The 72,089-nt window shown below is 47.1% G+C and overlaps 1 protein-coding gene and 1 pseudogene across 1 annotated transcript; one reads left to right on the plus strand and one right to left on the minus strand.

The window, feature by feature from the left end:
* Positions 1 to 32,219: 32,219 nt before the first annotated feature.
* On the minus strand, positions 32,220 to 36,254 carry ARL4C (ADP ribosylation factor like GTPase 4C). Its single transcript, XM_065917009.1, has one exon. It carries the CDS (start codon positions 35,712 to 35,714, stop codon positions 35,136 to 35,138), a length of 579 nt encoding a protein of 192 aa, XP_065773081.1. The 5' UTR covers positions 35,715 to 36,254; the 3' UTR covers positions 32,220 to 35,135.
* A 6,961-nt stretch (positions 36,255 to 43,215) lies between these two features.
* On the plus strand, positions 43,216 to 43,319 carry LOC136156393 (small nucleolar RNA SNORD116; annotated as a pseudogene).
* The last annotated feature ends 28,770 nt before the right edge of the window (positions 43,320 to 72,089 follow it).

The following is a 72,089-nucleotide window of genomic DNA, read 5'->3' on the forward strand; positions in this document are numbered from 1 at the left end:
CAAATGTGTATTCAGCCGCTCCATCATGTCAGACTCATTGTGACCCCATGGACTATAGCCCGGGGGGCTTCTCTGTCCATGGGATTTTCCAGTCACGAATACTGGAATGGGTTGCCATTTCCCTCTCCAGGGGATTTTTCTCAACCCAGGGACTGAACCCACATCTTCTGCATTGCAGGCAGATTCTTTACCACTAAACCACCAGGGAAGTCAGCAAATACATACACGCATGTGTGTGTGTGTGTGTCTCTGTGTGTGTGTCTGTGTGTGTGTGTGTGTCTGTTGTGGGCGCATATACAGTTTTTTTGATGTATATTTTATGTATCATGAAGTAGTCAATATTTTACACATACACAAGTATACAATTTAACAGTATTTAGAAAATGTATTGAATTGTCCAGTCACCACAATTCAGTTTTAAAACAGTTCAATTGCCCACCCCCCACAAAATTCCTTTTACATTCTTTCACTTTCCATTCTCACCCCCCACCCCGAGGGAACAACTAAACTGTTTTCTCTTCCTATATATATTCGACTTTTCCAGACATTTCGTATAAATGGAATAATGCAATTTATAGTTTTTCATGTCTTCTTCTTTCACTCAGCATAATGTTTTTGAGGTTCATCCAACCTGTAGCATGATCATTCTTTCCTATTGCTGAATAGTATTCCATTGTATGGTTGTACTACATTTCTTTAAAAAAAAAAACCTATATTTTGAATAGAAGCTATTTGACACTGGGATAAGTGTGTTAGGAGTTCAGAGAAAATTCAAGATATGTAGCTTACTCTAAAGGTCCTCAGAATTTTATTGGAAGGGCAAAATTAAGACATATGCAACAATAAAATTGTAACTATGTGTGGTTATGGCTGTTAACTAGTCTTATTGTAATGATCATGATACAGAATTTACAAATACCCAATCATTATGTTGTGATTAAAACATACCTAAAACTAGGTTACAGTCAACACAGATTTAAGCTACATGGGTAGACTTATATATAGATTTTTTTTTCAATAATAAATTCTACAGTATTACCCAATCTGAGGTTAGTTGAATCTGGAACAGTGGAGTCAGAAGAACCCCATACATAGAGGGCCAACTGTAAGTTTTTTGCAGATTTTCAACCATGTAGAGGGTCAGTGTCCCTAACACTTGCATTATTGAAGAGTTCACTCTAATGTTTTGTATTAGTGATAGCTCAATGAAAAAAAGTGCCTGAAGAAGAAAAGTAAAATTAAATTTTTAATTTATTTTTTGAAGTATAGTTTATTTGCAATGTTGTGTTAATTTATACTGTACAGCAAACTGAATATACATACATATATTTATATATATATATGCACACACATTTTTTTTCATATTCTTTTCCATTATGGTTTAATCCCAGGATATATTGAGTACAGTTGCCTGTGTTATACAGAAGGAACTTGGAACTTGTTTTTTATCCATCCTGTGTATAATGGACGTGAACTTGGGCAAACTCCAGGAGATGGTGAGAGACAGGGAGGCCTGGCGGGCTGCGGTCCATGGGGTCACAAAGAGTTGGACACGACTTGGTGACTGAACAACAACAACAATGTACGATGGTTTGTTTCTGCTAAACCCAAACCCCCAATCAATTCTTCCTCACTCCCTTGGCCACTACAGTTCTCTTCTCTTTGTTGTGGATCTGTTTCTGTTTCACAGAGAAGCTCACTTGTGTCGTAGATTCCCCATATAAATGATATCATATGGTATTTGTCTTTCTGTTTCACTTAGCATGGTAATCTCTAGGTCCATCCGCGTTGCCATAAATGGCATTATTTCACTCTTTTTATGAGGCTGAGTAGTATTCCACTGTATATATGTATCACATCTTCTTTATCCATTCATCTACTGATGGACATTTAGATTGCTTTCGTATCCTGGCTATTATGAATAGTACTACTATGAGCATGGAGGTGCGTGTTCCGAGGAAAGTAACATAAAAAATAGCATTTCAGCAAGATAAACTGGTAGAGCTATGTAAGATGAATTGCAGTGGAGGAATTCTGAGGTCAGAGGCATTAGCTGGATGATTCTAGAAGAGATTCTGATAAGGGACTAAACAGAGTTGACTACAGTGAATAGAGAGGGGCTGCCTAGATGGACTCTCCCCCAGTCTCCTCTCCTTCCCACCCACCCCCACCCAGGGAGGGAGCCAGCGAGGTGAGGGTTCCCAATTCCAGAGACACGCTGGACTCTTCCCCGGCTCCAAGTCTTCATTTGCTGCTGAAACGCCTTCATTTTCTCAGACCTCTGCTCTTTCAGAAAGCCCTCCTGAGTAACTTGGCCCGTCATCCACCCTGTCATTCATTGCCTCACCTCCCTACTGATTTTCTTCCAGCATGCTTATCACAGAGCATGAACCATGATTATCTTGTTTACCATCTTCTTTTCCATGCCTTTCATGCCAGGGTCTGCCTTCTGTATTCTTGACTTATCTCTATCTAACACAGTGTCTGCTGTACCTTAAAAGCTATTCACTGAATGTATACAACTTGCATGTGAGACATTTCACAAGAAAACTGCCTAGGACACGGAAGTGAGTTCTCGCTAAGAAGACAGGGCAGCAGGGGAGAGAAGGAGGTTTCTGCAGGAACGTGAAAGCCTCTGCTATGGATATGTGGCATCTCTGCCCATGCAGTGGACAGCTATCAGAAAGAGCCCCGTGAGAGGCAGCAGACGAGAACAGAGGGAATGCAGTCAGGGTTGAGAAAGTGTTGGCTGTAGCCATGAAAGCACGTATATTTCACAGGGACTAAAACAAACAAAAACAAAACAACCTAGAAGGTAGATGAGTCCCCAAGAGAGCCGGAAAAGAAAAAAGCAAGGACCAAGTCCTGGGAGACATAGTGTGTTCCCCCGGTGCCTTGCTCCTCGGCAACGTCAGCCCATCAGAGCTTCTGCATGACTTCCAGGTTGCATAGACTTTTTAAAACCAATTTTATTTATTTTTTTTGGCTGTCCTGGCTCTTCACTGCTGCGTGGGCTTTTCTCTAGTTGCCGTGAGTGGGAGTTACTGTCTAGTTGCAGGGCATGGGCTTCTCATTGTGGCAGCTCCTCTTGTTGCAGAGCACAGGCTCTTGGGCATGTGGACTTTAGTAGATGAGACACATGCGTTCAGTAGTTGCGGCGCCCAGGCTTGAGAGCACAGGCTGAACAGTTGCGGTGCGCGGGCTTAGTGGCTCCGTGGTATGTGGGCTCTTCCTGGACCAGAGATAGAGCCTGTGTCTCCTGCACTGGCAGGCAAGTTCTTTACCACTGAGCCACCAGGGAGACCCAAACTGCATGGACTTTTGAGCCCCTTTCCCCAACTTACTCCCACTCCAAATCTTTACACACCATATCAGAGCCAGAAGGGGCTCATGATGCATTTTGCTAATGTCCTTTGCAGATGAAAAACTCTGAAAGAGAATTGCTTACCCAGTTAGTGGCAGAGGAGGGTCTATGATTTGACTCTCTGATAAGAGATACCTGGTTAGAGGCAGAGGTGGATCTGTCTACAATCTGACTCCCAGTCTCCTCTCCATGTCCCCACATTTCTTAAACTTTGAAATAAAGACACCATATTCTGAATAGGCCAAATATTGGCCTTGTGTCTATAGAATTCATTTCTCTCTGGTTTTCTGGCAAACCCTGGGGAGGGAAAACAGTGGAAACAGAATGACATGCAATTATTTTAATATAGGAATCACATTTTGAGGAATCTACTAAGCTAACTGAAGAACCTAAGCTGATCCAGAAACTATAATTAGACATCACACATGAAAAACAGGACCTTTTCTGCATGATTGACACTGAATCCAACTTTGACAGCCTGCTAACATCCAGGAGAGCTAATTATCTTGGTTTTAATAACCCCAGAGACTGGGCTTCCAGTATTGGCTTCTTGGCAGAGTCAACTCGTGTGAAGTGCCCCCAGCTACAGATATCAAAAAATGTTAGATAAAATATGACAGAGCTTATTTAAAATACGTAACTACATTTACAAGAAAGAGAGATCCTCAGATGCCAGAAACAAAAAGGGACTAAAAACCAGAACCATATATTGTGGTGTGATTCACAGCTGTAGTCACCAGGGGTAGGAGTAGGGTGTTATCTGACCCAGAAATTTACCCTACAGTAAGCATGCTTGTCAACACCCTACAAAGACAGGAGATGAGGTTTTGGGTAAACAGTTGGAATTAAGACCACTGCATAAAATTGAGATTCTTGAAACTCAGCCCTGTTAGTGAAGAGGATACAAAAAATCTACACCCACCATCATGCCTCTGTCCAAATGCCTGAAAGAAAAAATGATACCTCTGAATTTATAGTATTTATGTGGAGCAGCAAACCCTAAACTAAACTTGTTACAAACAAATTGGTCTTGTGCTGGTAATACACCTATAGTAATTCAAGTCCTTGAGATAACAGAATCATCTGAAGAGACAAAGAATTTAATATGTTCAAGCTATATTTAAGACCAAAAAAAAAAGCACTTTTAAAGAAGAAATGGGTGGGCTTCCTTGGTGGCTCATTGGTAAAGAGTCCACCTGTCAATGCACAAGATGCACGTTTGATCTCTGGGTCAGGAAGATGCCCTGGAAACGGAAACCCACTCCAGCATTCTCACCTGGATAATCACATAGACAGAGGAGCCTGGTGGGCTACAGTCCATGGGGTTGCAAAAGGGTCAGGCACGACTTAGCGATTAAACAGCAACAAAAGTAGAAATAAAAATTGTTAGGAGAAATAAAACATGGTGAAAAGGGACTTCCCCTGGGGTCCAGTGGTTAAAAATCTGCCTTGCAATAAAGGAGACGTGGATTCTACCCCTGGTCAGGGAACTAAGATCCCACATGCCATGGAGCAACCAAGCCCTTTAGCCACAATCCACGTGCTACAAAGAAAGATCCCTCGTGGTGTAACGAAGATCCCACATGCAACAATTAAGACCTGACACAGTCAAATAAATAAAATTTAATATTAAGAAAAACCAGAACAAGCAGATTGATAAAGGAAACAAAAACAAGAGGGAGAGTTTAAATTAAGGATAGGGTATAAATTTAAAGAATAAATTTGGTTAAGCTGTCTATTCTTAATTTATGGCTACATCTTCCTTTGATCTTTAAGTTTCATAAAACCTTTCATATAAGATAATTGTTCAAATGTTCAACAGGGCACCTGGTTGAATAATGACCCTCAAAATTCAGAGAATCAACCCTGAATATTCATTGGAAGGACTGATGCTGAAGGTGAAGTTACAGTACTTTGGCCACCTGATGCGAAGTGCCGACTGATTAGAAAAGACTCTGGTGCTGGGAAAGATTGAGGGCAGGAGGAGAAGGGGGTGACAGAGGATGAGATGGTTGGAGGGCATCACTGACTCAATGGACACGAGTTTGAACAAACTCTACGAGATAGTGAAGAACAGGGAAGCCTTGTGTGCTGCAGTCCATGAGGTCGCAAAGAATCAGACATGACTTAGTGACTGAACAACAACAAATTCATGTTTTTACCTGAAACCTTAGAATGTGGCCTATTTGGAAATAGGGTCTTTATAAATTTAATCAGCTAAAGTGGTTTCATATGAATGTGAATAGATCCTCATTCAGTGTCTGGGGTCCTCCTAGGAAAGGTTTAGGATGATATAAAGATATTAAGTTGTAGAGATACAGGGAATAAGGGCTTCCCTGCTGGCTCAGTGGTAACGAGTTCACCTGCCAATCAATGCAGGAGATGCAGGCTCGATCCCTAGGTCAGGAAGATCCCCTGGAGACAGAAATGGCAACCCACTCCAACATTCTTGCCTGGGAAATTCCATGGACAGAGAAGGTTCGGGGGCTACAGTCCACAAGGTCACAAACAGTCAGACACAACTGAGCGACTAAACAACAACACAGGGAAGAAGGTCATGTGATGACAGAGGCAGGGGTTGGAGCGATGGGAGCAAGCCAGGGATTGCCTACCTCTGCCAGAAGGATCCTGAGGCCAAGAAGGGTCCTTCCCCAGAAATTTCAGAGGGAACATAGTCCTACAGACACTTTTATTTCAGAGTTCCTGCTTCCAGAGCTGTAAGAGAATAAGTTTCTGTTGTTTTAAGCACCCAGTTTGTGGGATGTTGTTACGAAAGCCCTGCAAAATTAATACAAACATAGGTTTGATAAGAATTCAGAAGTAAGAAATGGAGAAGTTAGAAGGAAGCCAGTATTTGAAAAGCTTATGACTAAGAATTTTCCAGATTAGATGAAATACAAGAATTCTCAAATTTCACATTGCCAGATTTGGCAAATAACATACTAGATTCCTGGTTACATTTGAATTTTAGATAAGGAGAAATAATTTGTTTTAGTAGAAGCATGTCCCATGCAATATTGGGTCATTGGTGTTCTTAATTCACTCAGTTATATCTGAATCTTTGTGACCTCATGGACTGCAGCATACCAGGTCTCCCTGTCCTTCACCTGGAACTTACTCAAACTCATGTCCATTGAGTTGGTGATGCCATCCAACCATCTCATCCTCTGTCACTCCCTTCTCCTGTCCTCAATCTTTCCCAGCATCAGGGTCTTTTCCAAAGAGTTGGCTTAGCTAACATTAAAATTCAACTAAGCTTCCTGCATTTTATCTGGCAACTCTACTCAAATTGGAAATTCACAGAACATCCTGAATGGATAAATAAAAATTAACATAGGCCTAAATGAACCTCAGTGAAACTGCTGAGCACCAATAGCAAAGAAAAAAATTTAAAACAGCCATTAAAAATTTAAAAAGTCAGGACAGTGGGATAACAGCAGATTTCTCTGGAGCTAAAACAGAAGTCCAAGATAATGGAATTCTACATTCAAAAGGCTAAGGAAGAACTCTCAGCTTAAATAAAGTTAGATGAAGTATCATTCAGGAGTGAGGACAAAATAAAGATTTTTTATGGCAAAGAGAAAATATTTTCTATCCACAGACCTTCAATGAGGGATTACTAATTGATGCACTGAAATGTAGTGTTGAAGATTGGACTTCTAAGCAAGTGGTTGTATTTACATATTGAAGTGGGTGGCCTTTAGCACACCCCCCTCATGATATCCGCTTCTTGATATTCATACCCATGTATGATCGTCTTCCTTTGAGTGCTGGGGAGGGCATTTGCTACATGGCAATAAATAACTAATACAAGAATCATCTGGAAATAGCAATAGCAATGACTAATTGTGGAGCAACAGAAATAAGATTCTACCGAAATCCTCTTTAACAAAAATAAGGGATAAATTGGGAATTTGGGATTGACTTGTACAATTGCTATGTTTAAAATGAAACGCCTTCCCATGAAAAGAAAAAGAAAGATACTAACAAGTGACTAGAGTTCATGTGTTCTAAAGTTGTTGTATCATTCATGAGGGTCTAGATAATGATTTATTTCACAATTTGTTAAGTAAGAATGTATAAATTTTAAGCAAAAGTAGTAAAGGAACACCACTAGCTATGAAACAGGTAACTAATGAGAACCAACTGTATAGCACAGGGAACTCTACCCAGTGCTCTGTAGTGATGTAAATGAGAAGAAAATCCATAAAAGAATAAATATTTGTAAACATATAGCTGAATCCCAGGTTGCGCTAGTAGTAAAGAATCTGCCTACGAATGCAGGAGATGCAGGTTCGATCCCTGCTTAGAGAATATCCCCTGGAGAAGGAAATGGCAACCCACTCCAGTATTCTTGCCTGGAGAATCCCATGGACAAAGGAGCCTGGAGGGTTACAGTCCATGGGGTGGAAAAGAGTCACACATGACTGAGCTTCTGAGCACCTATAGCTGATTCACTTTGCTGTACAGTGGAAACTACCACAGCATAATAAAGCAACTATAGATCAACAATATTTGAACTGTGGGGTGGAGGAAGACTCTTGAGAGTCCCTTGGACAGCAAGGAGCTCAAACTAGTCAATTCTAAAGGAATTCAGTCCTGAATATTCACTGGAAGGACTGATGCTGAATCTGAAACCCCAGTACCTTGGTCACCTGATGCGAAGAACTGACTCATTGGAAAAGCCCCTGATGCTGGGAAAAATTGAAGTCAGGAGGAGAAGGGGATGACAGAGGATGAGATGGTTGGATGGCACCACTAACTCGATGGACATGAGTTTGAGCAAGCTCCAGGAGTTGGTGATGGACTGGGCAGCCTGGTGTGCTGCAGTCCCTGGGGTCACAAAGAGTTGGACATGACTGAGCGACTGAACTGAACTGATATATCAATAAAAATTTTAGAAAATATATACGAATGCCAAATCCGAGGGGAAGGGGGAGAAAGGAAATAAAACCATCATTTCAGGGAAGGCAAAAAAGAGGGGAAGATAGAAGGAAAAATAGTCATGGTAAATCAAAAGTGCAAATAAGCTGTTAGAAATGAATACAAATAAATCAGCAAGCACAAGAAATGTGAACAAAGATATCTCAATATTTAAAAACCACATTAGCTCAGTTTAGAAAATATAAATTCCTGAGTGCAAATTCCTCTCCTTTACATCATGCAGAGGAACTTCTAAAATACAAACTGTTTATGAACTAGATCATATTGAGGAGAGAGTACTCTACAGGCAACAGATCTGACACAAGTTCATTTGCTTCAGCCCATTTGAAGCTCATAATAATGGAGAACAAAGAATTTTCTAGCTTTGCCACCTTGGGCAAGCATCTTAGCTACTTGTTAGTAAAACTGAGGGGAATTCTTGTTTTTCTTTTGAATAGTTTTAGCTGCACTGGGTCTTTGCTGCTGTGGGCAGGCTTCTCACTGCAGTGACTTCTCTTGTTACAGAGAATTGGCTCTGGGCATGCTCATTTCAGTAGTTGTGGTGCATGGGCTAAGTTACCCTGCAGCAGGTGCAATCTTCCCGGACCAGGGATCGAACCCATGTCCCCTGCATTGGCAGGTGGACTCGTAACCTCTGGACCACGAGGGAAGTCTGAGGGGAATTCTTGTCTTGACCGTCTGCACTTGATATTTGTGACATACGTTGAAAAGAACGTGGTCAAGTTCTATACAGAATCCTAAGTTATTTGGTCTGGACTACAATCTAGTTGTTTATTGCTAAGGGCTAAAGATTAATCTTGAATCCTTTTCGGTTTTGGTTTTATCAGCAATTGAAAACCACCCTGGCCGGATCAAGTTTCCTTAGAACTGGTTTTGAGTCAAATGCCTCTTTCATCTCTTAGCATCAAAAAGAGACAGAAATCTGCAGTCCAGGACTCTAGTCTGCTACCCCCGGGGGGGTTGTTTTCACCCTTTACGAATCCATTCACAGTGCGTGCTGACCCCCAGGTGGGGTGGACAAGGCCCCAGTCATCCTACGCATGGACCACTTTCCCCCGGGACCAGTCCTGCCACTGAGGGGCCTGACATGCGGTATGTGGGATCCTCTCGCTCAGGAACTCTTGTGCTCCCCCCGCCAAGTCTAAGAGTTTCAGGCTGTGCAAAAGATCTTCATAGACGCTAGAAACCTGATGATCCTGTTTGTCCACAAGCGTGAGCCCCAGTACAGGCTAAACCCTTTCAGACTTTCTTCTTCCCTTTAATTGGCTCAGTTCTTCTGAGAATTCACCCAGACCAACCTGTTGGGCAACTCCTCTCCCACACACCCTGAAGCAGCCTGCACCTCCATCTCGACACTCTGGTTTTATTATAAATAAATCAAATCTGCCTCTTGAATTGCATCAGTGAGCAGAGTCCCCACTGCCTTTTCTTGCAGCAGGGCCCTTTTTGTAGCTGGGTAGGCTTTTCTAGAAGGGACTTAATTAAGGTGAATGAATCTCAAAGAGCTCAGATATTGAATTAGGTTTGTTGTTGTTGTTTAGTTGCTCAGACGTGTCTGACTCTTTGCGACCCCATGGACCACAGCATGCCAGGCCTCCCTGTCCTTCACCATCTCCCGGACCTTGCTCAAACTCATGCCCATTGAGTGGGTGATGCCATCCAGCCATCTCATCCTCTGTTGTCCCTTTCTCCTCCTGCCCTCAATCTTTCCCAGCATCAGGGTCTTTTCCAATGAGTTGGCTCTTCGCATCAGGTGGTCAAAGTATTGGAAGTTCACTTTCAGCATCAGTCCTTCTATTGAATATTCATAGTTGACTTCCTTTAGGATTGATTGGTTTGATCTCCTTGCAGTCCAAGGGACTCTCAAGAGTCTTCTTCAGTACCACAGGGTAGGGATCTCCAAATTCAGATGCTATCTCACTCTGATCCAAATCTTTTTCATCTGCAAAATTGGCTAGAACTACCACCAGATACCTTACCTAGGAGTCTGATGGTCCAGGAACCCTTTAGAGAAAAAGATAAAGGAAAAAATCTTAGTTATTTCAACTTCAAAAAAGTTCACTCTTAAGAGGTAAGTTTATGTTTCTGCAGAGTTTAAACACATCATTGTAAGAATACCAGTGCCAGCCATAGGCATAATGAACTGGCCACTTACAAGTGTTTCCTCGAACCACTGTGTATGTGAAACTATACACACACATTTGAACTTTCCTTTTTCTTTTTGCTTTTAATCAAATTTGCTCTTGTTTAGAAATCCCAAATTCTTATCAGATTTTTAAGGAAAGTATTTTTTAGAAAATATTTGGACTTTATATAAAAATAAATCAATTTAAACTGGTTAGTTATAGGGCATAATCTTTGACAGTGATTTTATAATAATAGAAATAGCAGAAATATAACCCTCCCCCAAAAGTCATATATGGGTTTATATGTTAGGGCTAATAGTCACAGGTTGAATTCCCCTACTGGGCTCCTTTGGAACTTAAAAAAACAGATTATTCTATTTTAAACTTGAAAATCAATACTGAGGAGTCAAAGCAGAAACACAATGACCTCAAGGGACAAGCCAGGAAAAAGTCACCGTGACTTCAGAGAGGGATTAATATTTCTGAGGGACAAGTCCAGAGAACACCCTGCTTAGATTGCTTCCTCCCTAAGCAATACGGGGGAAATTCACTAGTGAGGCTCATGTGAGTTACCAGTTCACTTGACGGCTGTGACTGCCTACAAACGAGTCCACTGGCATCATGGTTTTCTCAGTTCTGGGTTCTGGACGGGACAGAGCTCCTGGGCCTGCAGGGTTGAAGGCTGGATTCCTGACTCCAGTTAATTCATCCTGTGTCCCAGGCTTGGCTGTCCTGCTGCTGCAGTTTCGTTGCTAAACCACATCTGACTCTTTGTGACCCCATGGATTGTGGCCTGCCAGGCTCCTCTGTCCATGAGATTTCCCAGGCAAGGATACTTGAGTGGGCTGCCGTTTCCTTCTCCAGGGGATCTTCTCGACCTAGGAATTGAACCTTCATCTCTTGCCCTAGCAGGTAGATTCTTTACCACTGAGACACTTGGGAAGCGCCCCAGGCTTGGCTGCCAACCTGCTTCTCCAGGATCCCGTTGTACAGCCTAAAGCAGGAAGGCCTGCTTCCCCTTCACCTTGACTATTTTGGATGGTGCTATGGACTGAACTGTCTCCCCTGAAATCCATATGCAGAAGCCCTCACCCCCCGGCCACATGATGAGAGCTGAGCTAGGGTATCTGGGAGGTGATTCGGTCTAGATGAAGTCATGAGGGTGGGCCCCCGATGGGATCCGTGCCCTTATAAGAAGACACAGCAGAGGGCTTGTGGTCTCTCCTTACCCTGTGAGGATGCAGGAAGAAGTCAGTAGTCCACAAGATGCAAGGGGCCTCTGCCCAGAACCCCACCAAGCCAGCGTCCCGATCTAAGACTTTAGCTTCCAGGACAGTGAGAAATAAATTCTGCTATTTAAGCCCCCTGTTTTAGAGTCATGGCAGTCTAAGGAGGCTAGGACAAACTGTGATATACTTACGGCCCTAGTAAAGAATCCTCCTGCCAATGCAGGAGACACAAGAGACCCAGTTTCAATCGCTGGGTCAGGAAGATCCCTTGGAAAAGGAAATGGCAACCACTCCAGTTTTCTTCCCTGGAAAATTCCACGGGCAGAGGAGCCTGGAAGCTGTGTGTGTGTTAGTCTCTCAGTCATGTCCATCTCTTTGCGACCCCATGGACTGTAGCCTGCCAGACTCCTCTGTCCATGGGGTTCTCCGGGCAAGGATGCTGGAGTGGGTTGCCATTCCTTTCTCCAGGGGGTCTTCCCAACTCAGGGATCGAACCTGGGTTTCCCATATTGCAAGCTGACTCTTTACTGTTTGGAAATGGAAATCGCAGAATTGGACATGATTGCACACACACACACACATAGGGACGAGCTTCAGCTGGGTGTGTGACCACAGTAAGACCCTCACCTGCAGCCCCCACAAAAGAAAGGGCTTTTAACCGTGCCCTTCTCACAGATCATGGAGCCTTCTTCCTCTGGCCGGTCAGCCCTTTCCTACCTCCCACCCTCTGACCGCCTGCAGGCAGCCTTCTGGGGAGTCCACCACTTTTCTCCTCCCTGGTTCACACCTCTGGATAGTTGCCATTTCCAATTGGTCCTTCTGGTCCTATCTCTGAGACCAATGCCTGATTGACCCTAACCTTCCTCCCTGAGAACACTCCCCAGGCATCACCCTGGGCATGAAACCTTCATTGACAAATCATCTATAGCCCATTGACCCAGAGAAGATGAAAGGGAGATGCATTGTCCAAGGTGAAATGAGAAACAGGCTTCAAGAATGGAACAGAGTGAATAATGCCACAGAGGGAAGAGATATATGACAGAGGTGGGCAGGCCAGCTAGATAACAACTGTGGACTGGTGGTTTCCACCAGCCAGAGATTCCAGGAGCACTGCTGCAGAGAGCTTTCCAGGGTACCCAAATCTAGCAAGGCTATTCTCTGAATTCTTTCTGCACCTCTGTCCATGGTCAGAGGCTGCTCTTTTGACATCATCATTTTTCTGTCTGTAGTTTCTTCAGGTCATCAGAGCACCAGGGCTTGTGCTTGTTTCATTCATTCTTCAGTTTCGTCTAGAAAACAGTGGTTGGTCATTAAAATTCTACTGAATTGAATGGCATTCATTTATTTTTTAACTTTTTATTTTATATTGGAGTATTTGATTAAAATGTTGTGTTAGTTTCAGATGTACAACGAAGTGACTCCATCAAACATATGCTTAATCACTCAGTTGTGTCTGACTCTTTGTGACCCTTTGGACTGTAGCCCGCTGGGCTCCTTTGTCCATGGAATTTTTCAGGAAAGATTACTGGAGTGTGTTGCCACTTCCTTCTCCAGGGGATCTACCCCAGGGATTGAACCCAAGTCTCCTGTGTCTCCTGCATTGCAGGCAGATTCTTCACCTGCTGAGCCATCGGGGAATCATGAAACATATACATAGGTCTATTCTTTTGCAAATTCCTCTCCTGATTAGGTCATCAAAGAGTACTGAGCAGAGTTCCCTGCACTATGCTGTAGTTCCTTGTTGGCCGTCCATTTATTTTATTTGACCACACCTGGTGGCTTGCAGGTTGCTTCCCCAACCTGGAATTGAACCCACGCTCTCTGCAGTGGAAGCAAGGACTCCTAATCACTGGGCAGCTGGGGAACTCCCCCATCCTTTGAAAATACAGCTGTGCGTACAGGTCTGTCCAAAACTCCATAACTACCACTTCCCCCACCCTAAAAGAAATTCATTTCTAAGCCTCAAACCCCAGTGAGACCCTTCCACTCCTCCCTTTAGACTCTCTCCCACCCCATTCTTCATATGACACTTGCCTCTAACCACCTCTGACTTCCCCTCCTCCTGGGAGGAGCTCAGAGAGGGAGATTCAATGCATTCTCACTTTTCTCAGCTTCATGAAACTAGTGGCCTAAATATGCCACCCAAGGGTTTCCCTGTGAAGACACCCCTGGGCTCATCCTTTGTGCTCTAATTTTCCTTAAGGTTCGTCTTGCAGGTAAGGGGTTCTCCACATGGATTAAATTCCTAACGTTTACGACTCAAAAGGCATCATCACTTTTCGGGTCCCCAGATGATTAGGCAACCACATGTTCCCATTAGCCACTGTCCTCTAGGAAAGATTCTTCTTGAGTAGGATTAAAAATGTGTGCTTTGATGAGGAGTCACTTGCTTTTTCTCTCCTCTGCTCATAATTGTTTACTGCGCCCTGAATGTCTGCCAGAGGCCCAGTTGGGAGCCATTCTCCAGCACAGGAGTCTCATGGTTTACATGCATTTTCACCTTGCAGTTGAGATCTGATGCTATCAAGGCAGCGACGTCTCTGTGGTTTCCATGACAGTGTACAGAGCAGACGGAAGTGATACAGCAAACTCGTCCAACCAGATCCACGCAAATTCAGCCCTCAGGTGACCACTCACAGCTCTCCTCCACCTGTATCTGCAAAATGTCCTAGGGCCTGGCTTGGAAATGCTTAAATGTTCAAGGTGCATGCTTTCAGGACAGTATTAGTCCACCCAGCATCACATACATCTTCAAGACTTTCTGTGATGTAATTGATATGTTGTTTTTGTTGTTCAGTTGCTCAGTTGTGACCAACTCTTTGCAAACCCATGGACTGCAGCCTGGCAGGCTCCTCTGACTGTGGTGGGTTTCCAGTTCCTTCTCCAAGGGATCTTCCCTACTCAGGGATTGAACCTGGGTCTCCCACATTGAAGGCAGATGGTTAACCGTCTTTTTATTACTGTGACATAACAGTTGGGCTTCCCTGGTGGCTCAGCAGTAAAGAATCTACCTGCGATGCAGGAGACTCGGGTTCAAGCCCTGGGTTGGAAAGATCCCCTGGAGTAGGGAATGGCAACCTGTATTCTTGCCTGATAAATCCCATCCCGTGGATGGGCTGCAGTCTATGGAGTCACAAAGAGCTGGTCCCAACTGAGTGACTGATACACACACACAATAATAAAAAGAAACCTGAACCTTATCCATAAAGCATGGGGATGAGGGGCTAACTTCTCTAAGTACTTGTATTAGATTCTTACTGCTGCTGTAACAAATCACTTCAACCATCGTGACTTATAACAGCACACATCAGTTATCTTACAGCTCTGTAGGTTAAAAGTCAGCCCTGGCATCACTGGGCCAGATTCCAGGTGATGGCTTGGCTGCGTTCCTTTCTGGAAGCTCCAAGGGAGAGAATCTGTTTTCTTGTCTTTTTCAGCTCTTAGACACCACCCAGATTCTTCAGCTGATGCATTTTCAAAGCCAGCGATGTTAACATCTCTGGGTCTGTCTGACTCTCCTGTCCTGCCTTCTTCTCCCTTTTAGAAGATACCTGTGATTATCTTGGGCCACAAGGGATGCACTCTCCATTTTAAAGTCAGTCGGGGTCTTCCCCAGTGACCCAGAGGTTAAGAATCTGCCTTGCAGTCTCAAGGGATGGGGGTTCAATCCTTGGTCCAAGAACTAAGATCTTACATGCTGTGATGCAATGGGCTGAGCTCAAGACCACGTGCTGCAAAGAGAGATCCTGCGTGCTGCACTGCAAGATCCTGCGTGCCACAACTAGGACCTGACACAGCCAGTTACATAAACATCCAAAAGGAAAAGAAAGTCAGTCGATTAGTGACTTTAAGTACACCCCCCTTCCCCAACATAATACAACAGAGTCATAGGACTTGGGGATCGTGGCAGGGACATCTCGGGGGGCCATTATCCTGTCGCTCAGATGTGACCTTTTATCTCAAGGATGTCGTACCATCACTGCTCAGCAGAGCTGGAGCCAGCTGGCGGGCACGGTGGGGAAGATCCTGGATCCCGATGCGGGTCACACACTGGTTCACTGGTCACACACATTGGGCAGGCTACTGCTCTCCTTTCTCTGGGCTACTTTGGATTCTCAAGGTTATGAGTGTGAGTAGTTCATTTTAGGTGTGATTCTAGGAAGCACTGTGAATGGAGGGGGTGGTGGGCGTTGGTCAGGGAGGAAGGATCATAGGGGAAGGGTGGTGAGCAAGCTGCCCTGTGGGCCCAGTCTTGCCGTGGGCCTGGGAAAGGCCGTGCGGCTCATCCCCTGATTCCCAGAGCTGCCACTCGGTGATAGCAGCTCCGTGCCCCCAGCCCCGTGCTAATGCCCAGCCCTCTGTCCTGCCTGCACGAGGCTGCGCCTGCCCCCAGGGCCGGAGGACACCTGTCGTGGCTGAGAGACACGGGGAGCTGCCCTGGCTGTGCGGGCGGCCCTCCTTCTCCGAGCCTCAGCTTCCTCCCCTGTAACTGGAGGACGGTAACGATGGTGCTTACATTCACATCTGTGGGAGGGTTAAATTGGGCAACGTTCTAAATTAGTCAGCATGTGTCTGGCACCCAAGAACCCAACTTGTGCTTATTATTCTACTGACCTCCTGGCTGTGTAGCTCAAGATAAAACACTGCATCCTTTATCACTCGGACTCAGGTTTCCTCACCTGTGACCTGAGGGACCTTAGTCATGGACAAAACCAGGACCTGTCAAGAGTTAGGAGCAGCCGGGGATCTGGGGGGACAAGGGGATAAAGTCGACAGTGTTCCCATCATGCGGCTCTCCCTGGTCTGCTAGATAGAAACCAGCCAAACGGCTCCACCAGCAGCAGGAGATTGCAGCTGAATTCAGTGCTGAGAAAGAGGGTATCAGTGTCACGAGGGCACTTGAATCTTGAACATCAGGAGGCCTTCTATGGGTCAAGGTTGCCAGAGAGCTGGAGAGACACGTGGAGAAGGAAGAAGAGCTCGGTGGACAGTGGTGACGGCGTGTGCAAAGGCCCTGGGGCAGGAGGGAGCCAGGAATTCAAGGCACTACACCAAGAGCAGATTGTGTGACGAACAGAGCAAGGAGCAGGTGCAGAGTGGGCAAGGCTGGGTGCCTCCAGGCCCTGAGAGTCAGGTTCAGTCTTTATCCCAGGAGAACTGGGAAGTTACCAGTACCAGGAGGCTGAGCGAGTATCCTCAGAGTTTTCTTCAGCTTCAAACTGTGGTGGGAAACGCACATCTAATCATCTACCTACAGCATGCAGAGGGAGGTAACTCTGGGTGGGCTCTGGGTTCACTCCATGTTTAACCTGACATCACCAAGGCAAGCATCCTGATTATTTCTTATCTTCTCTGAAGCCCTGGGAACTGTCTGCTGTCAACCAACCAACTGTTTGAAAGATACAAGAAAGCAAAAAGCCGAGTCGCCTCATTTCTCACCCTCAGGTCACCGTTTGATGGGCAGCAACTCACGTGTGGACATTCACAACGTCATCCGGGCCTTGGGGAGACCTCAGGCTCCTTGACTGTCCTCGGACGTGTGCTGTCTCACCAGGGCTACAGCCTGCTGTGTCCTTCCGGCAGGTCCTTTGGCTTTGTCCCCATTCAATTCAAGTCCACAGCCTTTTACTGTCTACTCCTGGAGGTCCTTCCAGACCAACTGTGAGGACCTGCTAATCTGTGCATTTAGCAAGCATCCGAGGAGATCCTTAGTGGGGAAGTTTTGCAGACACTGAACCGGAGTACTCCCCTACACCCGCCTTTCTGTGTCTGAGCTACACATCTTTTATAAAACCTCCATGATTCTGAACTTTATCTGAGAGCAATTAAATGGAGTCAGGGCCTTCTCTTTGCCAAACTCCGAGGTTATATAGGGGCTACAGAAACAAGGAGAATCTGCCCATGAGGGACCCTGGGCTTGCAGGGAGGGAGAGAAGGACATAGGACCTTTGTGAGACGTGGGCAGGGGGTGATGGGGATGGTGAACAAGGCTCTGGGCATCCTGAGGGGGCTACGCCAAAGATCTGTCTGTCTTGGCTCCTCCCTGAAGTTGTTGTTCAGTTGCTCAGTCGTGTCCAACTCTGTGACTTCACGGACTGCAGCACACCAGGCTTCCTTGTCCTTCACTGTCTACTGGAGTTTGCTCACATTCATGTCCATGGAGGCAGTGATGCCATCCAACCATCTCATCCTCTGTCACTCCCTTCTGCCCTCAACCTTTCCCAGCATCAGGGTCTTTTTGTTCCTTTAAGAAAAAAAAAACACTGGTCATTCACCACCCTGGCTCCCCTCAGAACCTGAGCTGGATCCTGTGCCTAAGGTAGATGTTGGAGAAATTCATGTTAAAAAGGTACTTACCTGAGACAGTTAAAAATGAACCACAGGACAGAATGTGTATATTCCCACATGAATTTTAAATGTTAGTTTTGAAATAACTATCTCAGGCTTCTTGGAACACAGATTCTGCAAGTTGTACTCAAAACAGATTAGCTTTAGATTCGAGTCATTGCTGGTAGGCTGTAAAAGAGTGATGAAAGAGAAGAGTTAGAACGGGTTTGTCAGGTCATAAATACTTTACTCGCTAGGTTCAGCGGGCTGCGGGCAGACACTTGCCCTAATAAGTATTGATTACATTCTGGGACCAGGGTGCATAATTGATGGTTTGGAGACTGAGGAATCCTGTACTGCACATGAGGCAGAAGTCATTCGGGTGCCGACATTAGAGGATACGCTTATTTTATTTTTACAACTCACGGATAAACTGGGTTGCCATGGAAGTTAGAACCCAAAGCCCTGTGTTGATCACTTTGCCCCAAGGTGGACAGGCTGACTTAATGAGTCTCTATGACTGCACAGAGATGGAATTTCAGAGCTGGAAGACTCCTTGGGCTAATGCAGTCTAGCTTTATCCTAAGACATCATTCTCTGACACCCAACTTGCAATCATCGTTTGTGAACGCTTCCACTCTTCGGATGTTTATATCTGACAACGGAGACTCTGAATTCAGGATGACACCTTTCAGTCCAGGGGTCTCTGCGGGTCTCTCCTTCAGAAATGGTCTCATGGAGTCCCTGCTGTGCCCACTTGAGCGGCCCAGTCTTCGAAAACTGTTCCATTACCCACCCACTCCCACCCCCGTGGAAAGATGTTAACCCAGGAGACTTCGTGACTAGCCATGAAGTCATGGGCCCAGAGGAAAATATTTCATCTTCTGGTTCTCCTTTAGCTTTGGGTTTCGCAAGAGGACAGTTTTGCAGAAGACACCCTGTATAGCGCCCACATGGCACCACAGTCTGAGCTTCCCCAGACTGCCTGGCTTGTGGTTGGGGTGGGTGGTTCTCTGTGCGGCTGCCTTGACACGCACGGGGGATCAGATGGACTCAACCAGGCCTCCCAGGTTGGGTCAGGTACCATCTACCTGTGACTCCCAGGATGCCTAGCCCTTCTCTGGAGGACAGTACAGTTTCACCTCAACCTCTACCAGTGACCGAGGCAGGCAGAGTTGGAGGTGTCAGTTTTCAAAACAAAGACTGCTGCTCACGGCCTTTCCCTGGACGGGACTCAGGACAAGCCGCCATACTCAATGGCACCCAGTTCAAACGAATGGGAGATTAGTTGTTTTGAAAACTGCCTCTTACAGAGATTTTCTAGTGCTCTCACAGAAAGAAAATAGAGCATTTGTCCCTTTTATGTAAACAGCAATAAACACCCTAAGAAAACACTCCTTTGGACCTCTTAGAGGGAACAGCGTGTGCCCAGGAGACCCAGGGCAGACTGCCTCCCCCAGCCCTGGGCAACAGGTCTGGAGGGCAGTAACAGAGGCCGTCTCTCCATGGTGCGTGCGTGTAGCTGAGCCTGGTGAACCATCAGAAACCAGGAGAGCCACGGTCTCCTCCAGATGATCCCCGGGGCAGACACTCAGACGGTTCCAAGGAAAGAAAACCTGAAGTAAGACACAACGCAGGTTAAACCCCTGGGTTGGAAAGATCCCCTGGAGGAGGGCACGGCAACCCACTCCAGGATTCTTGCCTGGAATGGACAGAGAGGAGCCTGGTTGGCTGCAGTCCATGGGGTTGCAGAGAGTCGGACACGAGTGAAGAGACTTCACACACATGCACTCCTCCCGCTTGGAAGAGTGTAAAAGGGTTTCAGGTCTGTTGGGCTGAGACAGGTTATCGAAGGCCCACCCAGATGCCTGGAGACGCTTCACTGCAAGGAAGAGATCCTGATGAGCAGGTTTGGGGGAGGGGCAGTGTGATTGCTGACGGAGGAAACCTCAGCCCAGGGCCAGTTATTTCATCTGTGGGACCCAGAGCAAAGTGAACACGTGGAGTCCTGGTTCCAATGCAGTAGGAGCTTCGAGGCAGCAGTCCCCGGGAATATTAGAGAGCGTGGGACCGGTATTAGTCTCCAATGGCTGATGTCACAAATGACCACAAACTAAGGGGCGGAAAACATCAGAAACGGGATGCCCTCAGAGCTCTGGGGGCCGGAAGTCATCTGAAATCAAAGTGTCAGTAGTGTGGTTGGTCTCACTAGTCCATGCTTCTCTCCCGGCTCCCTGCGTTGGCTGGTGGTTCCCGACTTTGGACCGCACCACTCCAGTCTCTGTCTCCATCCTCACATGGCCTCCTTCTTTGTCTCTGCATCTCAATCTCCCCCAACTGTGTCTTATAAGGACCTCAGTACTGAGTCAAGGATGGTTTCATTGCAAGATCTCTAACTTTGTCACCTCTGCAAAAACTCTGCTTCTATATAAGCTCACGGTCATGGGTCCTGGGGGTCAGGGCATGGATCTTTGGGGGACACTATTGGATCCACTCTCGAGTCCTTCTAAACATGAGGCCGGTGGGCTGCAGGGATTGTCTGCCTGTGAAGCAGGCTCTGCCTCAGTCCCTGGACCTCAGACCAATGGTGGAGGGGGGTGGGTGTGGGTCAGGGAGAGGTGTCCAGCCCAAGCCTTCAGTAGAATCAATCCCTGCTCACAGTCCCAGCCTGAGCCTCTCCTGGCAGCTGCCAACTGGCTGCCCTGGGGACAGACTGTCATTACCTGGATGGATCTCAGTGGGTCTGACCAGCTGGGCGGACGGATGCAGGCTCACTATCAACTTCCTTCCAGAAGCTGCTCATCTTCAGCTTTCAGGACAAGAGATGACTTTCTGGTTGATTTTTCACATGTGGGCCCCTCTGTTCATTAAGTAACTAAGCCGCACTGGCCCCGCGAGTCCCGGTCTTGAAAGGACCCCAGAGGTCTGGAGAGTTGGCCCCTCTCCTATCCAGACCCGCCTTGCTCTCAGTTCCCCCTCCCACACCCCTCACCCAGACCTGGCCACCTGGACCGAACCTGAACCGTGACTGGCCTCATCTAATCCCCTCCCCCGAGTCCTGGGGTAGCCTGGTCTGCTCTCCCCCGTTTCCAGGAGAAGCAGTGTCAAGCTTGCCCCAGGCTCAGCACCACCCTCCTTACTGAAGATTCTAGGGCTTCCCCTTGCAGCCACCTGCCCCCATCCACTTACCTGCCAGCTGGTGTATATGGCTGTATTCCACAGACACCCCTGCAATTCAGCTGTCACCCAGGCTGACCCTCAGGGGTCTCAACATGCCACCCCAGACTGCTAAAATATTGTGTTGGCCAAAATGTTCATTCCTTTGGTCTCTAACATCTAATGAAAAACCTGATCAAACTTTTTGGTCAACCCAATACTTCCATGCCTGTTGCCCAAAAGCCCCTGGCCAAAGTTCCCTATCCCCCTTGCAGGACCACTGCCCCCAGATCTGCCCAGGATACAGCAAGGCCAAGGATCCAGGGAGCATCCTGCCTAGCAGAGGCTCCAAATCCACGCCCCACCCCACACAGTCCAGACGTCCTCTGATTGGTCAGTGCCTGTGGTGGGAGGGATAATGGCCCCAAAGATGGCCACTTCCTAATCCCCAGAACCTGTGAATATGCCACCCTCCATGGAGAGGATTCTGCACTAACCTGGTGGCCCCATTTAGTCATAAACAGGAAAGGCAGAGTTAGAGAAGGAGGGGTGATGACCGAAGCAGAGATCAGACTGATTGGAGGAAAGAGCTATGAGCCAAGGCACATGGGTGTCCTCTAGAAGCCAGAAAGGGCAGAGAGTCCACGGAGAAGTCCAACAGAAGAGGCCAACTTCTGGAGTCTGCGGAAGGAAGGCAGTCCTGCCAACACCTGGGTTTCAGCCCAGCAAGACCAATCTGGGGCTATCTGACCTCTAGAACCATTAGATAATAAGTTTGTGTTGTTTAAAGCCAATGAGGTTTTGGTGATTTGTTACAGAAGCACTAGATAATGAATGCAACTCCAAAACCATACCAGTTGTTCACTGTTTTAAACATCACTCCTGCACTCATCCACTTGTCTCCAAACAGGTTTTCCCAGGAGCCTGTGTCTGGGAGACAGTAGCAGGCACTGACCAAAGACCTGCATGGTGGGGTGAGAGCCACGCTGTGGAGTCACGCACACCTGGGTCCATGCCCCTGTGCCAGCCACGTGACCCCTCCACACCTCGGAGCCTCGCCGCTCCAGGGTGATGACAATACCTACCTGTGCCGGGGGTTTTTCTAGTACCTCCCTCCACTCCTTGCACCAACAGCCTCACTTTCATTAGTGCACGCATGTCCTAGACTGAGCCCCAAATGCAAGTAGGACAACAGAGTATCTTTCTCCAAAATCTACGCTTAAAGGACAATTGGAGAGACTTTGGGGTGGAATCCAAAGTTGCCTGCTTTTTCATGGCATTTAAGAACTCTCCACTGTGAAAGAGAAGGAAGTCAACAGGTAGATGGAGCAGAAATGTGGGTGTGTGTTGATGGTGACTCGGTCTTTTCTGGCCCCAGGCTCTAGGGGATTCCCTCGTTTCTGTGGTTCTTCCTCCAGTTCTCTCAACAACCCCATGTAGCATCCACACCTGAACTTGACCTACTTTGTTTCTCGTCATAGAGAGAGGCCTGACTAAGACACCATCTCCGGAGCTGCTGCCAAGATGAAGCGAAATAAAAGCACAAAGTGTTTAGTGAGTTCCTGACATAATAAGGCCATAATCAGAGGTGGCTGTTGTTACTACCCCAGACTTCCCTGCACCTGAGGGAGCTGGGACGTCAGCAGACTTCAGAGGGTGCTCAGCATCTGTTCTTCTTTTGCCTCCGTGATACTGGGCTCTGGAGCCTGACGGCATCAGCGCTGCCTCGGTGGCCCAACCTAACCCCAAGCCATCAGCAGAAGCTTCCTGCCCACACGACTGCTTTCCCTTGCCACTCTGGCCCCCATCTTTAAGCAAGATGCACACTCTGGCTGATCCCAGCCACTCGGACCATGGAGATGGCCTCAGCTCAGCTGATGGGGTAGCAACTGATGTTTCTATGACCAGCTAAAGGGCCCTAAGTCACCAGCAGCAGCTGCCATCTGCCCTGGACCCACCATTGTGAGGAGTGGATGAGAGAAACCATTACCAACACAGCAGGAGGCTCAGACGGTCAGAAATCCTCAGGACACGGTATTTATTGACTAGGGTGGTGAACTGGGAGGTCCTCCCTGACTGATATTCAAATATCAAAAGAGCATCACCTTCAGTTGAGAGCATATGGCTGCCTGCTCCTTCTGTTCTCTTGTAATCATCAGAGCACCTCAGCAGCGTCTCGTAGGTTTACGTAGAATTCCATTAGCAAAACTCACAATGAGCCCCTGAGGTCCATTCCCTTCCATGGGGAACTGAGAGCCAGCATCCCAAGGCATACAGAGGGTGGGTCCCACTTGCCTTCTGCACTTGGGGGGTTTAGCTGTGTGTGTGCTCCATCCCTCAGCGGTGTCCAACTCTTTGAGATCCCCTGGACTGTGGCCAGCCAGGCTCCTCTGTCTGTGGAATTTTTCAGGGAAGAATAATGGAACAGGGTTGCTATTTCCTCCTCCAGGGGATCTTCCCCACCCAGGGATTGAACACGCGTCCCTTTTGTCTCCTGCATTGGCAGGCAGGTTCTTGACCATTAGTGCCACCTGTTTGGGCAAAAAGCTTCTTAACAAAAGTCCCAGGTGTTTGACAGCCCCGAGGGTCAGGGAGGCGGCCTTCCTCCCCTCACTAGGGAAATATATTGTCTGCCTTTCCTTCAAACAGTGGTGCTCTGTATTAGGCTCCTTTTGGCTTCCCTGATGGCTCAGCAGTAAAGAATCAGCCTGCAGAATAGCAGATGTGGGTTCGATCCCTGGGGAGGGAAGATCCCCTGGAGGAGGAAATGGAAACCCCCTCCAGTGTTCTTGCCTGGATAATCCCATGGACAGGGGAACCTGGCAGGCTACAGTTCATGGGGTCACAAAAGAGTCAGCCTGAGAGACTGAACAACAACAATTAGGCTCCTTTAAACACAAAGAGACGAACCATGGCAGCCGTGTGCTGGGCTGAGCATCCCTCAGGACAGGTGAGGCCGTGCCAGAGGCTTACAGGAGGGTGACTGCCCTGGCTGTGTGAGTGCAACTTGAGCAGAGATGCTCACATGAAATGGGCAGGAGTCACCTGAAGTCTCCTCAGTGTACGGAGCTCTGAAAGTGAGGTCGCTCGGTCGTGTCTGACTCTTTGCAACCCCATGGACTGTAGCCCACCAGGTTCCACCATCCATGGAATTTTCCAGGCAAGGGTACTGGAGTGGGTTATCATTTCCTTCTCCAGAGCATCTTCCCAACCCAGGGATCGAACCTGGGTCTCTCACATTGCAGGCAGACGCTTTACCATCTGAGCCACCAGGGAAGCCGGGGAACTCCAAGGTCAGTCAATATTCCCATAATTCCTCTGGCAATATGCTTCTTCTCACTGCCTCCTCTTACGGGGTCCAGCAGTGACCCTCTAAAAGAGGTGTCCACCCAGGAGCTGTGACCGGGAACTTATTTGGAAAAAGGGTCTTTCGGATGTAATCATCGATCTTGAGATGAGATCATTCTGATTAGGCTAGACCTTAAGTGCTATGACAAGTGTCCTTATTAGGGAAGGGAAGGGGAGAAGACACACAGAGGAGACGGCCAGGTGAAGACGGAGGCAAAGACTAAAGCAATGCACCTACAAGTCCAGGAATGCCGAGGGTGGCTGGCAACCTCCAGGAGCTAGAAGAAGGCATGGAACAGATCCTTCCTCAGACCTTCCAGAAGGAACTAACGTTCACAACGCTGTGATCTCAGACTTCTGGCCTCCGGAATTGTGGGAGGTAAGTTTCTATCACTTTCAGCTGCCCAGATTGTGGCCGCTGGTTACAGCAGCCCCAGAATCCTGAAATACCTCCCAAGACAGCTACCGTGCACTGACCCCCAGCCCGCCCTTTAACCTTTGCCTCATATTGCAGCCGGGGTATAATTATATCCACCTTCTAGGGACACTTAGACTTTAAATAAACTTGATGCTTACCTGATGCTGACCTTGCAGAGGCATTGCTCTTGATGCCAAAAGATTAGGACGACCGCAGGCAGCTGCACTCTGTGAAACAGAGTCAGAAAGAGAAGGGGCCTGAACAAGACCCCTGAGAACCAAGCCCCAAAATCTAGAGGGAATTGTGCATGTGCAGGCTCACGGTCACCAACTTTCCTGACAACCAGCTGCTCATCATGTGTTGTGGGTTCTCGAGGTGGCGGTCGTGGGAGGGATGGTGGTATTGCTACTATTTAGTCGCTAAATTGTATCTGACTCTTTGCAACCCCATGGATTGTAGCCCACCAGGCTCCTCTGTCCATGGGAATTCTCAGGTAAGAATACTGGAATGGGTTGCCATTTCCTTCTCCAGGGAATCTTCCCAAGCACGGGATGGAACCTGTGTCTCCTGCAATGGCTGGTGTGTTCTTTACCACCGAGGCGCCAGGGAAGCTTGGGGGATGGTATACGGGGCTCATAATAGCCAGCTTTCAATTAGTAAATCAACTCAAGAATCTCGGTGGCCTGATGCAGCAGAGGTTTCCATGTAGCTCATGTCACAGCTGGTACCAGCATGACTTTCCTCGAAGAGGTGTAACTACTTTCTCTCCAGCTGTTCGCATCTTGGAATCAGAGGTAGGTGAGGTCATGAAGAAGGGACAGGCTCTCAGAATGACCCCCTTTTTCCTCAAGTTACTTTGGGGAGGATCTGTGGCAGGGCCCCCCTCAATCCAAGCTTGGGAGCACACAGGGAACACAGAGGTTCTGCCCCGTGAGGATGCAAGGAAGCAAGAGGGATTACTCAGTAATGAGTAGGCATGAGCTGTGAACTGCCTCCTGGGACACTGCATCACCACTGCCATGCAGGTTTCCATCAAGTGTCTTAATATTCTGTGACTTGTATGGATCCTCTCGGACACCAGGGAGGTCGTGGCTACTGAAAGGCGTCCTGAAATGTGACAGATTGAACCCCGCGCTGCGCTGAGGTCTCAGGTGCACACACCTGGGGTCACACTGCAACCAGCCAGCGTGGCTATGCCCCTCCCGGGACCACGTGCTGGCAGAGTACTGGCGATAATTCACTTCATGGGGCAGATGGCAGCATTTTCTGGAATGTAACAGGTGCCCCAGGTAAGCAGTGTGTGCATTACCTTTGAGAGGCACTGGTTTGGGGAGCCTTCACCCCATCTTTCTGAGCCGCCATGGTGGAGACCTTCCAGCAATTATGAGTTCTTTGATTTCACAGATATTCTGGAACATCTACCAAGCTCAAGGCCCCAGCTCTGGGCTCTGCCGGACTGCCTCGGGGTAGGCACACAGGTTCCGCAGTCAGCCTGCCCGGATCCAAGTCTCATTCTGCTTTATGGCTGTTACCCTGGCCAGACACCCAGCATCTCCCGCCAATTTCCACATCTGTGAAATGAGGGTGGTGACACAAATGGTCCCTATCCCATAATATTTATTGTGAGACGCAAATAGGACATCTGCCTAATGTGTTTAGTTCAGGACTTGGCCCTCCGTTGGTGGTCACTGTTACTGTGATTATCCATCTATCCATCTGTCTGTCTGTCCGTCTGTCTATGGAAGGCAGGCAGCAGTGCCGGCAGGATGAACCTCATAGTCTTTCAGAGATAATTAAAGGAAATGACTCTGTAAGGTGCTTAATTCATTGTCTAGCATAAAACAAACATTCCATGAATGGTAGCAATTAATATTATGCTAATCGCTTCTTTTGAATGAGTGCTGGTAAAGGGCTTAATGTGTGATGATGTTCTCAGCTCTTATTCTAAATTACTCTCAAGGTGTGCCACACTCTCCTGTCTGGAATGTCCTTGGCTCCCTGGTGGTATTTGTTAAACCAGGAGCTGAGCCAAGCTGGTCATCCTTCCATTCCCCCCGCCAGGGCCAATCCAGGCAGGTTTCAATCTGCTTGCAATCTATTGGCACAAAAGTGATGGAGCAGTTTCACTCACAGAGCAGCTCTTGTGGGTAGCCTAGATATTTTGTGCCATCAAGGGCTGGTTATGGTATCTGATGGAGCTTCTCAGTTGAGGATTTATAGCTGCAGGTAGTTGAAATCTCAAGTGAAGGGTGATTTTTTTTGTTTATAGAACTATAAGTCCTGCAGTTGGGCAGACCCAGAGTTGGTTTTTTTCAACAGTTCAGTGACATCATCTAAGATCCAGATTCCTTGTATATTTCCCTTCTGCCATCTTCAGTGCATGGGCTGGCTCTCCTCATGGTGTCAAGATAGCTGTAGCCATTGCATCTTTATTCACTGATGTTCAGAGGCAGCAAAGTAGAGCTACATGATATCTGCATTTAATTTTAAAACATAAGATGAAATTCCCAAAGCCCATCGATTTACACCTTTCCAAAAAGACTTTTCTTCTAGTCTCATTGGTCAGAATCATGTCAACATGACCCTTTCTAAGCAAATCATGGACTAGAAGACTGGATAAAATTCATTGTTCAAAACAATCTCCGCTTAAACTGGGTGTAGGGTCACTTTCCCTGAGCACATAGCCATGAGGCAGAGGATGTCTCCCAAGGAATATTGAGGTCCACCAGCAAGAAAGAGGACAGAGGCATGGATGTGTGTGGGTGACCCACAGTGTTGGCTTCATAGCCTTTACCTTAAATCAGATTCTTAAACCCTTCACCTCATCATCCTGACTACTCAAACAGATGCAGAAAAAGCAGAATTGACTTAAAGTCAATTTCAGAAAAAAGTGGTCATTTTCAAAACTTCTGCAGGAAATTCCAATTTTATAGGAGCAACCTGATTCCAAGACAGATCACCCATTTGTTTCTAGGTTCCTGGGGGTCCACCCTAGGATTCACATTTTCCCAGGATTTCTAGCCAGTTGTGGTGTTTCTCCTGGGAAGAATTAGAATGGAGGGGACAAGAGGGCTGAGATACCCAAGAGAGGTCAGTGCCAGACAAGGGGGATTCTGAGACTGCCCAGGGCCAGCCACTCAGTCCCCAGGCTCTCCCGTGTCTGAGTCCCTTACACATGGCAGTAGACCCTAAGGAAGCATGCACTGAAATGTCTGTTGGACACAGAGAATGGGGTGACATGAGTAGGGTCTGCAGTCTTGGGGGCCACCATGCTGATCCTTGATTCCAGAAGGTCTATGAAACAGACAAGAGATTGGGGCAGAAAAGGAGAAGATGGAGGAGGCAGTGGTCCTGAGAACAGTGCCCACCTGCTCCTCCCTCCTACAGGGAATCTCAGAAAGAGCTGGAGAAGGATACTGATGGAAGACTGAAGGTTTTCAAATTACATGCAACAGAACACAGAGTAATGGGTTCTTATTTCTAGCTTTACTTCTGGGCTGTGTGGCATGAAAAATGTGACCACGGTTGGATTGATGACTTCGGTAAGACTGATGGATGTCTCACATTGGAGTCAAATACCTCACTTGATAGTTTAGCCCTGATTCACCATCTAGAATATCAGTCCTCTGAGGACAAGAACCATAGAACAAGTCTCCCTGTTACCCAAGAGTGGAGTGTCCTCCACACAATGGACATCACAGTTGTTGGTGGATGTTGTTTTTAACAGCATTTTTTACATGATGAATATGGCATACGGCACATTTCAAATTACAAAGCAATGCAACATTTCATCTATGTAATAATGGATCCACACATATACTTGTGAAGTATACTGTTGCAGGTGTCAGTACTTATCATGATGACTTTTAAATTATACACTGAAATTATTTTGGCTTTTATGAGACATGGGCATTGAAATTAATTGCACAGAGAGTTGGTGTTTCAGGAAATAAAAAATCAGGAATGGTGAGAATTCTGCCAATGAGAGTTGTAAGGAGGCTTATGGTTCCTCAGAGTCACTTAATGGAAACTTCCACTAAAAGCTCTATGTCTGGAATCTCCCAGGGAGAGAGGCTTTCCTTCTTGAAATCTCCTTTGGTTGACTCTGTGAGGTGGAAGTTCTCGTATCAGTGGGAATGAAGAGGGAGTCAGTGATACTGGGCTTGTACAGAGCAGCAGGCGCAAAACAACCCCTGGGAGCCAGGCTGGAGAGAAGGGGGCCCCTTTCATTCAAGCAGAACATGCAACCTTTGCAGGCGTCTCAACTTGCCTTGCCAGTTGGACAGTGCTTTCTATTATCTCATTTTATCTTTAGAATCACCCTGAAGGCTGGGCAGGGCAGATATTCCCAGCCTTGTTGGGTAGTGGAGGCGGGGGTAGCGGTGAGGGGGGTGGGGAAATCTAGGTTGAGAGGTTAGCTGACTCAGACCCCAATGTTGGAACACCAACACCCCCTGCCCAGGGTCCATCTCCTGTAGTATATAAATGCCCCTCCTGGTATAAAGCAGGGAGTCATTGCCCCCAACACAGTTTATGGAAAATAATACCAGAAAGAAAGTTGTACAACACAGTTTCCAGTTTCTTGAAAGTTAACACTGGAAAGAAAATTCTTTAAGGATGAAGAGCCTGGTACAAGAGGGACTGTGTTTTTCTAGACACTGGGCTGTGAAGTCTAAGATGGGAGGACAAAGCACTGAACTTGGGGCCAGCCCTGTCACTGTGAGTTGTGAGGGTTCTGGGGAGGGGGTGGGATGTGGTGGACTCCCTGTGACAGGAGGATACAGGCGGGTGATGCTGCAGGCGGTGATACAGCCTCCACTCTCTTCTCCGTGATGCACGGTCCCAGCATCCTTCTGCTTCGCAAGTGGCAGGCTAGGGAGCTTCTGAGGGCTCAGCCTCAGGGTCTCAGGGACCTTAGAACTTCAACTTGGGTTAATTTATTTGATGCATGAATTGATCTCTTAGGGCTCTTTGGAGGAAAAAAGCTGAAGCAGATAAAACACTCAGCATGGGGATGGTGCCCAGGACATATTAAGTGCTCAGTAAAGACTGACAGTGCCTTTTACCATGACTTATTGTTGTTTAGTTGCTCTGTTGTGTCTGGCTCTCTGTGACCCCCTAGACAATAGCCCAGCAGGCTCCTCTGTCCATGGGATTTTCCAAACAAGAATCCCGAAGTAGGTTGCCATTTTCTTCTCCAGGGGATCCTCCCAATCCAGGGATCAAACCTGTGTCTCTTGCATCTCCTTCATTGGCGGGTGGATTCCCTATGACTCAGTCACCGGGGAAGCCCCTTTACCATGGTCACATAAGACTGACGGGAATAGAAAGAGAGCTGTCCTTAACATAACTATGTGAGAACAATTTTCATTAAACAATGCAAGAGGGATGCTTGACTTCTCAAAGCCATGCTATAGATGAGTTAAACAATGACTTGTTTTGGTTATTTTGTTCATGCTTTGCTGTCACACAATGAGAAGATCACAGCACAGAAGTTCAGATCATTCATAGAAACGCCACTGCATGTTCTGAAAACTTAGGTGTGGTTAAACCACACAGCTCTTTCATTCTCACTTCTCATCTTGGGGAAGAAGCAACACGACCGTTTCTCAGATACCCTCAGTTTGCACTTTGCTTTTAGCAGCTGGAGCTACTCCATTCTGAAGTTCAGAAACTGCAAAACAAATGCATAAAGTGCTCTCATGTCTTGTGCAAATTCCATTTAAAAAAAGATTTCAACTGAGCCAGGAGAACCTGAAGGAGAAGGCTGATTTCAAGATAAGATACACATCTGAAAACAGAAGTGCCTTCAGGTTGTCTCAGGTCAAGGCCAAAGCGTGGACATCAGATATGCACTGGCAGTAGAGGAGGAAAGAGGAGAGGCTAGCTGGATGGGTGGAGAGCTGGGAGATCGAAGGGGATCAAGTTTTGGGGTATCCTGACTTTTTTGGATGATTTCATCTTCTGCTTTTTGCACACAATTTGTACTTTACTACCATACAAATGTGACAAAATGTGACATCAAAACAGCCTATGATGTTGGTATAGAATCATTCCAAGGGCACCAGATCTGGAGACAAAAGGAAAGGCAGAAAAACAATAACTCGAAACATCCATTGTCCACCCCTCATACTAGTGAAGAGCTGAAACTCTGGGGGGAAAGTCAAATCAAGGAAAGCAAGGCGGTTGCTTAGGACTAAAATTAGCCTTATCAGCTGTTAGGGGGTCAGTGCGTGTGTGCTTACTTTCCTGGAAAACATAAAATGAACAATATCATCTAAGCACCGAGTCACCTGGCTCCCCAGAGATTTCTCTTAAATCAAGTTTGCACCAAAAAAAGGGGGGAGGTTCAAATTTTGCTTCTTTTGACTTCTAATATTTTTACTCCTATAAGCACTTTTCAAGTTTCAGTGTTTAGAAATGGCATGTGTGCCCTCCTGGTGTAATTTGGCTCCTAAACTTTACCTTCTATTGCAAAGTGAACGATAAAAGTCAAGCCTGGCTTAGGTACTTTACAAGCATGTCACATATACTATTATCATGTTTTATCCTCCCAATAGTCATTATAAGCCCATTTTACAGATGGGAAAAAAATTGAGGCCCAAAGGCTAGGAACTTCGACAAATCATGGGGCCCTGAGCATGGGTCAGAATTTGAAACTGGATCTTTTATGTTCCAAAACCAATTAGTTTTGTTGCTTAGTACCTGCCAATGGCCTCTATGAGCTACGCTTAGAAACTGTCAGAAAGTCTACTGATTCTGGCCCAAGCATTTTTTCTTTAGAAAGTGGACCTTTCCTCGCTGGTATGTACAGAGCATGGTAGTCTCACTACACTGACGATTTAAGGGAATCTCTCTGATGGATTCAAGGGTGATGGACTCAGCCTAGATACCAAGAGAGCACCCAAGACGTTGAGCAGGGTGGCGACTAGTATGCCATCATAATAGCACATAGATATTTCCAGTTTCACATAATCAGAGCGTATCTTTGAAGCAATTAACAGTCACAACCTTTTTTAATAACGGAGAGGTTTGGACTAGGTGTTGAGGTCATTTTCCAAAAAAAATGTGTAAGGACCACTGACAGGTATCTTAAGGGGGACAGGCACACAGACTCCTGCATCTGAGCCTCTAAATCCTCCACCCAGGGCAGAGTTAGACATTTAAACCAAAAGAGCAGAGATGATTCATCCAGCCCTGGACCCCATTTAGACAGCAGAGACCATCCTGTGATCCATCCCTCCACTCAGGCCTAGAAATAAACAGAGGCAACTTGAAAAACCATCCACAGACGATATCCCCAAACGTTTGATTGTATAAATAATTTATTTCTGTTCACAGCATCATATACGCATATAAAAGGAAACGGGAACCCAAAGAGGGGGATGATCAGGACAAAGAATTACAGCAGTACAAATGGAAACAAACCAGGAGACAGTCCCAACACCATGACAGAGAATCTGTGAAGAGAACTGTTGTGAAACAAAGCTGGCCTCCCTGTGTCTATCAGAAAACATTTGAAAAGCTCCTGTGGGGAGGCCAAGTTCCTCTATGTGGACCCCACTCATTCTCCGAAGAGCAGGAGGCATAATAAATCACCGACAGGTACACTGGAGGGATCTCCCAGGTGACCACTCCAAGGTAACTTAGCCTGTGCTTCCTGCCCCCATTGGTCAGAGATGGAATGGGCTATCATTAGGGCAAACACAACAGATATCAGACTCTTAACTATTGGTTGAAACACCACAGAGCTTTACTGCACAATTACTAACAGTTGACCGCACCCTTAAGTATTGAGAATGCAAAAAAAAAAAAACACGTCATTTTGCTTCATTGGTAAAGCATGACAGGATCTGAACAGTGATCTTGGACCAAAATATTGTCAGCACGAGAAGGTTACAGTATTTGGCATCTGCAATGTCACAAAATAAATATATTATTCTCTCAATAGTGTGGAACTACCAAAATGTCAAAGTGCTTAAGAAATTGTTGCATGTGAAGAAAATAAAGAAAGATGGATTTTTTTTCTTTTAATAATTCTATACAGGATCTTCAGATGACGGGACCAGCCCATTTAGAAATCAGTGACTATGCTGTCGATATGTAAACTGAAACCTTGCAGGCTTTTCAACACTGCTCAGCTATATTTTCTCTACTGAGTTTCTACAAAAAGACCAGCGTTGGAGGGGTACCAAATACACTGACAAAAGAGAAAAGAAAGATGGATTGCTAGGTTTCCTCTTTTAAAATATTTCATAGGGGAACTGGATCAAGCTGGAAGCCAGGACTACTACCTCTGGTTCTTAAATTCACTTTGAGTGCAGGGATTTATTTATAGGCATGGATTTATAATTTGACTAACTCACATGCTCACGCATGACCATGCCCAATTTCTACAGGCCTCCTTCACACAAGAAATTTATCATTGTTCGTGGACCGGGGTGGGGGACGGACAGACATAATCCTATCTGTAAATATGAATTTAAAGAAGAAATCAAAATCACACAGTAAGTGTAAGTTTCCCTTTTGATACTGTGTTTGGGGGAGAATGACAGCTTCTGCAAACCAAGACTCAGTCCTGATTATAAAGGATTTTTTAAATTACATTATTAAAAATAGGTATTTCTTCTTCTTTCACTTAATTTCCAAAGCCTCTTTCAAGTAAACTGTGAGGAGCCTGAGGACAGGTGACCATTACGTCACACGCTTTCTTTCATCCCAAGCGCTCACCGTGTCTACATTTGCTCTGCAACCAGTTTCCACAAGCAGGAATCAGGAAGGACCTCCTTGTGCTTTTCCCTCGCCTTGAAATCCATGCAATGAGGTCGGCTTTTGCAACAAGGTGGACTTTTGTCTGTTGGTGTGTAACATCAAATACTCTAACGAGACATTTGCAATGAAAATACTTAAACCAGATAGGCCACAATGAACCAAATTAGAAATTTGAACATATCGCCACTTGCAGCTTAAAGGGATCTAAAAGGGCAAAGTCTTCTTTTTCCCCTAAATTGAGCATTTCTATGGGGAGTATTCATTCGTAGCAGATTTTTTTTAAGGAAAAAAAAAAAAAAAGTCTGAAAACCATAACCCATCATCAAGCGGTTAGGAATACAAGAGACATTCCGTGCCAAAACCCGCTTGTCATTCAGCACACATCTGCAGCTGGTGTGTTCACACAAACCAATCAGCAGGCTAAAAAAAAAATATATTGAAGATTCCACACATATGGGTCTAGAAATGTATGCCGATTACATAGCACTGTATCCACACACACCCCATCCAGCATTGACGTCAGGAGTCTTACCCTTTAAACACCTTTAACTATTCTGCAAAGAGTAAATGCATCATTTGCCACCACCTCCAACAGTTTCTGGGTTTTAATTTTTTTTATTGGTCTCTTTGTGTGATAATGACCTACACATGGACAGGGTCCAAACCATCTGGAAGATGTCTGATTCCAGGCTGAAAAGCAGTTCTCAACAAAACTGGTCTTCTGAAGCTACCACAAAGCACCAGGAAAGGGGCGTTCTTCGCGGCCATCCCCCAGCCCAGGCCAGCGCAGCGCCCCGCGCCTTCCGGTTGCGGTACTGTTCCACGGAGTCCTCTGATGGCCCAAACCACCACCTCGTTTGGGCCCAGAGCAGGGCAAATGGATTTTCACAGGGGCCTGCCCTGTGACATAAAATTATCCAGCTTTCACAGCCCAAGGAGAGGCTATCCCCCCAGCACCTCCCACTGCCACTGTGCCCCCAGATGGGAACTCCCGGGGTTCTGGGAACCGCATACCTCAGGAAGCTCACAGGTGCGATCCCCAGTGAGGGCGGGGAAGGCTGAACTTCTGGCCCTGCTGGAGCAGGAGGAAATCGCTTTTGTCTCTGATATCTGAGCCTTCCAACCTGGGCCAGCAGGGCGGACGGTGGGACCTGCACGTCCACTCCCCAGCCGGGTCCCCCACCCCCTGAGTAGCTCCGGCGTTCAGACAAAAGGACCCTTGAGCTGGGGGTGGGAGGCAGGTCGAGCGCAGGGTGGCCAGCTTGCCTACATACCCAGGTTAAGTCACCAGTCCTGCATGTGGGTGCAGAGACTCCGCTTTAAAAAATTCGAAGCGTCGCTTTGGTTCGCTGTCTTTGTTCGCGGGCGCGCGGGCCACCCAGCCTTTCATTCATTCATTCCGGACTCGCTCGCTCCCCGCGCCTAGCTCCGGAACGTCGCCGTCCGGCGCATTACCGCTTCTTCTTCTGCTTGAGGGACTTCCTGCGTTTCAGGATCATCTCGTAGAGCTTGTCCATGCCCTCGGTGAGGCCCTCGCCGATGATGGCGCACGCCGGCTGGACGTGGTAGGTGGTGGCCGGGATGAGCTCGTGCAACGCCAGCTGCTTCTCGATCTCCGCCACGGGCAGCGATTTGGGCAGGTCCTGCTTGTTGGCGATGACCAGCAGCGGCGTGCCCTGGTTCTCGGCGAACTTGGTCACCTTGTGCAGCTCCGTCTTGGCCTCCTCCAGCCGGTCCACGTCCACCGAGTCCACCACGTAGATGATGCCGTCCGTGCAGCGGCTGTAGGACTTCCACAGCGGCCGAAGCTTCTCCTGGCCGCCCACGTCCCAGAAGTGGCAGCTGATGCCCTTGGCCGTGCCGTTGCTCAGCTTGATCTTCTCCGTGTTGAAGCCGATGGTGGGCACGGTGTTCACGAACTCGTTGAACTTGAGCCGGTAGAGCACCGTGGTCTTGCCGGCCGAGTCCAAGCCCAGCATGACGATGTGCAGAGACTGGAAGGCCGAGATGTTGGAGGAGATGTTGCCCATGGCTCCTCGCTGCGGCGCCGGCCACTGCAGCTGCGGCGGGAGGGCGCCGCCCCCCGCCCTCCCGAGCAGTTACGGGCCCGACGCGGGCGGGCGCACCTGGTCCCCGCCTGCCGCCCTCAGCCGCCGGCACCGGCCCGGGCTCGGCGTCCCCGGAGCGCACGGCTCGGAGCGCTCAGACGCCGCGACCCCCGCGCCCGCGCCGGCCGGGCATCGCCTCTCTCTCGATGGGCTTTGTCTCCCGCGAAGCCTCCTCCGCTGCGGCGCTGAGGGCTGCTCGCGCCCGTCGCCCTCCCCCGCCGGCCCCGGCTCTCTGCGGCTTCCTCCGGCCGCGCCCCCGCGCTCCAGCCGCTGCCCTGGCTCTCCGCTGCTGCCGGTTCCGGGCTCCGAGCGCCCAGCGCTCGCCTCTGCTTGGGAGGCGCCGCCGCGGGGCCAATCCCACTCCCAGGGCGCGCCTCGGAGGCGCAGGCGGGGCGTGGGCTTCCCCGGGCTTCGCTGCCGGCGCGGCCGCCTGGCTGTCCCCGCAGTCCCCGCGCCGCCGCCGCCGCCGCCGCCACCAGCCTGCAGCGGTGGGAGGGCGCCCGGCTCCGCCCCTCGGAGGCCCCGCCCTCACCCGCCCCTTCCTATGGCCCCGCCCCTTCTTGGACCCTCGCCCCGCCCCGCCCCGACGGCCCCGCCCCGGGTCGGGCGTGGACCGCCCAGCCCTGGGGGCCGCTTTCGCGCCTTTCAGAGCTTTTGAAATCGCCCTGGGCGTCTCCTCCCGCCCCGCACCCAGATAATGGGACCCCGAGCCTCAGGCTCTTCCCGCCTCGGCCCTCTGACGCATCTTGTAAAAATAGCTCCCGGAACTCCACTCGCCGCCAGCCCCAGGCTGGACCGACTGCCCGGCGGGACTGCAGCGTGGGAGGCGCAGCCGGCCTGAGGGAGCGAGGGCCGGGGGTCCAGAGTCCAGGTCAAGGAGGGCCGGGGAAGCTCTGGCCGAGGGACTGGGGACCAGCCGAGGTAGGGTTGGGGTGAGAGTGCCCCGCTGGGAAGAGAGGGCTATGGCTGAGGCCTCGCGACCTCCAGACTCCCCCACCCAGGAGGGGGGAAAGGAGGGCGTGGGCCTCAAGGAGCCAGCCCCGGCACGTGGCCTTTGCGGTGCCCAGGACCCTGACCCTCCCTGGTACCCTGGCTGGCTTCCCAGCCAGGGCTTCAGTGGGGGCGCTCCACGGGATCACCGCTGCTCTAGGGCCCAGACCCGTGCCCAGATCACCCCGGAGGCCTGGCTTCATTTAAGGAGACGTGTCTGCCTCCCCAGTTAGCTCCGACGACTCACCAACCCCAGACAGCTCCTTTGCTACCTTATTTTTGTTCCCAGCGTCTGCGCGGACATCCCAGGTCAAGTGCTAGCATCTCAGGAGAGCACCCTCTGCCACCCACGGTACTTTGAGAACTGAGAACCACCTGCCCACAAGTGAACCACTCCTTCTGCGACTGGTGTTCCAGGTGCATTTGGGCCTGAAACAAAACTGTGTCAGCAGCTCGGAGTAGGTTGCACCATAGGTCGCAGACACCAGTGCCCAGCCCCTGGCTGGCCTCTCCCATCACTCCAGTTCAGTGCTCTGATTCTAGTTTGCAAGCACGTAACCAAGGCTCATCCTCGCTGGTTGCAGAGGAAACTGAGCGAACCGGGGCTCTGGAGGAGGAGGAGCAGAGGCAGTATGGACAGGGGCTTCTTCCCAACTCCAGCTTATGAGGCAGGAAGAGGGAATGGGGTCTAGGGGGATGGAAATGAGCCTGATAACCATTGATGGGTGAAAACCAAATTATTACAGAAATGCTTTCCTTTACCACCTTCCTTTCACAAGCTGTGATAAAATAGGTGATTTTGTTTGTATTGAACCATATGAGAAGACTGTGATGGCAGAACCAACCATCCCTCCTTTGGGAACTCCCCTGGTGGCAGCAACCACTCAGACTGGTCCAGGGCTGGAAAAGTTCTAGTGGATCATCCTGTCCAACCTGCCAGATGAGGAAACCAAGGCTTGGGCACTTGACTTGGCCAGGATAGAACTTACTTGCAGATGGCCTTCTCCCCACCCAGTGGGTATTCATGCCAGGAGCTAAGGGCTTGCTGCTCTCTCCCACTCCCCACCTTACCCACACACTAAGTTAACAGGGAATGAAGTTGTAAGCAACCTGATTTCAGTTGTGAAAAACAGAAATTCCATTCAAATTGCCAACATCCGTTGGAGCATAGAAAAAGCAAGAGAATTCCAGAAAAATATCTACTTCTGCTTCATTGACTACAAAGTCTTTGACTCTGTGGATCACAACAAACTGTGGAAAATTCTTAAAGATGTGCAAACTCCAGACCACCTGACCTGTATCCTGAGAAACCTATATGCGGGACAAGAAGCAACAGTTAGAATGAGACATGGAACAACATACTGGTTCAAAACTGGGAAAGGAATACGTGAAGGTTGTATACTGTCACCCTGCTTATTTAACTTACATGCAGCGGACATCATGAGAAATGCCAGGGTGGATGAAGCATAAGCTGGAATTAAGATTGTAGGGAGAAATATCAATAACCTCAGATATGCAGATGACACCACCCTTATGGCAGAAAGCGAACAGGAACTAACGAGCCTCTTGGTGAAAGTGAAAGAGGAGAGTGAAAAATCTGGCTTGAAACTCAACATTCAAAAAACAAAGATCATGGCATCCGGTCCCACCACTTCATGGTAAGTAGATGGGGAAACAATGGAAACAGTGGCAGCTTTTATTTTCTTGGACTCCAAAATCACTGCAGCCATGAAATGAAGATGCTTGCTCCTTGAAAGAAAATCTATGGCAAATCTAGATGGTGCATTAGAAAGCAGAGATATTACTTTGCCTACAAAGGTCTGTCTAGTCAAAGCAATGGTTTTCCCAGTAGCCATGTATGGATGTGAGAGTTGGACCATACAGAAGGCTGAGCACTGAAGAATTTTATGCTTTCAAACTGTGGTGCTGGAAAAGACTCTTAGAGTCCCTTGGACTACAAGGAGATCAAACCAGTCAATCTTAAAGGAACTCAACCCTGAATATTCATTGAAAAGACTGATGCTGAAGCTGAAGCACCAATCTTTGGCCATCTGATGCAAGGAGCTGACTCATTGGAAAAGACCCTGATGCTGGAAAAGATTGAAGGCAGGAGGAAAAGGGGATCACAGAGGATGAGATGGTTGGATAGCATCACTGATTCAATGGACATGAGTTTGCGCAAACTCCGGCAGATGGTGAAGGACAGGGAAGCCTCGTGTGATGCAGTCCATGGGGTTGCAAAGAGTCGGACACGACTGAGCGACTGAACAACAGATTGACTGACACAATGGAAAAGTTCATGATTACGATGCTGTTCAGGCATATGTAGAAGCCATGGATCTCAGACGTTCTTAGATCAGTCTCTCTGTCTCCTGTTTTCCTCTGCATCGATCCATTTTTCCTACTGGCAGGTCTGGGCTCACATCCTTGGTGTAGATCCTAGAAAGAAAAAGGTGGATCTCTTTCCCAGTAACTGAGACTAGAGCCTGGAGGACATATCCCTCTGACCTGTCTGGCCCAGCCCTGTATCAGGTACTACTGTCCAGAAGGAGGGAGCGTGCCCATGGCTGGGGCCCAGAGGCTAAACCTGGGGACGGGTGGTTCCCAAAGAAGAATCAGCCTTCTATCTGCTCTCCAAAGGGCTAATAGGAGTGAGTAAGCAAAAATAACAGATGTCAGTGTGATTTATAATCATTTCATTTCAGTTATTGGGAACACTGGGAAGACAGGATTTTGTTTTCCAAGTGATTTTCCTGGCTGTCTTCAAAACCTAATTCCTAGATAGCCACCTTCTCAAGAGACTGTCTTCTCTCTCCTTTCTCTGTGCTACAGACAGGGCGTAGCCTGGGTGCCAGCCTGAGACCAGACTTAGATTAGTAGCCTGGGACCTGGGCCTCTGGATAAAGACAGATCAGACTAAAACATTCTCTATCTGGCTCTCACAAATGATCTTCCTGTGGACTCCTTTCTCTTATTTGCATCTCTCCCTGTCATGTCTAGCATTTATTTTAAGGGTAGTAGGAGGGCAGTATTTGAGTAAAACATCGATGTGTTTTCTTGGTTTTGTGCTAATTACAGCTAGTGTGGTTTTGACTGCAGCCCCCACACTTTGCACCCCCCCATTGTGGGGTTTAGTAATAAAGGGCTGTCTGTTGTCCAGTAGAAAAAGTAGATTAATAGACATTAATAGAGCCTTCCAGAACAGGGCCATTAAACAGCAACCCACCGTAATTGAATAGCAACCATACTACAGTCTAATTTCACTCACCAGGTGATAAGTTGAATTTACAGTGGATACTTTAACTTCTAACACATAAAAATGCCATTTAGCTGAATCAACTTTCTTTCTGATACAAATTTCAATGGAAAAACCTTGGAATTATGAGACAGAAAGTAATGTTTACCACGATGTCGGAAATGCAAGGCCCACTTTGAACATAGTGACACGGCTATGGTCTGGGCCGTGTGGACAGATTGAGTGGGTGCTATACATGTCCCACCATGTTCCAGCCATGTGGTAATACCTAGCTTACCATTTCTTGAGCGCCCCATTTCTAAAATCTACCTAACACTTGTGGTTGTTGTGAAGGTGAAATGAAGTAATACATGTCAAGTGTTTGGCGTGGTACTTGGCACACCATGTGGGTTTCCCTTGCGACTCAGTGGTAAGGAATCCACCTGCAATGCAGGAGACATGTGTTCAATTCCTGGGTCAGGAAGATCTCCTGAAGAAGACAATGGTGGTAGCAGTCGTAGTAGCGTTAGTTGCTTAGTAGTAGTGTTATGCCGACGGATGGGGCCCAGAGGCTAAACCTGCAGTAGTATTAAGCATTAAGTAGTAGTGTTGGTCCGACTGTTTGTGACCCCAAGGACTGTAGCCCACCAGGCTTCTCTGTCCATGGAGTTCTCCAGGCAAGAATCCTGAAATGGGAAGCCATTCCCTTCTCCAGGGGATCTTCCCAGCCCAGGGATTGAACCTGGGTCTCCCACATCACAGGCAGACCCTTTACAATCTGAGTCACCAGTGAAGCCAAGGAAATGGCAGCCACTCCAATATTTTTGCCTGGGGACATCCGTGGACAGAGGAGCCTGGCAGGCTATAGTCCATGGGGCTGCGAAAGAGTCGGACACGACTTAGTGACTAAGCGTGCACACACTGGCACACAGTAAGTAAGCTCTATAAAGGTTACCTGTGATACCTGCAAAATAAAAGAAGAAGGAAGAAAGAAAACCAGTTTTATAACGGGCGTAGCTGTTTGAGTCTCAATGGTTGCCAAAATACTGGCTGTGGTGTGCTACTTTCTTCATTTTAATCACAGTAAGACGTTTCTCAAAGAATGACGTGCACTTGTGATCTTGCCTGAGATGAGTTTCACATCCAGCAGCAGCATTTCCTTTCCTTTTCATCTGCATCAAAATGCTTCTACACCCAGAAAAGGACTCAGTTCCAGTAAACAGAATGCAGTAATTCTGAAATTGTAAACTATTCTCTTTTTTTTTCCTTGAAGGGCTTAGAAATCAAGTGTGCCACCAATTAAAACAAATTTTGAGTCTATCCAGTGAAGAGAGCAATATATTTCAGCATTAGTATTTTTGGCTTAGGAAAGTTCATGACATAAGATGCAAAGGTGAGCATCCCATCCACAGTTGAGTGTGGCTACTGTGTCTCAGATGGTAAAAGAATCCACCTGCAATGCAGGACACCCGGGTTGGACCCCTGGGTTAGGAAGATCCCCTGGAGAAGGGAATGGCAACCCACTCCAGTATTCTTGCCTGGAGAATTCCTTGGACAGAGGAGCCTGGCAGGCTACAGTTCATGGTATTGCAAAGAGTCGGATATGACTGAGTGACTCACACTTGCCCACTTTCACAAGGATAAATATCGGAACAGGGTGTGTGTGTTCACAAGCATAGACTGTGTGTGATTATTTGCTTTTTCTGATTGGATCCCTGGGTTCAGGTTCACGGCCTCCTATTCTTAACTATCATAATACAGGAGTGCCCTCTACTGAGCTTCTTGTATAAGAGAAGAACACCTCCAGAGGCTGATTTGCCTCTTGCCTCGTGCCTAGTAAATGTTCCATCCATATGTATTGAATGAATGGATGGATACTTGAACCTGATTCTCTGGGGCTGTGGGACTAGATCTCTTAGAGCCCCATGTGTTAAACTGAGAAAGTGCTTCTCTTTGGGGCTCAGAGCTTGGAGATGTCGATTCTCAGGTGCAGATTCGGGTCTTGTCTCCAGAGCAGACTAGGAGAGTTTATTATTGACCAAGACTGGGGACCAGGAGCCTGGCAGAGTCTGCAGGGATATCACCAGGAAAGCTGTTCAAAGTATCACAAATTAATGGAAGAGAGAGGAAATCAGCATGCAGGAAACCCAGCTGAGATAAGAGATTGGAAGAAATCAATTTTTGCATTTAATTCAGAGGGCAGGCAGCCATAAAGGGAGAGGGGACCAGAAGTTGAAAATAAAGGAGGCCAGTTGGGCAGAGAAAGAACAAGGCTTGAAGCAGCCAGAGCCAGGTGGTCCAGGATGGAAGTTCTTTGGTGGGAATGTTTCCTTATCAGAAATCGCCGCTAAAGGATCACACCCTCAGAGTCCTGGGATGGGTCGGACCCAGAAAGACTCATCTTTGGAGGAGTGCCTGCAATCAGGGGACACATGGAAGGGACTAAGACACACTGGTTCCCAGGGGAGTTTTGTGGGAAGGGCGGTAGGTTTTGGTGGAGTTAAATATGAGTCTGTGATGTTCACAGACTTTTATTTCATGCAAGAGGTCAGATGCCTAGAAATAAGCAGGATCTACTCTTAATTTAGGGCTTCCCAGATAGCTCAGTGGTAAAGAATCTGCCTGCCAGTGCAGGAGACACAGGAGACTTGGGTTAAAACCCTGGGTCGGGAGGATCCTCTGGAGGAGGAAATGGCAACCCGCTCCAATACTCTTGTCTGGAGAATCCCATGGCTGAGAAGCCTGGAGGGCTACAGTCCAGTGGGTCGCAAAGTGTGAACTTGACTGAGCATGCACTCTTAATTCATCCCCACCCTCCTCCTACTTTCCCCTTTGGTAACCATACGTTTGTTTTCTACGTCTGTGAGTCTGTTTCACAAACAAATTCATTGTATTAGTTTTTAGATTCCACATATAAGTGATATCATATTTTTCTTTGTCTGACTTCCTTCAGACGTGTATGCATGCCTGCTAGGTCGCTTCAGTCGTGTCCGACTCTGTGCAACCCCACGGACAGCAGCCTACCAGGCTCCTCTGTCCACAGGACAAAGGAAGTACATATATATATGTCCATGTATATACACATGTGCATATGTGTATATATGTATATGTACGTATATTTTATGTACATACATATATATGTACATATATTTTAAATTGAATCACTTTGCTATGCACCTGAAACTAACACAACATTGTAAATTAATTATATTTCAATTTAAAAAAAAAGGATATCATTCCTTGGAAAATCTGAACAAAATGAGTGAGAACTCACTACTGTCTCCTCATCGAAACTGAGGTCCAGCACGTTGGGGGGAAAAAAAAAAAGGATCTGTCCATTCAAGTTCATGATTTTCATGAGGAACAAACCAACCTAAATTCCAGTTCAGGTTGCCTCATTTCTGATTTCTGTGAAGCAACAAGGCTGAAATAATTCAGGTTTTCATTTTCCCAACAGTCACTACTATGAACATTTAGTGGTTATTTCTGTTTGGGGCAAAAAAATAGCTAAAAAGTCCACCCCCCCCATTTCTGTCTTCATTATCAATAGTCAGTCTCCATTATATGACTGAAATAGGTATGAAAATTTAGAAGTCATTACCTTTCTTGTCAATATTATTTTCAGATAAGATTCTTATATAAGATCATTTTCAATCTCTCCTTAAATTTCATCTCTCAAGTGGACTTTTATCAAGGACATCAAGACCAGACACATTGCAACTCAGGACTTAGGGCTGCTAAAATGACAGAAAATCCTCACGTTAGTGCCAGTCTTTTCAGCTGAAGGGGAGGAAAAAGCTCGGTATGCAAAAGTTATTTCTGAGTTCTTTAATAATTCAATCACCATAATTAAATTTTGACTCTCATAGCCACAGTGATGAAAGAGGAGGGGAAAAAAACCCAGGTAACAATAACTCCCAGTGATTAGAGTCCTACCCCATGAACTGAATATTGTCTGATGGAAACTTGGATTCCTTTGCGTTGCCGCCCTCCTCCTCCCCAGGTGGACGGAGATGCCTATTATTTTCATTTAATTAAAACCTAGTTGGCTGGACCCAAGAGAGATGGGAACAATCGTGCTTTTGTGGCTCCATCAAGCCCTGGCGGCTCTTCACCGTGGTGGAGGAGGGCGGGGTGATGCCCGCTCTCACTTTCTCTATGCTGCGGTCACTCAGGAGGTCTCTTCCCTTCCAGCATGACAGCTCGCTCCATGTGGCCCTGTCCTTTCTGTGGAAATAGCTCAAGCATCGGAATAGAGTTCTTTGGCTCCTGCTGCGTCTGTTGGAGACATAACCACTCTAGATGATTGTTCCTCTTTATGAACTACACTGGCTTATGTAACCTGAAGCTCTGCTCCATCAATCATAGAAAATCCCTTTCACGTTCTTGCTCCTGCCCCCTCCAGTGTCCTATATCGGCTCTCCTAAGGGCACTGGTGACCACAGGAAACACTCAAGGCCTTTGGCTTCCCTGCTTACCCTGCCTTTCACCGGATCCTGCTGATGGCTCCATCCTTCTTAAAGCATTTCTCTAAGAAAACCAGATGGCCTGGCTAACTGACAGTACTTCCCACACACACTGCCCTGAAAAGGCAGGACTGATTTGTGCTGATAACCGTCTGGGATGGAGGTACAACACCAATGAGGACCTCCAAACAGAGGCTACAAAGCCATGCTTCCTCCTCTCTCCAGTCATGGCCTACACCTGTCCTTCTTATCCACGGAGGGCTGGTGGCCCCCAGTGATTCATCTTGGACCTTCTCATCCTCCTGTCTCTGGGGACATAATCACATCTACTTCTCATGTTTTCTCAGTCTCTGCCACTGCCAAAAGCCAGAAGCTCCCAACATAGAGTACTAAACTCAGATCTCTGTCTATATATGTCTCTGCCAGGCTTATTGAGCAAGTACATCCAACAAGCAGTAGGTAATAGACATACCTGTCTTTCCCTTCTGTTTGTTCACCCCCTACATGGAGTCAACCAGAATCCAGATAATTCTATTTTGAAATAGCTCTTGGAATTAAAACTATGAGCCTTTTAAAATCACACTTATTGATTTTTTTACTGGCATTCAAGACAATTGCAGACAAGACCCTGACGCTGGGAAAGACAGAGGGCAGTAGGAGAAGGGGACAAAAGAGGATGAAATGGTTGGCTGGCATCACTGACTCCATGAACATGAGTTTGGGCAAACTCTGGGAGATGGTGAAGGACAGAGAAGCCTGGAAGGGCTGCAGTCCGTGGGGTCTCAAAGATTCGAACACAACTTAGTGACTGAACAACAACTGGCAGTGCAATGGATAAAGAATCTGCCTGCCAATGCCGGGGTCACAAGTTCGATCCTTGGCCCGGGACGATTCCACACGCCACAGAGTGACTTAGCTCAAGTGCCATACAACTGCAGAAGCCCGTGTGCCCTAGGACCCTCGAGCAGCAACTGCTAAACCTGGGAGCCACAACTACTGAGGCCCCTGTGCCTCGAGCCTGTGCTCTGCAACGAGAGGAGCCACTACAATGAGAGGCCCGAGTAACGCAAGGAAGAGTCGCCCCGGCTCCCTGCAACTAGAGAAAGCCCGAGCAATGCTTCAAAGGCCTAGCACAGCCAAAGATAAAATAAGTAAATTAAAAAAGACAATCACCTTCATTTATGTCTATGATGAAGGTGGCATTTACTTCTGTTTCTGCAGGAGCATACTTCACCCGGGCACATGCCTCTGTCTACCCTGCTTGCATCACTGGGGAAGTAATCTGATTGGCTGGAGACTAGCACTTCGCTGGATTGCATCTCACTAGTGACTGATGACGGGAAGTGCCTCCCGGAGTAGGTGTGCTGTCTGTCTCCACCTGTCAAGGGGTAGATGAGCTCTGTGGGCTTGGCCTTCTTGGATTCAGAAGCAGAGAAGAGCAAGCCTCACTTTTATCCCTGGCCTAAGCTGCTTTCTCCAACCTAGCTTTCACCACAGAGTTCTAGCAAAAGATGAGAATTGGTCAGCAGAGTTTGCCCAGCTTCAGAGAGCAATGCTACCTAGTACATATGGGGAGGTGCTAAGCAAAGAGGTTCAGGGTTCAAAACCCAATTCTCAACCCCTAACATGGCCCAGGAGGACATTCCAGGAAACTCTGTCATCTGAAAGAACGTAAGCAGACACGGCCTCCACACAACACAGAGAAAGTTCCAAGGAGAGAGAAGACCCAGATAAAAGGTTCCTAAGGGAGATGAAAGGGCTATCGGAGCAAAATTAAAGGCAAAGGGAAATTTAGTCCCACCTTTTTCTTCTTTTTGATACTTCCATTCTGGTCAAAGACACCCCAATATTTATGGGCGTCCAGTCTTTATTTGTTCAAAGAAGAGCCAGGGTGTCTCTCCTGAGAAACTCACATTCAAGAGAATTAAGATGGAAATGACAAAATGTTCATATTTTAGTGTCAGGTAAAACATACCATCTAATATTTGGAAAGTACTAAGGTGTGGAAAAGAAGTGCCTCACCTCCCTAGACCCCCACCTCCTGCAACTTCTCTCTTTTGAGGGGACTGCAGTTATCAATGACCTGATTCCCCTTCCAAATATTGAATTATCCTTTTTCAGAGCTACATCTTAGGGAAAATGCATTTATGCTTCTCAAAACTCCTAAGCAAAGGAGGCAAAAGAGAGAGAGTGCAGTGCTATAATTTATGTATTCTGATAGTAGGTTGACTGAAAGAGCTAAAATATGGCCATGGAATATCAGAGTAAAGTTCTCCAGAGAGAAGCTAGGAGCTTATTGGAGAAAGGAACACGCTCTCAGATCTTTCCTACAGCCCTGCCCAGACCTGGAGGCCAGCAGGGCTTTGGATCCCAAGAGCAACTGGCTGCCCTTCTAGGGCACCCATGCCTTGGACCTCAGCCTTTCCACGGATGCCATTGGACACTTGACATCGAGGAGACTGGGCTTCACTCCATCCATCTCTCTTGCTGTCATGACAACAGGCCAGCCATTCAGAAGCCCCTCTCCCTGTCCCCTGCACCTGGACCACAGCTGCTGGCCATGTCTCGTTAAACCCAGGTGCAGCCCTGGTTTGCCTGCTTTCTGATGGACTAGTGTGGTCTAGGAGGAGGGGCAAGGCTTGCTGGAAACGGTAAAACCAGAAAATAAGCCAGCAGTTTTCCCGTCTATTATGGCTTATGGTGGAAAGATAAAGCAAAACAAATGCAAAGAGAATAAATTTAATTTATGTGATGGAAGAAATTTACTATCTCTTATTGCATTCTAGCTTATTTATCTAGTATCTCTTAACTTGATTTTCAGCCTGCTGTTCATGGACCATGTCTTTGTGATGATTTTATCTAGTGCTAAGTGGGCAAAAGAACTGAATAAAAACAACCCTAGGCTTTTTCCTTGCCAAGAGGTCAAAAATTCAGATATGAAAATTAGACTTCAGGGCAGAGTGATGATTCAAGAAAGCAGGATTAATATCATACGTAGCCATAGAGACTGAAAGTTGACTATAGACAGAAACCTTCCATGAAAAAGTGTTTATACTAGTCAGAAACTGAAATGTCCATCCATAGAAAAATCATTAAATAAGCTACTTCCATGTGATCAAAAACTTCAGAGCTATAGAAGGAGATGAATCTGTGTGTTGATGAGGTTAAGATCACCCAGATATTGCTAACTAAAAGAAACATAGTTGACAAATGCCTCCAGCTCCTTGAAAAGCTGGGTTTGTTTATATATCCAGGCTTCCCAGGGGGCACAGTGGTAAAGAATCCACCTTCCACTGCAAGAGACTCAAAGGATATGAGCTCAATCCCTGGGTAGGGAAGATTCCCTGGAGAAGTGTGTTAGTAACTCAGTTGTGTCCAACTCTTTGGAACCCCATGGACGGTAGCCCACCTAGCTTCTTTATCCATGGAATTTTCCTGGCAAGAATTTCCTTCTCCAGGGGATCTTCCAGACCCAGGGATTGATCCCAGGTCTCCTGCACTGCAGGCAGAAGGAAATGGCTATCCACTCCAGTTCTCTTGTCTGGGAAATCCCATGGACTTCAAAAGAGTTGGACATGACTGAGGGGCTGAACAACAACAAAAAATATACATGTGTATGCATGTGTATGTTAGATATAAATTCAGATATATGATATGTGTGGAGATTTTCCAAAAATATATACAAGAACACAAGAAACTATTACAGTGGTTATCTCTAACCATGGAGTAGAGTATGTGAGACAGAAGAGACTCACATTTCATTGTATTCTTTCTGTGCTATTTCAATCCTCTTTCCACGTGCATGAAAACACTATTTTCATCATAACAAAGTCCCCAAACCCCACTTATCTAATGAATGCATGCACAAGAAGAAAAACTGTCTGCATACATATGCAGATTTAAAAAGCCCTAAATTCTCTGCTGTATTCTAGAAAGAATTAAAATAATATAACAAATGTCCAGAGAGTGAGCTACCACACCAGCAAATGTCAAATATCCATAAATAAGTGATTCATGTTCATCTGCATGAGATCCATAAAAACCGCCTTCAAGCATGACCAAGACACTGCGCTTCGCAAGTGCTTCCAGAGGCGAATTTATGGAAAGCATCATTTTCGTCTAGTGTGCTATTCTGCTACCTCAAGGTGAGGCTATCAAGGTTAAATGTGACATTAACATTTAGACATGCTCTCCCATGGAGTGGGGGTACAAGAGACAGTTAGCTCTTCTGAAACCTTAACCTTTTGGGAAGGAGTCATGTGGCCCACATCCCAAGTTCTTTCCAGGTTTTGAAACGATTCTGTCCAGCTCTGACTCCGAACATGAAACAATGGACAGAAACATGCTCAAGATGCTGGAGACATTTTGTGCTATTACTTAAAGATTTTAAAATCTTCCCTTCTGCTGTGTGTGCATGCAAATTATCTTTCATAATGACATTTCATCTACATATCATTAACACTTCATCACATGAAAGTGATGGTGAAGTAGCTTACCAGCAGCTTCTGCAGGTAGCAGAGATGTTCCACAAGGTTTTTCAGGCTTTTGGAAATCGTCTGGGCCAAACAAAGACAGCTGTGTGAGGCAAAGAGCGGACACGGAGGCAAAGTTGGGGCTTACAGTTTGCACAGGGCTCAAGATTATGCAGGTAGTTTCCTGTGCAGAAAAGGACACCCTCATCTAAAAGAATGCTGTGTGTGTACCACTCCTGATTGTCCCAGATGGCTCAGTGGTAAAGAATCTGCCTGCCATGCAGGAGATGTGGGATCAATCCCTGGGTCTGCAAGATCCCCCCAGAAAAGGAATGGCAACCCACTCCAGTATTCCTGCCTGGGAAATCCCATGGACAGAGGAGCCTATCAGGCTACAGTCCAGGCAGTAGCAAAGAGTTGGACACGATGACTCAACAACAGCCTGATCGCTCATGGCACAGGTGCTAAGTTGCTAAATGTGTACACTAGCAACGGACACTCAGTGCCCCTTGTGGAATTAACATTTTCCTGAAGATCACAAGAGGGTCTGAGTTCGATGGGGGAGGTTGTGGGCACCTCCAGGGACCATAGGTCCCACCCCACAGATGCCTGGAGTAGGGGTCATCCCAGCGCATTCCCTCCTCACTGTCATGGAGATACCTATCTTCCTTATCGTGTGTTCATCAGATATTGGATTTCCACTGTGCACAGAGGACCCCTTAGCCAGATTTACAGCCCCTCTCAAAATATAGCCCTTGTTCAAGTTGCATCTGCCTCACAGCAACTCTCTACCCTTCTTCCTTTCTTTTCCTCTCTGTTTCTTCATCTCTGTCCCCATCTTTTTCTGTTTCTCCATCTCCTTCTATCTCCCTATCCCTTTGGTTCCTTCTCTTTGGCTTCTCTGGTGGCTCAGGTGGTAAAGAATCTGCCTGCAACGTGGGAGACCTGGGTTCAATCCCTGGGTTGGGAAGATCCCCTAGAGGAGGGCATGGCAACCCACTCCAGTCTTCTTGCCTGGAGAATCCCATGGACAGAGGAGTCTGGTGGGCTACAGTCCATGGGGTCACAAAGAGTCAGACATGACTAAGCAACTAAACACAGCCTCCTTCTGTCTTTCTTTCCCATCCCCTCCCATCTGTGTCTCTGTGTCTTTGTCTCTGTCTGTCTATCTGTCTTTCTCTGTGATGGCAAACTCTTTGTTTCTCTGTATTTCTTTCTTTCTGGTCTGTCTCTGTCTGTATCTCTGGCAGACTCTGTTTCTCTGTCTCTCTCTGTGTCTCTGTCTCTCTGGGTCTCTATCTGTGACAGACGCTGTCTTTGTTTCTCTATATCTTTATTTCTGCTCTGTTTTTCTGTCTTTCTGTGTCTCTGTCTCTGGGAGACTGTCTTTGCCACTCTGTCTCTTTCTGCTCTGTTTCTCTGTCTCCATCTCTGGCAGACTCTGTGTCTCTGTCTCTCTCTGTCTCCACCTCTGGCAGACCCTGTCTCTGTCCCTCTGTCTCTCTGTCTCCATCTCTGGCAGACCCTGTCTCTGTCTATCTGTCTCTCTGTCTCCATCTCTGGCAGACCCTGTCTCTGTCTATCTGTCTCTCTGTCTCCATCTCTGGCAGACCCTGTCTCTGTCTATCTGTCTCTCTGTCTCCATCTCTGGCAGACCCTGTCTCTGTCCCTCTGTCTCTGTCCGTCTCTCTGTCTCCATCTCTGGCAGGCCCTGTCTCTGTCTGTCTGTCTCTCTCTGTCTCCATCTCTGGCAGACCCTGTCTCTGTCCCTCTGTCTCTCTCTGTCTCCATCTCTGGCAGACCCTGTCTCTGTCCCTCTGTCTCTCTCTGTCTCTCTGCATGGCCCTCTAGCTCTCGCCCTTGCAGTTTTGCTCCTTCCCCTCCCGGAGCAGTCTCTGCCTCTCCCCACCATCCTACCCTCGCTGGCCAAAATCTGTCATGCCTTCCCCTTCCCCGTGTCTCTGAACCTGCCCTGGGAAAGGGCACCCCCTCACTGCACAAGCAGGACCTCTCTCGGTCCTTGTCTCACTTGCTCCTGCAGCGTCTGGTGCTCTTGATCGCTTTCTTTTCCCCTCAAACTCGCTGCCTCAGTTTTGATGGTTCTTCCTTACAAACCCTGGCTCCTAGCTCCTTGGTGCACCCCCGTCCCAGATTCGCTCACAGCATCCTTTCCTTCCACCTACCATGGATGGTGAGTGTTTTCTGGGCCCTCTACCTGGCCCTCTTTCCATACCACACCACACCAGCTTCAAGAGCCAGTCTCACTGCTCCAGAGAATTCTTTCTTCCATGTACTGAGGACTTAGATCTCATCACAGCCCAGATGTCTGCCTCTGCCTCACTCTGCCCCGAGCTCAAGCCCTGCTGGTGGTAGCCGCTGGGGTGGCCCTCAGGTACCCCAGAAGGTCCCAACAGACCTCAGCGTCACTCCCTCCCATGTTCCTCTTCTTCCTCTGCCGTTGGCTCATCTCACAGCCAGAAGCCAGCACGCTGGATGCTGGCAGAGCTCTCGCACATGCTTGGATGGACCGTCTCAGGAGAGGCCCTACCCCATCAAGAGGGAGTGAGCCCTCTGAATTTTGCTTTGGGATGAGCTTGGTGGTGCCTTGAGTGTGTGAGTAACTATGTCCTGGTGGTGGGGAAACAGTACAAGCGAGCAGAGAGGGGGATCTTGGACTGTGATTACAGTGATGAGTCTTACACAGGAAACCCTCCTGAAAGGCTTTCCTGCCCCCAAATAGCTCCAGGCCCTGAGCAAGGAGAGAACTTCAAGCAGACAACCTATGTGATGTTTTTGAGTGATGCTTTGTCAGATAAAAACCTTGTTCCTGAAAAATCCAAATATATTTGCTGCAACTGTGTTCCAGGCATTTTTCTGGGAAGGCACAGAAGTAGGGCATACTTACTGTGACTCATGCTTTTCTGGAACGGATGTTTGGTTTAGTTTTTAATAGCACAGCCTGGGAGTCAGTGAGATCTGGGCTCCAGTTCTGTGCAGGGAGACGATGTGGGCCAAGCTCTCTCTAGCTGTTCTTTCTTCATCTTCGCGATGAAGAGAGTAAGGTCACCCGTCCCCTAAGGACCCCACAGGACCATCAGAAGAGCCTGGAGGACCCAGGGCTTGGAGAATAGTAAACCCAAAACAGTGTCAGCCATCAGCCATTGTGTCTTATCTTCTATTACAGCATGTTATATTATTCATCTTATTGCTATACATACTCACTTCGTGGTGTTCCTGAAAATCACTGAAATACCACCTAACCCATGTGGTGGAGGTTTTCCAGTCTGTAATTATTTCAGTAAATGGTTGTCTGTAGACTTAATATGAGAATGTGTCTCCTCAGTGTAGATAAGAGTACGAGGCTTGGGACTTCACTGGTAGTCCAGTGGTTAAGATTCCAGGCTTCCACTGCAGGCGGTGTGGGGTTCAATCCCCGGTTGGGGAAGTAAGATCCCACATGCTGCAAGGTGTGGCCTAAACGAACAAAGAAACAAAAAAGAGAAAAATTCTTTATACTCCACTTTCGATTGGAGAGTGAGCATCACACGCATGCTGTCTCCTTCACATTCGGCACACATGTGAATAACCACATCAATGACTTTACACATTCAAGCTCTGTCCTTGTTAGACCCCCTGGTTCTATCTACCACTGAAACTGGCAAAAGCCATCTGCATCTGAAGTCCTGGCTATGATTGAAAGTGAAGTCACTCAGTTGTGTCCGACTCTTTGTGACCCCATGGACTGTAGCCTACCAGGTTCCTACGTCCATGGGATTTTCCAGGCAAGAATACTGGAGTGGGTTGCCATTTCCTTCTCCAGATCTTCCCAACTCAGGGACTGAACCTGGGCCTCCCACGTTGCAGGCAGACGCTTTACCGTCTGAGCCAGCGGGGACGCTCACACCCAGCGCACACGGCCCCACCGCGGGCCGGCGCACCCATCCCCCTCCCGCAGAGGGGAGGGGATTTCCGCCCACGTGCTCTGGCCGTCGCCATGGTGACCACTGTGTACTCAGGAGGGGCAGCGGCTGGGGGGTCCGGGCTGTGATTAAATGACTCTAGGATGATGACTTTGTGACAGCAGTTTAAACTCAGTGTTTTACAATGTTAATGATGTTTTGTCTTTTCTCCTGCTTTTAACTTGTATGCCAATGTATGAACTGGGGTGTGTAAAAGGTATGTGATGTGTGTGGGGTGTGTGTGGTGTGTGTATGTGTGTGTGATGTATGAGGTTTGCATGTATTCTGTGTGTGGTGTCTGGTATGTGTGCTTGTAGCATGTGTGTGTGGTATGTGTATGAGTGTATCGTGCAGGTGTGGCGTGTGTGTGGTACGTACGGGGCGTGTTGTTGAATGCGGCATGGCTCTTGGCTGTACCCCCAGATCAGGGCATCCTTCTCTAAGGCCCCAGTTGGCGGGAGCAGGGACTGTTTCTATCTCCCCCAGCAAGCCCCTGCCTTGTAGGAGCCTCAGGTGTGGGCTGCCCAGACCCTCCCTGGGGTTCTCACCGGCCCAAAGTCTTGATGAGGGACCAAGGAAGCTGTGACCGTCAGGTGGACAAAACGTCCCATGCTGACCTGGCTCATGTGCTTGGCAAGCCTGTTTTGAGAAGGCCCTCGGCTGGTCCGGGAACTTGAACTTCAGGGGGAGGTTTCCTGCGTTCCCTGGGCTGATCGGATCACCTGCACTGCTCGTGTGACCAGGATGGTTTGTGCTGAGCCCCTGCTCTCCTCCGGGGAGTCTGGAGTTTGGGTCCCTGCCAGGCAGAGGGTGCAGCGGGACCAGCCCTCAGTTAAGGCCCTGGGACTCAGTTCTGGGAGTTCTAGCGCATCATCGACTAGGTGGTGGTCTTGGAGATCCCCAACACGACCTTCCTCCTTGGGGATGTATAGGGATGAAATGAAAGTCTTGTTGGTTTTGAGGGGCTCAGGGTCCCTTGAACACCACCCCCGTCTGACACATACACTAGTAAGAGGTCTCTTCAAGCAAAAAGCTCTGAATTAGGCCATTTCAGAGTCTGAGCAGATAACAGGGGATAAAACGACCCCCTCCATCTTAATTTATCCTGTCCACTAGCTTCAGTTACAGCTCTGCTAGAAAAATTGTGTCGCTTTGTACATGAAAAGCCTTATTCTCTAGGAACATAGAGAGGGCAGAGAAAGATTCTGAATGATGACAGACAGGCTGTCAAGGGGCCATTAAAACCCCAAGGAGCTCATCTTTCCAATATTTTATTTTTTTTTTTAATTTTTTAATCTTTTTTTTTATTAGTTGGAGGCTAATTACTTCACAACATTGCAGTGGGTTTTGTCATACATTGACATGAATCAGCCATAGAGTTACACATATTCCTCATCCCAATCCGCCCTCCCACCTCCCTCTCCCCCCGACTCCTCTGGGTCCTCCCAGTGCACCAGGCCCGAGCACTTGACTCATGCATCCCACCTGGGCTGGTGATCTGTTTCACCATAGATAATATACATGCTGTTCTTTCGAAACATCCCACCCTCACCTTCTCCCACAGAGTTCAAAAGTCTGTTCTGTACTTCTGTGTCTCTTTTTCTTTTTTGCATATAGGGTTATCGTTACCATCTTTCTAAATTCCATATATATGTGTTAGGATGCTGTAATGTTCTTTATCTTTCTGGCTTATTTCACTCTGTATAATGGGCTCCAGTTTCGTCCATCTCACTAGAACTGATTCAAATGAATTCTTTTTAAAACTGGTCAACCACTTGTAAAAGAATGAAATTAGAACACTTTCTAACACCATACACAAAAATAAACTCAAAATGGATTAAAGATCTAAATGTAAGACCAGAAACTATAAAACTCCTAGAGGAGAACATAGGCAAAACACTCTCCGACATAAATCTCAGCAAGATCCTCTATGACCCACCTCCCAGAATATTGGAAATAAAGGCAAAACTAAACAAATGGGACCTAATGAAACTTAAAAGCTTCTGCACTACAAAGGAAACTATAAGTAAGGTGAAAAGACAGCCCTCGGATTGGGAGAAAATAATAGCAAATGAAGAAACAGATAAAGGATTAATCTCAAAAATATACAAGCAACTCCTAAAGCTCAATTCCAGAAAAATAAATGACCCAATCAAAAAATGGGCCAAAGAACTAAACAGACATTTCTCCAATATTTTAATATACAGCGGTGCTTTATCATTTATCTTTTAATTTTCAAGAAACTAAAAGTTCTTGTAATGATAACTTTTTAACTGCTATAATTAAAGCCCTGAAATGTGAAAAGTTGCAGCATTCACTTTTGCAGGAAAAACAATTCAGCCTTAATGTTAGAACTCGTACTATTTTGCAATTGTGCAAAACCTCCACCTGCTCCTCAAAAACTACAATCCTGCCACAAAACCAATCCGAACATTTGAGAAGAGACAGGGACAGGTTTATTATTATTTTTTTTTAATGGATTAAACCTTTGCAGGTCAGCAAACCAGATCAGTGATTGAATCCGGGGGAGCCAGAATGCTGTGATCAGCAAGCAGGGGAAAAGCATGCCTGATGAGTCCCCAGGTGCATGCCTGCAGGTCACAGGTTGTTGATGACTGGAAACTGCATCATTATAGGCTGCAGCATGGGTCTATAACTATAAACTGTATAATTTATACATGTGCACACGTGTCAACCCCAGGGCCGAGTGGTCAGGGGCACAGACTCTAGAGATATACGTTGGAGTCAGAATCCCAGGTTCTTTTCCTACCTTTTGGCTCTCTGATCATGGAGAGCTTTTCCAACCACTCTCAACCTCATCTTTCTCATCTGTAAAGTGGGCACAATTAGCCCCACATCCTGTAGGTGAAGACTTGATGAACAAAGTATCCAGGAGGCGCTGCAGCCACAGGATGGGGCAGGGTGCTGAGTGGCCCATGGGGCCCTGTGAGCTTCCCAGGTAGGCTCTGCTGCACGTCTGGAGGGAGGCGCTCACTCCGCCCTGGGTGGGACTGACTTCCTTCACCTTTCTCTGCTCAGTTTCCTCCTCTGTAATGTCTCCTGCATGCGGCCGTTTTGAGAATCACACGATTTATTAATAATCCCCATCCACCACCTAGAAGAGGGTGTGACCCAGGTCCAGGACTCACTCAGGTTCCTACTATCATTACTATTATTCCAAAATATCCCCGAGTCACACTCTTCTAACATCTTGCTTTACACAGTTCTTTGCACCCAATCTGTTTGCTTTATACCCAACAGATTGCAATTTTTTTTTTTGAAAAATAAAAATAAATTAAGAGAGTGTAATAGTCTAGAGAAGAAGGGAGAGTTCCGACTGGCGTGCAGAAGAGAAGTGATGCTCTGGAGAAGCGAGGGGACCCAGGTGGGCAGGGAGCATGCAGAGGCCAGGAAATGAGAAGTGAGGAAACGCAAAAGGCTGAGAGAGGAAGTGTCTGCCCAGTGGTGAGAAGCGCCATTCTGAAAAGTCTGACAGATTATTTTTTTTAAGATTCCACATATAGGCAATATCATATGATATTTGTCTTTGTCTGACTTACTTCACTAAAAAAAAAAAAAAAAAAAGGATACAAATTAACTTATTTACAAAACAGAAATAGACTCACAGAGGTAGATAACAAACTTATGGGGACCAAAGGGGAAGAGGTGGGAAAGGGATAAATTAGGAGTTTGGGATTGTCACACACGCACTAATATACACAAAATAGATAACCAACAAGGATCTACTGTATAGCATGAGCGTCCCTGGTGGCTTGGTAAAGAATCTGCCTTCCAATGCAGGAGATGTGGGTTTGATCCCTGGGTCAGGAAGATCCCCTGGAGAAGGAAATGGCAACTCACTCCAGTATTCTTGCCTGGAGAGTCCCATGGACAGAGGAGCCTGGGGGGCTATAGTCCATGGGGTCACAAAAGAGTCAGACATGACTTAGCGACTAAACAACAACAACTGTATAGCATAGGGAACTATATTCAATATTTTGTAATAATCCGTAAGGAAAAGTAAGCTGAAAAAGAGCATATATAGGAATCACTGTGCTGTATACCCAAAGCTAACACAACACTGCAAATCAACCATACTTCAATAAAAAAGTAAATAAAATAGAAATTGTAAAGACTGAAGGAGAAAACAGTCTTCTGTTATAAATACACAGCTGATATTCTTAAAGCATCTCAGGTTTCCTGTTAGAGTAGGCTCACTTACCAGGCTGTAAATGCTGAAAAATAAAGACCCTACATCATTTCACCTAGAATCCCTCCCCCAGGTACTTCACAAAAGAATCAAATTGAATGAGTGACTGAAAATTGTTTACCGGTATCAAAAGAAAGTACAGGTGAGCAATATTAACAGTTTTCCTTTATATTAGCAAGCAGGATCCAAGGCAGAAGGACACTTAAGAATTCATCAAGCAATTTCCTGTATCACTGGAAACATCTTTAACTAACGAATCAGCAGCAGCCATCCTGCATTTAGCATCTACTATGCCCTGTTAGGGAAAAGAGGTCAACCTTTATAGAAATTCATTGTATAAGTGAAGAATGTAGCTTACCGGAGACAAAATGTTAATAGATTCCACAACTGAGTTGCTTGAGCAGTTACACTGTGAGGGAACAGACGGTGATGACTGTCCATGCTATGAATGGAATAAGTGGGACTCTGTGCCAGGAAGAACCAAAGCTTCATTGAGCACTGGCATTGTCAGCGTTTCCTGCTAGATCGTCTTAAAACAAATCATGTGTAACTGGAGGATAAGGGAAGTCAGCCGCCAAATGGTTTCAAAGTGAATTCAAATAAGCAATGACACGTGCATCCGTGTTGCTATCCATGACAAAGTGTTACTGAGCGCTAACTATGTGTCTGGCTCAATTCTCAGTGGAGAGAAAAGGAGTCGAGTTATTGGGCTTTGTTCAGGCCAGCATTTGGATGCCAGCAAATATAGAAATAAATAGGTAAATAAAAATATAAAGGATATAAGGTCAGATTTCTTATAACAGAAAGGTGTTGAGCAGTATATAAAGTCCAAATAAACGTGAAACACTTTCACAGAGAAATTTTGCTTGAAACTTTGAGGGGAAATCATGACTTTTACTACAGATAAGTTATACTGAGTCATGCAAACATTTCAACAATTTTTTTGGTGAAATGCAATACTTGAAAGAAATTCTCCACTTGTATTGGCACCTTTAGATCTCACACCCCTTGGGTGTGTGTTTATTCTCCTTTGCTATCCTTTGTAGTTTCACAGGATAAAATCTGAAGAGTCCTGCTTGTGTGTTTCCTCTGTGCATACATATTTTGTTTAAAATTTTCACTTGAAGTAAAATATCAATACTACTGTTTGCAGGAGAATGAGTGTGATTTAGAAAATGATAGTATTTGATACTAACCAAAATGTAACTGAGGTCTTCATGGCTCTGCAATCTTAATGGAATTTAATTATTAATATAATTTTTTTAAACTATTGTAGCTCAAATATAAAAGCTTGCTCCAAGAAAAGCTGTCCAAATGACGTTACCTTTCAAGAGCCAAAACCTCATGCATGAGAGCTGACATTAAAATACACTAACGTCATTGATATGGAGAATAACGAAAATAAGAGTTTGGATGATCCAAGTTCTCCATGTATAGCTACAGTCAAGCTAAGGAGGTATTGACTGTCAAACATGGTTATTGGCCTGGAGGGATCAGTTCAGTGTAAAGTAATCTGAATAGTTTGGGGAAGAAGCAGACTAGTTCAGGGATCTGGGGGTGGATGGGATCCTAACAATGCTTCTCAAAGTTCACTGCAAGTGGAGGCCACTCGAGATGCTTATTACTCTCAAGGGCTATACAAATAGATTTTTTGGAGTCCATCCCAAAAATTCTGATCCAGGTCTGGGAACTTGCATGTTTTCAACAGCACCTCAGGGGAGTCTGATCCAGGTCATTATCAGACTTAATGTTGAGAGAATTGGACCCATGGTGACCCAGAGACAGACTTCATCCATGAACCCCTAACACGGAATGGAAATTCAGGTCAGTGTGTTCTTACTCCAGGAGAGTGGACCTAACACTTTGCTCAGATTCTCAAAGGGGTGCAGACTCAGTAGCACTTCTAGGATGTAGGAAGGAGACCCCCAGGGTGGACCCTGCAGTTGGCAAGACCCAGGAAAGGGGGAAGGAAAGAAGGAAAGCGCTGAGAGTGCCATTAGCCTGACCATCTTAGCTCGTGGATATAAAGAAATAAGTTTGGACCTAAATGAAAATATTAGATGAAAAAAAAAAATAAGAAAAGAAGAGGCTGCTATAGATGTCTTTGGGCACAAGCAGTTTACATCTTCAGGACCTTCGATCTATCTATCTCCTTGTCAACAAATGCACCGTTGTTATGACAGCAGCGGAGGAAGTATGAGGCGGCTGCGGGAACGGTCACAGGCAAGTCAAATGTGTTCTCAGACTTGCAGATTAATTTTAACCTCCCTGGAAGACTGACCAAGAGGTCTAAAATGCTGAAGTGATTTTAATTAAAGGAAGAGAGATTCATGCTTCTGACTTTGAGGTTATTTCTTCCTCCTATGGTTATTCTCAAGGGCTATACAAATAGATGTCAAAGAAAGGTTAAAGGATAGAAGATGACAAAGTTTAATCAGAGAAAGAAAAGCTTTGAGAAACAAAAACAGGAGGAAGGGGAGGGGTGAGCGCTTACATTCCTGAAAAATGGATTTCTTGAACAAAGAAATTGTTTTATCTAGGTGATCAGACCCTGTGAATTGAGCTTTCTCTCCTTGCGGCTGTGAGTCTGTGAAAGGTTAGCAGCTGATTACAGAGAAGAATCGCTGGCTAAGGAATGCTCCCCCCAGCTAGTGTTGAGGGGAGCCCAGCCTCCAGGGTCTCATCCTCCACACCTACAGTCCTTGTCCTAAGCCTTTCACCCAGGACGCTTCATCTGCTTTCCCTCTGGGCTTGACATGCTCGAGCAAAGCTGCCAGCCTGAGGGGTGCATTTCTGTTCCCCTGGTTCCTCACCCGCAGAGAGGGACCCTGTATTCACCCTCACCCCATCCCCAGCTCTTGAATGAGGCCTGGACACTTATTGGGCTGAGATGTCAGTCTGATAGGAGGGCTGTGACTTCCCCTCTATGTATCTGTCCTTAGCATCCCCCAGCCTAGAGGGGCTCTACTTGAACTTGGCGGAGAGAGTGTGCCTGGGCTCCTGGGGGTGGAGACCTGAAGACAGGGTTCTGACCTTCTTGTTCTCTACAGCCAGGCTGGCAAAAGCGTGTCAGGGGCCCCAAGAGGAAGATAAGGTCAGCCAACGAATCCCCCTAGACCCAATATCTGAGGAAGTGGCCTCAGCCAGGAGAAGGGAGGTCGTGAAGGGTCTCTTTGCAGAAGCATGAGCAGAATGGGGGGGAGGGGACCCATGGGCTCTTCGTCTGATCCCCCACGAGGGATCAAACCTTCATCCTACAGTGGAAGCACAGAGTTTTAACCACTGGACCACCAGGGACATCCCTGGGGCTTCTATCTGATGCAGTGTTAATTAGAACCATTTCTGGTGCCCTGATAATATGGCAGGTCTTTTCTGATCTACGGTCGCTTTTGACATCTTACTTTTACCTTGGTTTCAGCCACTTTGAAGATGGTAAGTATCTGTTTCCTTGAGATGCTTCCCTAGTGGCTCAGAGGTAAAGCGTATGCCTACAGTGTAGGAGACCTGGGTTCAACCCCTGGTTCGGGACTATCCCCTGGAGAAGGAAATGGCAACCCATTCCAGTATTCTTGCCTGGGCAATCCCATGGACAGAGGAGCCTGGTGGGCTACAGTCCATGGGGTCGCCAAGAGTCAGACACAACTGAGCGACTTCACTTTTCTTTCTTTCTTTCTCTCTTTCCTTGAGGTGCCCCAGGAAACCAAGGGTAAGCCTGACATAGGTCTCATGACCAGATATTCCAATACATCCTCCAAATTTGGTGAAGATTTTCTGTTTTCACAAGATACAATGACAAAAGAAAGCTATTAATTTTCCTTATAAATTCCCTATGATAAAATCCCCACCATAAATTATATTTGGTTTGGATATGTTATTGTTTTAATGCATCACTTAATTCTTTTCACAAGGATTATATTTAGGACTTCCACTTCTATACTTGTGAATGTGATGTGTGTAGAGTTTCCTTTTTTATATAGTCTTAAAGCATTTGGTATTAGGATCAGGCTAGCTTTGTAAAATTTGTTGACCTACATGAAGAAAGCAATAAGACTTTACTGAGAGATATAAAAAATGTTTTAAAAAATAGACAGAGATATCCTATACTGAATGGGAAGAGAAAATTTTGAAATATTATTTCTAAATTAACTTTTAGCATTAATGAAGTTCTCATCATCCCATTGCAATTATCCTTTAGAATTTGAGAAAATGACTGCAAAGCTCATCAGAAAAAGAAAGAGACTGAAAGAGTCATTTTGCTGCTAGAGTTCTCAGTGTATTTTCTAAATATGCAGTATATGGATTTAATACTTTTAGTGGATGATCTTTTATGTTTAACCAATGTTACTGATATCACCTCATGTAAAGAAATTGTTATTGTAGTCAGGGGATGTGATCTATGAGATTTCTGCTTTTGGGCATTTTAATGATATTCTCTTTGTAGCAAGCAAATGGCCATTACATTTTTTTTTTAAATTTTATTGGAGTGTAGTTGATTTACAAAGTTGTGTTAGTTTCAGGTGTATAGTAAAGTGATTCAATTATACATATACATGCATCTATTCTTTTTCAAGTTCTCTTTCCATTTGGGGAATTATAGAATATTGAGCAGAGTTCCCTGTGCTATAAGGAGGTACTTGTTAGCTATCTCTCTTATATATTTGTTGCTGTTCAGTTGCTAAGTTGCATCTGACTCTTTGTGACCTCATGGACGCAGCACACCAGGCTTCCCTGTTCTTCACTATCTCCTGGAGTTTTCTCAAACTCAGGTCCATTGAGTCAGTGATGCCATTCAGTCATCTCACCCTCTGTCACCCCCTTCTCCTCCCGCCTTCAATCTTTTCCAGCATCAGGGTCTTTTCCAATGAGTCAGCTCTTCACATCAGGTGGCCAAAGTATTGGAGCTTCAGCTTCAGCATCAGCCCTTCCAATTCAGAGTTGATTTCCTTTAGGATGGACTGGTTGGATCTCCTTGCTATCCAAGGGACTCTCAAGAGTCTTCTCCAACACCACAGTTCAAAAGCATCAGTTCTCTGGTGCTCAGCCTTCTTTATGGTCCATTTCTCACGTCCATACATAACTACTGGAAAAAACCATAGTTTTGACTATACGAACTTTGCAAAGTAATATCTCTGATTTTTAAGACACTGTCTAGGTTGGTCATAGCTTTCCTTCCAAAAAGCAAACATCTTTTAATTTCATAGCTGCAGTCACTGTCCCAAGTGATTTTGGAGTCCAAGAAAATAAAGTCTGTCACCATTGTTTGCATGTCCCCATCACTTCATGGCAAACAGAAGGGGACAAAGTAGAAGCAGTGACAGCCTGGCAGGCACCTTGGACAATCACCCTGGAGCTTGGCAAGTGCTGGGCTGGGGGACACCTAGGATATGTGGGGTCAAGCGAGGTCTCCAGCACAAGTGAGGTGAGGCTGAAGAAGAGGAGGTGAGGCCAGGCTGGGGTCAAGAGGAATAGTGTTGCTGGCAGCAGGAACAGCAAGTGCAAAGGCCTCAGGCAAGAGATAAGTAGGAGTTTGGTGCTCTGAGTGGTGGGAAGCCAGGGGTCTTGGACGCAAACAACAAAAAACTGACTCTGGCTAAAAGAGCTTACAGGAAAGTTACTGGACAGGCTGGAGAATCAGAGATGCCTGGACACCCAGGCTGGGTGAAGTTCAGGGGCCTGGAGGCTCAGACCAGGACCAAATCCTCATCGCAGGAATAGCCAGGGGAGGGAGATGCTACTGTGGATGGATGACGGATGCTCTCACCAGGAACATTACCGCCAGACGCTGGGGCCCACTGACTGGCCCAGATCCTATGCTGCCTCCTGGGTTGTAAGCCACCTGCTCAACCATCAAACTCTGGGGCCTGTGCTCTCTTTGCTGAGCCTGAGCCCCTGGCCTGGGTCTGACTATCTAGGGGACGGGGCACCTTTGCCAACTTGCTCCCTGTGTGGAGGGAAGCCTGGGCTGGGGTATTGAGTTTGACCAAGTCCAGATTGTGTGCCCAACCCAAGCTTCCAGGGAGGGCGGGGAGGAGCATCCAGAGCTGGGGGTCCTGCAGTGAGAGGTGGGTACCAGCTCCCACCCGACCCAGTGCAGCAGCATTTCCCAAAGAAGGGAAAGAGTTCAGCAGTGGGGTGACAGAAGACTGACCAATGTTCCCCGCTGGGAGAGGGCAGAGTGCAGAGGCTGGGGCTGCGGGTGGAGTGGGGCTGGACCACAGAGCAACTGTCACCTCGGCTTAACGCGCCGAGCCTCGGGCCCCGAAATCACCACGGGGGACAGGGATGTTCTGGACGCAGAGACTGTCCGGCCTGCTGTACTCTGCTCGCATGGCGGGACGTGACAAATGGTCCCCGGACCATGCCTCTGAGCACGGCAGGACCCCTCCAGCAGACCGTGGCAGAGGTTCCCCGGGGACTGTCTATTTGAGAGCTGACCCCACGTGGCCTCTCCCTGTCCTGGAAGGGAGCCTGGGACCAGAGCTGACAGCTGCAGTGCCCGAGGGCTATGCATCTGTGGATGGAGCAGGCTTTGTGGGAAGGGGCTGTCACTTCCATGACTCATAGCACACTGAACTTGAATTTATGAAATCTGTTCCTTTTGCACATTTCCACACAGAGAAGTCATAAAGGCAGCTCTCAGAGATTAATCCAAGGACAGCCAGGATGCTGTAGTTCAAGGGACATCCCTGAAGGGCAGCTCCCCGGGGCTGAGCCCTCCCGCCTGGAGCCTTGCATGCTGGCAGTGACTAGGGCCACACGGGAGTGCAGGCAGAGAGCAGGGCCGCAGCCTCGCTCCACGGACACAGACTTCGTCTTCATCTTAAGACTTCCTTCCATGGCCCTGGAGGCCTGCAGAGCAGGAAGGAGGGAGTGACACCACGCCCTGTGCCCATCACACTGCATGTTTCACAGTTTTAAAGAAATTCCGTGTTTACTAGGTGAATAACTTGATTGTATTTTTATGTTAAAAGCATTCATTTGTTCCATGTATATTTTTAAAGTGTACCACAGGAGTTGCCTAGTGAGTCAGTAGATAAGAAGCCGCCTGCCAATGCAGAGGACGCAAGTTCGATCCTTGGTCCGGGAAGACCCCATGTGCTGCAGAGCAGCTAAGCCCACGTGCCATCACTACTGACCCGCACTCTAGTGCCTGCGCTGCATAAGAGAAGTCACTGCAAGGAGAAGCTGGAGCCCTGCTTCAGAGAGGAGCTCCCACTTGCTGCAAAGAGAGAAAGTTTGCATGCCGCAACAAAACCAGTGCAGCCCAAAATAAATACACACACACGCACCACAGGTGTGGTATCCCTCTTTCAGGATCTGTCATCATCCTCCAGTATTCCTGGGGCTCACACCTGCCCCCGTCTGGACTCTGGGGGGCCCCGGCTTGGGTGGGGAGGGGCTCGGGGGGCACTCAGCCTTCCCCACAGCGGGCAGGTCACCCTGTCCCTCAAGTTCAGGGACATGGCCCTTCAGAGCATGCCGGGAATTCTAGGCATGAGGTTGGCATGATTCAGGGATCCCTGCTACCCCGGTACGGTTTTAAGTCTTGAATAGATCTGAAGGGCTCCTTGAAGAGAGGGGCAAAGGGCATTTCATCAATTGAACAGAGTTTTCTAGAATCCCATCCCCAGGAGTTGGCAGACTGGGAGAGCTGGGAAGTGGGAAGCAAAGACATTTTTAAAGTGTAGCCATGTCAGGAGTGGACTTCAGAATTCAGGCCCCCTGCCTCCCCCACGCACCCATCATGCCCTTTCCCTGGGGACTCCTGTGCTGTCCCAGACAAGCGGGCTCGGCAGGATCCTTACGTCTCCCAGCCGGGCACTGGGCCGACGGGACACCTTTCCAGCCCCACTGGTCCGGGCTCAGACTCCTAAGGCTGCAATGGGGGCAACTTGTTGTTTGGGTCCGGGACACACCCGGGTGAGAGTCTGCTGCAAAGTAAACAGCCCACGACTCACGTCCCGCCCCAGCTCTAATGTGTTAGCCTGCGGTTGCAGGGCCATTAAAGATAATAAAGACACCTGTGTTATCATGGAGCCCGTAAATCTGCAGGCACCAAGATGAAGGTTAAAACACTGATGCTGTTGTTTTCTGGAGGCTGGGGGATGCTGAACCAGTTTTCTTTTGATGAAAGTTAAAAAAGAGAAGAAGACAGGGATGGAGGGAGGAAAGAGAGAGAAAACGGAAGAAAATGGCTAAAGCAGAAGACAAAGGTGGATTAAAAAAAAAAAAATCCATCCACAGCGGTAGAAACATGTCCATAAAGCAGTAAAGCGCAGCCTACCCGAGTATGGCATTGGATCCGCCCCCGGTGGCCATATTTGTCTGAGCTTTAAAGAAAGGAGGTGTGTGTGTCTCCATGGCCCTCTACCTAACCTCTGTGCTGTTTTCATAGAGAACACTCACCCTGATTTCCAGCCTGGGCGTTGCCATGGCAACCAAGCCGGCACTCTGGAGGGTGAGGAAGACGGCCACTGACTGATTCCATGGATGCTTCGATGAGATATTTACAGCACCGCCAGGCACGAGCTTGCCCGGGGCCGGAGGGAGGGGGCTGAGTACTTTGGCGGCATAGGCCGCTTCCCTGAGCGGAGCAAGGCTAGTGGACAGCATCCCGGTGAGTGCGTACTCTCTCAGTGGTTTTTCAAAGGAATTTTCCAGAAAGGAAAAATTCTCCCTGTACCCTTCGTCTAAGGAGACCTACCTCCTATGCATCTGTTTTCTCAATATGTCAGGATGTCATGTTTTTCTTTCATATGCAGCAAGGTAAGAACGGTTTTTTAAAGGCAATTTTTATAAACACAAAGTGATATCCTAGTGCATGCTAGTCATGGAGGAGAATTAAAAGATGATAAATACTTGGAGTGTGAACATAAAGCTTCACTGATGCATGTGCACCTGAGCTGACATCTCTCTAGTCCATGCAGGACTACGAATCCTAGGTGGGCAGGTAGTGAAGGGGTCATCTCTCCTCTCTGCACCCTTTCTGGGCCCTGCTCTGTGGTCAGAGCTCTGCAAAGCCCGTTTCTGCTTTGCCAGCTGCTTCCTGGGTGACTCTGTCCACGGGGCGCTAAAGGGAGTCTGCAACACAGCCAGCTCCATCCACCTTCTGTGGCTGACAGCCTCGCCTCCACCTGATTCTTTGCCCCCAGAAAGAATTCTTTACTCCTGATCACCCCCGTACCTGGCAGCAGCTGTGGGCTTCAGTTTTCAGCTTCCTCTGGTACAACCGCATCTCGAGATGCCAGCATCAATCAGCCAACATCTGCTTCAAAGGGAACTGTGTCGCACCTCCAGGAGCCCCCTCCCCAGCCCTTCGACCTGCAGAACACCTGAGGCGTAACTGCAATCTGCAGAGACCCGGGTCCCAGTGCGGAGTGGGGCTGTTCCTCCATACTTCTGGGATCACCCCATCTTCTTTGTTTCTCCAGCCTGAGGGATGGTGGCTACCTTCTTCGTGAATCCGAGGAAGAAAAGTTTCCTCTAGTCACCTAGTTTCTTCTGGCTGGTCTAAGAATTAAGTTGACATGAGACAGATCAACAGGAAGAAATCAGATTAATTTCATATTTTCAGAAATCCCATGTATGTGGAAGGGCCAGAGACCACGTACCTAAAAGGGTCAGACAGAAAGGCAAAGTGAGGGCTGACTGCCCTCCTGAGCTAAGGAGTGGGATGGATGCCTGAGGCTTTCAAGGACAGAAGGACCACTCACAGGACAATCCGAAGAGCAGATGTTGGGTAATTGGATGCTTGCCCTTTTGTATAGACAGGGCCACTTAGATAAAATTTATCCCTGGTAATAAATCTTTTTCTGGGAAAAATTCCCAGTTTAAATTCTCCTAGTCACTTAATGGAAGGACAACAGTTTCTCTTGAACCCACAGGGTCTCCCTTGCCTTTACTTTGAAATAATCCTCATGAAAAATGGTGTGTTTGGAGAAGTTCATTTTGAACCCTTACGTAAATCTTTTGCACTTCCCTAGTGGCTCAGACAGTAAAGAATCTGCCTGCAACACAGGAGACCCAGGTTTAATCCCTGGGTCGGGAAGATCTCCTGGAGAAGGAAATGGCAACCCACTCCAGTATTGCCTGGGAAATTCCATGGACAGAGGAGACTGGTGGGTCATGGAATCACAAAGAGTTGGACATGACTAAGTGACTAATATTTTCACACTTTTATCTTTTACCTTGGTTTCTACTTTTGCCTTCTTAGACCTCCAATACCTCTTTCACTATTTCCCTCTATTGAATTCTCTCTGTTCAATGACTAAGGCAGCTTCTATTTTCCTAATGAAACATAAAAATCCATGACCCATTCCAGCCCTCTGATCTAGTCATCCTGACATATAAAGGTCATTGCTACATATTAATACCTATAGCTATTTATTGTTCATTTTCCTATGATAATGAAGCATAACTGTCCACCACTGATGGGCATTTGGGATGCCTTGGGTTTTCACCACTGCAAGCAATTCTGCTATAAGCAACCTTGAACAAAATAGCCAATTCCATGTATTGATACAAGCATTTCTACAGAAAGGTGTTTAGAAATTCCTTGTCTTTTCTCTGATTCTCTTCCCATCATCACCCAGCAGAGTCTATCACCCACCTGCTTTATCAGCATGTAATCTCAGAATCACCAGTTATTTTTTACAACCTTCATCTTCTAGTTGCTTCAAATATCTCTATAACCTATTACTGTTTAAAAATATTGTTCTGTATACAAAATCTTTCCCATCAACAAGGGATGATGAACTTGATTCCCGACAACCGTTTGCTGTATTAACGTTCTTGTCTCTGCTCTTGTCTGTGCGCTCAGTCATGTCTGACTCTTTGTGACCCCTTGGTCTCTAGCCTGCTAGGCTCCTCTGTCCGTGGAATTTTCTATGCAAGAATACTGGAGTGGATTGCCTTTTCCCGCTCCAGGGGATCTTCCTAACCCTGGGATTGAACCCATGTGTCCTGCGTCTCCTGCATCGGCAGGGGGAATCTTTACAATTGTGCCACCTGGGAAGCCCACTGTTTACTCTTAGGTAAGATGAAAGTTAAAAGATTTATCAAACCCAAGCGAATTCATGATATTAACTATGATGGCACACCAGACTGAAACTATGAAATATTCAGGTAGTTGTCTGTTTTCTACTAAGAATAAGCTCACATTTTAGATTCCTTAGTCAATGTAATTGAAATATGCCTCAGGGAAAAAAGCCGTATGACATTTTTCTTAACCCATGGAAAGAATTCTGATGCACTTCTATTGATTCCATAAATTAAATAAATATACACGAGCAAATCTTTTATCATCTTTACCTAGGGATTTTAAAGCACAGATAGGTTAAGCATGAACAAAAACTGAAGGGCATTCTCAGTCTCTCTAAATATTTCTGTAATTGTTCCATTTGTATCTATTTCCTTACCACCCTCTGGTTCGTGTCACCATTGCTTCTTCCTGGGATGTCTGCAGTGACTTGACTGGTCCCCCTGTCCCTACCTTGCTCCTCTAGGACCCTTGATCCAGTCCTCACAGTACCCAAGATTCCTGCCCCGAGGGCTCTAACACAGCCTGCGCCAGCCCTTCCTGGAAGGACTGAGCCAGTTTCTTAGTGGAATCTTGACAGATCCTATCAATCTTCTCTGCCCCAGGGCATGGCCCCTGGTGTCTGGGGGCAAGTCCACACCCAGAGTTCAGCAGCAGCCCCTGTCTGCTTCCCTCTCAAGGGACTCATCGTCAGAGTGGAGTGGGACCCAGCCTCCTGTTGTTCCTGGGCCAGTCGGGAGCAGACTAACTTTGGCAGGCTGTCAACTCCCCTCTGAGGTCATTATGTGTAGATTTTCCACTTTGACCACCAAAGTCACCAGCAGCAAGTTTGGCTCAGAGGGGCTCCCACAGCCCAGTACGGCAGGTGCCTCCCTGGGACCCGCTTGGACCCTCTCCCCGTAAGCAAGTCTCACGCTGATGCTTGTGTCACCTTTTGGCTTTGCTCTTCAAGACTTCAAAATTTCCCTTACTTATATGAACCAAAAAAGTTGGCATTTGACATGACATCTCTGTGCCGCTGGGCTTCACAGGTGGCGCTAGTAGTAAAGAACCTTCCTGCCAATGCAGGACACATAAGAGACATGGGTTTGATCCCTGGGTGGGGAAGATCCCCTGGAGGAGGGCATGGCAGCCCACTCCAGTGTTCTGGCCTGGAGAATCCCATGGATGGAAGAGCATGGTGGGTGACAGTCCACAGGGTCATAAACATTTGGACATGACTAAGTGACTTAGCATGCATGCATTCTTCTGCCACTTTGCTGAATGGCATCCACCAGTCTTATGTAATGACTATCATTAATAACTTCACCTAAATTTATATCATGCTTTACAATTCAGATGTAGAATTTAATTTTACCCACATAACAACTCTGTGAAGTGTGCAAACAGGGCTTTTTTTTGTTTTTTTTTTTTTTGTTTTTGTCTTATTTCTGTTTTGTGTGTTTTGCAGAAGAGTGAATAGAGATTCAAAGCAGGTAGCAATAAATTGCTTGACACCATGCCTCCAGGGAGAAGGAGAACCGGTAATACATCCAGTTCACACAATTTCAAGCGCCATAGGGCTGTAGCCATGTGGAGCTGCCTCGTCACAGACCAGTGATGGGTGAGTAGGAAACCCCAGTTAATATCTCATCTGTATGGGACTTGCCCTCTGGCAACCTCACCTTTCTGGAATGCATCTAAAACCAGGAAGCAGAAGACTGTCATCAAAGGAGTAGACCGTGGACATGTGCACATCCTTCTGGGGACAATGGAGACTGATCTAGTTGGTTTCACTGTTGACCAAGGGGATGGGGTTGACCTTCAGTTCTGGGAGGAGAGTGAAGGTGGAAGTTCAACTGGAGACCAGCTGGAGGCAGAGAGCAAGAGGCTAACCAAGTCAAGTCGTGAAGCTGAACAGAACCAAATCTTAAGGACTCATCTGAGGGCCAAGCGCAGGAAGTGTGTGCGTGGGGGGGGGGGGGGTGATGCTGGTGCAGGATGCTGCTGAGTGGACATGGCCAAGAGTGCACCTAGGTGAAGGACTAGAGAAATGGCCACGGGTGCCCAAGGGGATTCTGGTTCTTATGGGCCCAGAGTGCATGGTGTGTGGTGGGTAAGGCCAGCTGATAGGGCCCAAAGAGCATGAGCAGAAAGACAGAAAAGTTAGTGAGGGTCCAGCCTTGGCTTGGGGACTGGGAGTCAGATAACTGGGTAAGACCAGGGGTAGAAATTCAGTTCAGAAATTGGAAGAAATTAGTGGGGTTGCAGCCCACTCCAGTACTCTTGCCTGGAAAATCCCATGGACAGAGGAGCCTGGCAGGCTGCAGTCCATGGGGTCATGAAGAGTTGGACATGACTGAGTGACTTTCACTTTCACTGAGCCAACTGACAGGCAGTCGTCTCTGGCCAGGTCTGCACATGGGCCAGGGAGCTGAGTTGGTGGGTCACACTTGGCAGGCACACAACAGAGAGAGCCCGGAAAGTTCTGTCTGCCCTCCCCCACCCAGTCCTCCCTCTCTTCAGCCTCTCCAGCCTTCTCTCTCTGCAGCCCTCTTCCTCTATCTGAGAAATTCTTAAAAAAAAAAAAAAAACAAAAACACCCAACTTTTGCTTCTCAATCATACTTCATCCAAGACCAAGGCCTTCCATGTTTCCTTTGGCTCTGCAAACATGTTCAGATAAGTGTGGATAATAAAATAAAGTTGTGGCCCCCACTGGGCCTGGGATCACTTAACAGAGGGAGATTCCATGATGGCCTACGGGATTGACAGCAAGGGTGCAGATACCTGGGACCTTGCTCTAAATGTGGGCATTCTGAAGATGCCTATGAAGATCCCTCCCTCCTGGAAATATCCATACCACTCCTCTGGTTTCAGCTGCCTCCCCTTCAGTCTGGGACTTGACCTCTGTCTATAGTCAGGGAATGTGGGCCTTACACACCTGCAGCATTTTGAGCCCTGGTTGACCAGATGTCTTGGCATTGGCTAAATCACTAGGGCCTTCCTGTATCCACAATCAGTAGCAGAAATACTCTTCTACTGCAATATTCAAATTATATGGGTTCTACTTAGTGTTTGGGGTAAGGCAAAGGCTCAACATTCTAAGCCAGCCCTCCTCGAGTGGTTCTCCAGAACAGATAAGAAAATAGAGAATGACAGAGCCTGGAACATCTATGATGTGGTATGGCAGTCAGCTGGGACATTGCTTAATCCAGAAAGAGCTTTGATTGGAGACCACTGCCCAGGAGGCATTTCTCGCGTTGGTTGGAAGGAAGCCAACTGCAACAACATGTCTTATCAATTTTGTTTTACATCCAAGAAGCCTCTGTGACCTTCAGATTAGAGTAACTGAAATGTCTATTGATCACATTTATCCTCCAGTATCACACCTCCTAGCATGTGACCACAGGCTTAATATTTCCAGGGCCATGAGTTAGGTCCACAGATAATTGACGAGAAATGCAAATTAGGTGCCAATTCACAGTGGTTAGAAAATTTCCATTTAAATTGCTAATCAAGCTGAATCCACTTGCAAATGTAGAAATCAACATGTACATAAATTATTTGGAAAACTGCAAAGCTCTGTAAGAGACATGGCGTCTACTAGTCTGCGTAAATAGAACAGAGGAACAGCAATGTCTTGATAGATACAGATAACCCCCATCCCCCCCAAATCATCCAGGCATGTCATTTTTCAGTGTTTTAGAAAGCCTCTGGGCCAGTTTTTCGAAAACGCCTTCTTCAGAACAAAAATCTTTCACGAGATGGTTATTAATGTGTACTGTACATGCACACATATACACATAGCGTGACATAAATGAAAGAAGCAGCATCTTATACCCCCTCTGCTGTTGTTGCTGCTCAGTTACTCAGTTGTGTCCAAGTCTTTGCAACACCATGAACTGCAGCACCCGAGGCTTCCCTGTACTTCATCTCCCAGAGTTTG

This window comes from Muntiacus reevesi, chromosome 1 (genome assembly GCF_963930625.1).
Source record: "Muntiacus reevesi chromosome 1, mMunRee1.1, whole genome shotgun sequence".
In the NCBI taxonomy this organism is placed as follows: domain Eukaryota; kingdom Metazoa; phylum Chordata; class Mammalia; order Artiodactyla; family Cervidae; genus Muntiacus; species Muntiacus reevesi.

What these genes read in the sequence shown, in the direction of transcription:
- ARL4C (XM_065917009.1), bottom strand. Translation starts at nt 35,714, where the DNA reads ATGGGCAACATCTCCTCCAACATCTCGGCCTTCCAGTCTCTGCACATC.